Source organism: Glandiceps talaboti, chromosome 1 (genome assembly GCF_964340395.1).
Source record: "Glandiceps talaboti chromosome 1, keGlaTala1.1, whole genome shotgun sequence".
Taxonomy (NCBI): domain Eukaryota; kingdom Metazoa; phylum Hemichordata; class Enteropneusta; family Spengelidae; genus Glandiceps; species Glandiceps talaboti.
In genome coordinates, this window is record NC_135549.1 from 11020347 (window position 1) to 11092435 (window position 72089).

The 72089-nt window shown below is 35.8% G+C and overlaps 6 protein-coding genes and 1 long non-coding RNA gene across 8 annotated transcripts in view; 4 read left to right on the forward strand and 3 right to left on the reverse strand.

Annotated features, from left to right (window-relative positions):
- Positions 1-2460: 2460 nt before the first annotated feature.
- Positions 2461-12550, reverse strand: LOC144453781 (uncharacterized). The gene is made up of 7 exons (XM_078145138.1): positions 12460-12550; positions 12267-12348; positions 10664-10834; positions 8636-8729; positions 7628-8039; positions 6533-6799; positions 2461-5778 (listed from the first exon to the last, which is right to left on the reverse strand). The coding sequence occupies exons 1-7, from the start codon at positions 12494-12496 to the stop codon at positions 5171-5173; spliced, it is 1671 nt and encodes a 556-aa protein (XP_078001264.1). The 5' UTR covers positions 12497-12550; the 3' UTR covers positions 2461-5170.
- A 1762-nt stretch (positions 12551-14312) lies between these two features.
- Positions 14313-19946, forward strand: LOC144440931 (uncharacterized). Its single transcript, XM_078130403.1, has 5 exons — positions 14313-14676; positions 16376-16581; positions 16958-17215; positions 17779-17867; positions 18534-19946. Exons 1-5 carry the CDS (start codon positions 14319-14321, stop codon positions 18817-18819), a joined length of 1197 nt encoding a protein of 398 aa, XP_077986529.1. The 5' UTR covers positions 14313-14318; the 3' UTR covers positions 18820-19946.
- Positions 19947-21240: 1294 nt separating this feature from the next.
- Positions 21241-24880, reverse strand: LOC144432999 (epithelial sodium channel subunit alpha-like). Its single transcript, XM_078121314.1, has 6 exons — positions 24725-24880; positions 24124-24225; positions 23744-23849; positions 23339-23414; positions 21757-21832; positions 21241-21387 (listed from the first exon to the last, which is right to left on the reverse strand). The coding sequence occupies exons 1-6, from the start codon at positions 24878-24880 to the stop codon at positions 21241-21243; spliced, it is 663 nt and encodes a 220-aa protein (XP_077977440.1).
- Positions 24881-34624: 9744 nt separating this feature from the next.
- Positions 34625-43749, forward strand: LOC144433007 (protein dispatched homolog 1-like). Its single transcript, XM_078121324.1, has 8 exons — positions 34625-34901; positions 37878-39358; positions 39806-40027; positions 40320-40445; positions 40909-41176; positions 41598-41722; positions 42703-42873; positions 43192-43749. The coding sequence occupies exons 1-8, from the start codon at positions 34625-34627 to the stop codon at positions 43747-43749; spliced, it is 3228 nt and encodes a 1075-aa protein (XP_077977450.1).
- A 7193-nt stretch (positions 43750-50942) lies between these two features.
- On the forward strand, positions 50943-52129 carry LOC144439661 (uncharacterized). The gene is made up of 2 exons (XR_013481140.1): positions 50943-51024; positions 51473-52129. It is a non-coding gene; the product is annotated as an uncharacterized LOC144439661 (long non-coding RNA).
- Positions 52130-52826: 697 nt separating this feature from the next.
- Positions 52827-60016, forward strand: LOC144440482 (uncharacterized). 2 transcript variants are annotated; one of them, XM_078129868.1, is made up of 9 exons: positions 52827-52984; positions 55815-55878; positions 56224-56307; positions 56612-56673; positions 57062-57165; positions 57393-57544; positions 58162-58367; positions 58499-58588; positions 59417-60016. In XM_078129868.1, exons 1-9 carry the CDS (start codon positions 52928-52930, stop codon positions 59531-59533), a joined length of 936 nt encoding a protein of 311 aa, XP_077985994.1. In that variant the 5' UTR covers positions 52827-52927; the 3' UTR covers positions 59534-60016. The 2 variants fall into 2 exon arrangements, with proteins under 2 accessions (XP_077985994.1, XP_077986000.1); XM_078129874.1 differs by lacking the exon at positions 52827-52984 and adding an exon at positions 55479-55534.
- A 1092-nt stretch (positions 60017-61108) lies between these two features.
- Positions 61109-72089, reverse strand: part of LOC144437558 (DCC-interacting protein 13-alpha-like) — a 23253-nt gene continuing 12272 nt past the window's right edge. The window contains exons 7-17 of the mRNA XM_078126522.1: positions 71365-71540; positions 69881-70051; positions 69230-69311; positions 69004-69107; positions 68544-68643; positions 67189-67316; positions 66651-66889; positions 65657-65840; positions 64963-65049; positions 63876-64050; positions 61109-63570 (exon numbers count right to left, since the gene is read on the reverse strand). Of these exons, the coding sequence (XP_077982648.1) occupies positions 63343-63570; positions 63876-64050; positions 64963-65049; positions 65657-65840; positions 66651-66889; positions 67189-67316; positions 68544-68643; positions 69004-69107; positions 69230-69311; positions 69881-70051; positions 71365-71540 (1674 nt within the window). The 3' untranslated portion in view covers positions 61109-63342. The remainder of the gene's footprint in view (positions 63571-63875; positions 64051-64962; positions 65050-65656; positions 65841-66650; positions 66890-67188; positions 67317-68543; positions 68644-69003; positions 69108-69229; positions 69312-69880; positions 70052-71364; positions 71541-72089) is intronic.

Sequence of the window (72089 nt, forward strand, 5' to 3'; positions counted from 1 at the left end):
AACTTCAAAATGTTCTATCACCCTTTATCAAAATTTAGTTGCCAGTCCACTAAGACATATGTGCAGACACTTGCATCAACATCTATAGCGCTCAGAGACCATGGGATATACAGCATTTCGTATTTTGCATAATTCTGTGTCTCTACTTTAGTTCTTTGGCGATGACTTCGATCATTCTCCCTGGTCGTAAATGACGACCTTTCCATAAAGTACAGTACGGTACCGGTACGGTCACCTAGGCTATTACGGCCACGGACTGGATAGAGTCATCGTGTAACTAGTCAGACTAATTTGATTATATAAGCTGGATTTCAGCCATAAAACTTGACTTGATTCAGAGCAGAGATAAGTTGTCTTATGTAATCATTGAATGTACATGGTAATAGTGGGGATATTTTCCGAAGTCAATGCTATGCTACTTGGGCTAGTCCTGCTTGCATACGGAGGAATTCGGGACTCGATTCTGACAATTGTCCAGAGTCAAGTCAGTAATACAGACTCGTGCACCGTCATGTAAGCAGGACTATACTTGGGCAAATATGATATAAAATAGTGACACTTGAGCAAGCCCAGTGGACTAAGAGCAAGTCTAATGTTCATAAGAATACAATGTGAATGTCTTCAACTGTCTAATTTTGAAAAAGCTAGTTCACAAAGATGTAACCATTACATGTATGACCCAGTTGGATACGGAATGAATGATCTTATTAATATGTTTTTGATAAGGATGCCACTGGTCCCCAGTCTAAACATACACCCTACTCATGTAGGGTCTATATGGTCTAAACATGATAACTTGGTAAGCTGATTTGTGCACTTCAAAGTCCAGGGCTGTAACTACACAAGTACATGTTTTGTGATGTCCTGTGTATGATTGGTGCCATTAAAAATCTCATTTGTTTTGAAGTGCGCACTACACATATAACAAACGTATCTCGCGTTGTAACTTCGTACTAGTAAATCTGTTTGTTCAGCATTACGTTGCGATCTCACGACATGCCTTCACAAAAACAACAACAAGTTAACAATGTACATGAGACCCGGGGTATTAAAAGGTGAGGTTCGCCCACATCGATCAACCTGTGAGTTGACATGTACCGAAACTGAAATGCGATGTTTTCTTTGCTATCGAGCTACCAACAGCTTCTCGATGTTCATACTTGTACCATATCGAATACTTTTTTCAAGTAACATTGTACATATTTCCATTTCCCAGTATGATCACAGCAACATACGCTTTCCAAAGATGCGATTCTTGGACTGTTTATAAAGAAGTCACAGCTTTCTGCCGCGGTCGGTTTTCCATAGATATCAGGTGTATGTAAACCAAATGATTAACACTGGATTGGTCATATCATCAAAGCTACACGCTATATTATATAAATATCGTATTTAAATTTGAGATCGTGACTCTATTAAGGACATTCCAAAATTTCATGTTAGAGGCCTACCATCGTCGTAGACCATCCAAAACGCACCGTTTTTCGTTGCGTCAGCAGAAAAATTGTATTCTCGCTTGCGAGAATGGAGTCCTACCAGGAAATCGTTTGATGGTATTGCAATTAAAAAAATATGGCAGCGGTGCTGAAAAACGAGGTACACAAACTGAAAACCTGGTTTTTCAATCACAAGGAGACGTGTCAACCATCAGACCTGTACAGCTGACAGTGTGAAAATTAATACAATCACAGACAAGTATTACTTGTCGGTGATACAATCATGTAACTCACCTTTGAGCACCCGCTTTTGAAAGAAATGGCAGTCGTGAAAAAATACACCTCTGCTCCGAATTGATTCGGACAACTAGTCACCATAAAGAGGCTGTGGTGAATTGTTTACATTGTAAGGTCACTCAGGTGATAGTTCTGAAATGTCACAAAGATAAATTGTATAGATGGTGGTGATAAACGATGTGATATAAGAATGGTGTCGCCCGTCTAAAGAGGGCACATGCCGCCTTTGAATAAATTACTACACCAACTGCCTAATCGAAGCATCACATCTATTTAGACCTAATTTGCATATCAACAATGTGATAAGTTTGTCTTGCAACTTCGGACACCCTTGCCAACTTTCACACTAATTCGCCCAGTAGTTGTTTTTTTCAATCAAATGTTGCTGACTGGGTAATTTTAAACTTAACAATTAAACCATAGACCCTCTATGATTAAACCAACTAGATCCTAAAAGTACCATTCCACCAACTTACACTGCAATCGACCTAGCAGTTTAACATTGAAGACTCATATCACCCCCCAACACACACACACACACACACACACCTGGACCTTACAGTTCAGTTGTGCTAAAAACTATGCACTTCAATCATAACAGTCTGTGCACAAAAACTAACCGCATATAAACATTATGATTAGTACTTATCGTTTCATCTACACTTTTTTTTTTTATCAATCAACAACATTAAACTTATCATTCTCATGAAAAGAAATGAAGTTTCCTGTTTGAAAATTTTAATTCCATTGTATAATTGAGGCAAAAAAAACTTCCATACAGAACTTGAAAGTCGCAACAAATTTTAAGTATTTGTAAAAGAAATAAAAGAATGAGAAATAGTACAAACAAATACAGATACTGGACTACACTAAACTAAACTATGACTAATTTCACCTCTACTGTTAGTCAGAGATTATTGCTAAATTGCGAAAAATAAATCTACCGTTATTGTTGTCAACTTTGCTACCTTCAACACGTTGTTCTAGAAATGACAAAAATTAAGCAACAACTCTTTATATTATTTTATCAATAAATTACAAAACAGTGGTATAAGGAATGTACACACCTTGTAACATACTGGACAAACACATATACAGTAAACATCAGAATCAAAGTATTTTGGTAAAAGCACAAAGAACTCACAGTAACAACTTTTTTTATGGAGGTAAGCTGGCTTTACATCTTAAAATATTTCATTGTTTCTCAAAAAAATAAGTTTATCTGTTCAGTATTTGTTACCTACATCTACCAGCACCGTCAAACTGTATGTGATCTCAACTTATGGAATTCTCAACTTCATAGTACATTTTGTATTTGTTTTCATGATCACCTACAGTGAGTTGAATCTTGGACTACAATTTTACCGTGAAGCCTTAGAACGCTATACCACAGTATAAACACTCATAAACACACTTCGCCATGCTCTTCACAGAAAGCTCATGAAGTCATCCAAAATGAAATAGCTTCCCCTTTGCAGACAGACCAAATGCACGAGGTTTATGTGTACACATCAGTATTTTTGTTAAAATTGGGGAACCCTGGTAACAGAAAGGGGCAAGTAGTGCAAAATTGACATGATTTACTATGTACTGCATATTTCATATTACTGTTCACTGGGTGGTTGATACAGTCATGCTGAAAACAATAAGAAACTGCTCATTTTGACTAAATGTAATAAACCATTTAAACATACTGCAACCACACGTAGACACGTGGTGCCAATGTTTTGATGTCTGTATGGTGGCAAGTTGGTTCAATTCTTTTAGACAAAATGTAGCAAGAAACTAGCCATTCAATCTTACTATCTCAAAGTGTACTATATGCAGCCAGTGAATAGTACCATAAAAAAGGTGGCATCTATCTACCTAATTTGGTATGGAAACACTGGTGCAGTAACTAAAGGAATGCAGGTAGATATTACCTCAATCCCATTCCTAAAACTAAAACACTGATAATGGGAAATTGGTGACAACACTGTTCCACATTTTGTATTTTAGCATAATATTGGTCCTCTCGACATTTGTAGTTTGGAAAAACACTGGTCAACAACTGTAATCTTTTTCTAAATGAAATGGTTAACCTAAGATTTCTTCGACAAGATTGTTAATAACCGAGGGTGATAAACACAGGATATTGATCAAGAATGGAACAGTTTGAGATTCAACAGAGAGGAGCAGCTACTACTTTCAGTGAATGAGAGAAAAGAGAGTAAAGTGTAGCTGGTTTAAAAGTGGTCAAGTGGACAACAGTACAGATGACAAGGAAAGAAAAACAAAGCAGTTTCTCCTCATCTCAGAGTTCTTGATAGTTTTAGTCTACTAATACCAGTAACCAATCTGTTGTATCTCAGGATGTGTTCATTCTATATATAAATCTGTCTTCTGTAGGGTATGTTGGTCCAATTTTGAGAAAAAGAACATCACAATATTTGTAGGGTGGAGTCTTAACAACCTTCCTCTGTTTATATCATCATCGAGATCTGATGGTAGGGGTGTAGGTGGGTTTATAATCCTCATTTTATAAAAAAAAACAGCAACAAAAATGCTATCAAACTATACTTCCTGTCTCTCAAATACAACCCCAAGAATTTGAAAGAATAGAAGACTTTGAGAATAACTGAATGTTTTCAGTTCCAAAGAAAGTGTGATGTTTCTTTCAAGGATTTTTCTATGACTTGTCAGATTGTACATGCTGTGTTTACCTCACGGCTCATTGGATTTTCAGGATTCCTTTTGATGACACTTGAGTAAAGGTTACAGATTATAAACAATGACAGTAGACAGGTGAGGCAGGTAGTTTTATATGAATGCAGGAACAATGAATGGATCAATCCTATACTTGGTGACTATGTTGTCTAAGATTAAAAATTTGTACATCATCAGCCATAACCTGTCATTCCTGTTTCCCTTCAGATTTGGTACAGTCCTATTGCACTCTCTATATAAGGTTAAAGTTCACCAAACTCAAAAAGTATGTTGATGACAGTCTAACATGTTTCAAAAACTGAACTATTGGTGTACTGAAGTTATGTATGTACCATTGTTGAGTACCACATTAGGCTATTTTCAATGGTTCGGCAGCAACTGGGCAATGTACATGTAGTTAGTTCTTTGAATTTGAACGAAGCAGTACTGGTATTAGACTTACAAAATTGTTGTTGTTTGCACTCCATATCACTGATGCTGTAAATGACAGCAAAGTGGAGTGTAAACAATGATGAATCTGTAAGTCTTTACTGGTGTATGATGGACACCAGGTGCATGCATGTTATGAAATTCATCCTTTGTTTCTGGAATAAAACGGTGAATATCGTATCAGCCATTATTTGAGGAAAATATGCTTTAGGGTCCCCTCTTTTTGAACAGGCCACCTCACTCTACATGTAGTTAACAATTGGACTGCACCAAATATTGAGAGAGTTATGGAAATGGAGGTGTTAACTCTCATCCATAGGTTCATCTTCTGGGACAGGACAGTCCCCCTTCTCATTAGGAGCTTCAGTTCTTTTATCATCATCATCATCATCATCATCATCATCATCATCATCATCATCAGCATCATCATCATCGCCATTTGATTTAAGTTCTGTTGGCTCATTACTAGATTCTATTGTTTCTTCACTGTCCTTTGCAATTTCTGAGTCTTGTTTACTTTCAATGGATGACTCCTCCCTTTCATCAATTGTCTGTGATTGGTCAGTAGTAATTTCTTCCTCTTCCTTTCTTTTCTCATTTACTGACTCACAAATTGCATCGTCTTTTGACTGACATTCGTCAGTGTCTGTTTTATCTGTCTTTTCAGGTAACTGACTATCAGATAGGATGTCATCCCCCTTTTCATTGGATTGACTGTCAGGGACTTTGTCCTCTTCTGGCTTCCATGATTGGTCATCTGATGTATCTGTTTGTTTTAATTGGTTGTTTGTTTCTGTAGTGGAGGTAGTAGCTGTGGTTTCAGATTCCACAGTATCGTACCTAGGCCTCTTGGGGTCTGGTTCATCCCTCTCATCCTCCGGATCGTCCTGATTGCTTTCTGATGTTTTATCTGAAAACACACATTTCATGGACAATAGATTAGACTTAGTGCATTAATTGTACAAATCATGATCACAAATTTGGATGATAACAGTATTCTAGACTAAATTCTTCTATATGCTATTGGAAATCTACTTTTATTTGCTCTATGCAACAATCACTTCAGACTTTAGCACACCTTGCCACCAAAATATTTCATTTAGCCATCTTATAAACAGTATTTAATACATATTACTGACTCAATATGAGTGTTTACACTTAGAAGACCAGCCATTATTCCACCCGGTGTGAAGGGAGAGGGGCAGATAACCTTGATCTGAAGGCACAAAAGGCCATACAGGACTGTAATATTTTCACACATAGTGAGTGATTGTTGCATGGTAGGATATGCATATTGAGATTTGAAATCACGATTTTCCTCTGGTGAGATTGTGAAAATATGAGTTATTTTGCAAAGACTTGTTCTTGTATATTGCATATTGGTAATATAAGCTGAACTTGAACTTGCCATCCTGGATGTCTGTATTTGAAACAATGGCAAGATAGCATTTGTATATTGAGGTATGAAATCATTGAGGTGAAAGTGACACTTATAACTTGATGTCTGTATTGTATTGTATTGTATTGTATTGTATTGTATTGTATTGTATTGTATTGTATTGTATTGTATTGTATTGTACTGCACTGCATTGCACTGTACTATACTATGTATCCTTGCCCATTACTAATCTATACTCCCAAAACAAATTGATGTATATGATTACCGGTTTCTTGTTGGTCATTTTCAGGTTTTGAAGGTTCTTCTATCACAGTTGTTGTTGACACTACGGCACTAGATTCATCTGGTTTGTCATGTTCTTGGGTTGGTTCTGTTGTTGATCTTTCCATGTCTTTCTCTTTGTCTTCTTGATTTGGTTCTGATAATTTTTCCATGTCTTTCTGTTCAGCTTCTGCTTCACTTGATGAAACCTGCATATTTTCAACTTTGTCGGCATCAGCTGTAGATCTCTCTTCTGTTGTGGATTCTGAATCTAAAAAGTCATGAACATTATGACCTACATGACTGTATTTACACATCATTAGATTTATTAGTTATCAAGTATGCATAGCAACCCTTTCACACAACTAGCTATAAACTGATTGAATAGTTTATCCATTGAAGCCAAATCATGAAAGTACAGTTTGTTAAACAACTTAAAAAAAATACTTATTGTTGACGAGATCATTGCCAAGTAATACTTTTACCTTATCTAAGTCCTTATTCTTATACCAGTGTTTTTGAAGAGGTAACCCAAACGCTTTAGCTAACTTTATAACAGCTAATGTTTAGGAAAAAGTAACCCAAATGCTTTAGCGAACTTTATAACAGCTAAATCTGACACACTACATGGGATTTTACTTGTACTACTTTGTCTAAATTATATATGTAGTAATTAAACTGCAAATACACACCTCATAGCAGAGCTCAGGTGCAGTCAGGACAGTACTTATACAAAGGTCATGTGAGGTCAGGACAGATCTTATACAAAGGTCATATGAGGTCATGACAACATATAGCAAGATCATGAGGGATTAGGACAGAACTTATACAGTCATTTGAGGTTGTGTCGGACACAAGCACTGATACCAAGGTCATGTGGGGTCACAGTAATGTTACACGAGGTGAGGACGACATATCAAGGTCAGGTTAGGTCACAGTAGATCTTATATGAAGGTCATGTTGGGTCAGGTTAGAACTGATATCAAGGTCATGTAAGTTCAAGACAGAACTTATACAATGTCACATGTGGTCACAGCACTGACTGGCTATTTATGGCGGGAGTCATCAGTCAGGGAATTATCAAGGTCAAACTAAATACCTTGTTGTTCTTGTTCTGAAGTTTGTACAGCCTCAGATGTGTCATCTGACTTTTCATGTTCTTCATCACTTTTCATGTCTTCCCTTCCTGTTGTTTCAATACCAGTGCTGACTGGCATGGAATCATAACTAACTTCCATAGCTTCTGCTTCTTCATGTGTTGTAACACAGTTTTCAGTTTGTGTCTTGTCTGCAGCAATATCATCATCATCATCATCATCATCATCCTCCTCCTCCTCATCTTCATGATGGTTAGAGTCCTCTTCATGTGTTTGTGTTGATGAAATACTTCCAACGTGGGTTGGTGCAACAATGTCAGATAAAATGCCATTGACCATGGCAGAACCATTGGTTCTGTGTTCAGGTGTGGCATGTCTAGCAAAAGGTGGCACAGTGGTTACGACTAAAACATTCTGAAAATAGAGAATGGTACACAATATACGGTGATCAGTTTCATTACAGTTAAAATCTGTTTGAAAAAGATGTCTGAACTTTAAACAAAATGAAATAGGTTATTTTTCAATTACTGTCTAAAATTACTTTTTGACATTATGTTGACCAATGATTTCTTCGGTCATGACTACCATGATGATCTACAAACTAATATCATAATCACATGCACAAACGCATACACTCATTATGAATAAAAATCTACATCACTGTTACTTTTATCAGAGAACATTATACACTGCAATAAGTTTGTTACCTGTGTGTAATGTGTACAATCAGCATGTGCAGTTTGTGAAAAGTATGTAAGATCGTGTTGCTGAAGTATTTCTCCATGTTGATCCACTAGGATGTAGAAACACTCAATATAATGCACAATCATCCTACCTATGTTAGGTATGGAATAGCTTTGTTATGTTTCACACAGACTGCCACCACTACAGGTTGACATTTTTACCTTTTCAATGCCTCTCGTAAATTTATCACTTCTGTTATGGTACTTTGTTGGCTCAGTAATCAACTCACACAGACTGCCACCACTACAACAGGTTGACATTCTTACCTTTTCAATGCCTCTCATAAATTTATCACTTCTGTTATAGTACTTTGTTGGCTCAGTAATCAACTCACACAGTCTTTGTATTGTGAAAGGTGCACTGCAAAAAACAAGTGAAATACATATGAGACTGACAGTTACCAAAGAAGACTACGGGACAATTGCACAATCTCAATAAATGAACTTTGTTCGTTTAGAAAAAAACTGCCTCCCCCTTCCCCCAAAACAAACCTTCAAAAATGTGACATTGACACATTTATTTATGTGAACAATAAACATGATGAAAATTGGAGCAGTCACAGCACTATGATCGATGCAATGTAAAAACATATTAAAATACTCCTGACAACCCAGCACTGTATTCCACATTAGAAGTAAATTTTAATAAACTTATAAACATGTAAGTAGTAAATACAGAACCAGCTATCATTGAAGGCATGAAAGTTTTCAAAATTTGGTTACATTTTGAAAACGACGTTCAGCAATCGCAGTGATGCTAGACCCTCTCCACCTAGACGAATGAAGTTCATTTGTTTAGTTTATGTGACATTGTGCGATAATCCCTAAAGAAATACATGAACTATCACACAGTAGAGGATGTCACCTATGGTATCAATCATTTCTACCACAGATACACTTTAGGTTTTTGTTTGACTTTTGTATTTTTATTATTTTGTTTCACACTTTTCATATTTTTCAACCCTGGACAAATAGCCTGCGTACTGCTGACATTGCAGGAAGAGGATATTTTTTGCCAGATTTGGACTTTCTGTATTATTCAAATTCGTTCTTTTTTGATAAGTATGTTTGATCCCAAACAAACACAAGCATATTATCATCAAATTATACACAAAAATCAAGCTATATATATGTATATATATAGACTTCATTCAAAAGAATAAGGATGTAGTAAGTCATTACTCAGAGTCTCACACTTCGAGCTATCATCAGATGACTGATGATGATCGCTTGAAGCTTGAAACTCTGAGTTACGACTTACTACATCCTTATTCTTTTGAATTAAATCTATAATGCTCTGCTAATATTTGCATCGGGCACTCCAGCAAGACACTTACATTCATATATATATATATATATATATATATATATATATATATATATATATATATATATATATATATATATATATATATATATATATATATATATATATATATATATATATATATATATATATATATATATATATATATATATATATATATATATATATATATGAAAGTCTCATTCATTTCAATCATATAAAATCAATAAAAAGAAGAAAGAATTCAAAGGCCTTGAAATATTTCAATACTAAAAACATATTTCAGTACTGTAAACAAAAGTATTGATAAGTTGTTTCAACAGTTACAATTCTTCTCATAAGGCCAAATAAAAAAAATTGTATGTTTCCCATAACCGACCAACCCTAGTTGAAGTCTCTAACCCTAAACATGTTTCTAACAAATGAAATAAAACAAAATGATATAAGAAAATTGCTGTGTTCTTGACTTTCATGCACGTCTCTTTTCTTTCCCTGGTGATGTTTGTATATATATATTTTATCAAATCATCACAGAAGGGGTATTCTGACTGATGTTTTGATTGTTTTGGGGGCAATATTTTTCAAAAATAAAAACAATTAAAAAGATAAAATAAGATAAAATAAAATTCTGACCTACCTACCCTACTTGCTGAGGCCATGTTATCAGAAACAAACAATTTTTTTTGACTAAGACAGTCACATAAAGTGGTGTACAGTAAAAAATAATCTTGATAATACTGTGATATCTCACTCTAGAAGAACAATTTCATTGCTACCGACAACAATCGTTTCCATTACCAATAAATAACAAGACTTTTTGTTATGGGTCAAAATTAAAACACTCCATGCTGTAAGTCAGTCACTAAATAAATAAGAGTTAGGTCCTCTCTAAATCTTGCGTGTGTCACATGAAATTGGTGTGTGTCTCAGTGGACGTACAATTGGCTTAGAGAGTACAGCCAACTACACCATAGAGTTTGTATACTTACCTATTAAATGACTCCAAACACCTTATTAATCTCTTTCTCATATCATCATATTCTACATTTTCAACGTTTGGCAGGATGGGAATGTCTTCATTAGGATTAATATCAACAAACTCTTGAATCACCTTCTCAAGTTTGCAAATAAACAACCTTTTGAGTTTGGACCATGGAAATCTGTGGAAAGATAGTAGTACTAGTAGTCATATTTTGAAATCTGTACATAGGTGTTCATCATAAATATATTATACATCAGTAACGTTAAGTAATACAACTCCTTTTATTTAGGGCAAAGGTTTGAAGTTTTTTTCAAGGATGTGATAAAATTAGCCATTTAGTTTGCACCAAATAGCATAAGTGATAGGTGACAATAAGTATATAATGGATAAATACATGCAGTTTTTGGTATGTTTCAGTCTTACAGAATTTTGTCTCTTCTTTCAATTGAATTATCATCTAGAGTTAGAGCAGAATGAGGGCAAGGGGGGTCTAAGGAGAAAATGAGGAGGGGGCATAAAAAAATTTCGCGACCAAGAAAATTCTAAAAGGTTATGAAAATTCTTGAGTTCATTTAGGAGGGGCTTGAAACTTTTTGAGCATGCTTATTGGGGACACAAAATAAATTTTGACCAAATATTTGCTCCCTGTCATGTAGTCTGCTTGTTCCTCTAATTGTGGGAATTATGGTTTTGAACACAAAGCGAATTTGTATGTTTTCATTTGTCTTAAGTCATTAAGTGAGACAGTGACACCAGTGATTTGATCATGAAACCAATCCTGGGCGATAACCAAACTTTGGAAACCTCAATAATAAAGGTGAACAAATGAAAATCCAAAGCACACTATGATCAACAAACTGTTTTCCTAGGATGTCATTAATATATGTTTTCTGTTGACATACTACTCCTGGGTAATGAGTAATTTATAAATTCTAAACATATCAAAGGTCAGCGAACTTATAAAACACCCCTTCTTTGCTTCTTAGCTAGGCTAGGGACAGGCTCAGACAAGTTCCATTTTACCGGTTTATTTGTATATACAATGTTCACGTATAAGCAGCAATCATGCATGATTTGTCACTTTTATATGTTGCATACATATAATACTATGGTACTGATATACGCAGGCGTCTCTATATTATGTACCGATTGACACTTATTCAAGTTATTGCAAACGGGTATAATAAATCAATCACACTGCCTAGCCTCGGCTTGCTTGTTCCCATTCATCAACGAAGCCCTATACATAAACAACTTCACAAGGACGCTAATAAAAACATTCGTCTTAATGTAATTTGGCATGGATGTACTGCACATATACACAGGTGTATATACACCGACGCGATCTGTTTTGAATTTTGAATGACATCAACATGCTGAATGTATGAATGTCAATAGTGTTTGTCCGCCACAATATGGCGCGTACCTAGTACGCGTGTTTGTGTGTCAACGTTCGTACGGGGACTCGATGCGTATCATGAATATGGACAATTGTGGAACCGGTCATTTGGAATGTACTACAATATTATGACACATAGCTGTAATTCTCATATAACTAGGATAGCTAACATTTACTCTCTGCAGTGTTTATGTCGTATTTTTAAACTCACTTTGTCTCGCCAGTTTTTGCGATGTCACACAAAAGCTCTTCCAAGGTTTGAGGGATGTCCTTGCCGCCTTTCTTTTCAAAATCTGTAGAGCAAATACAAACATATTAGAGAATAAGTTACCTCCTTCATGTAGTTATACAATCACTCTATCATTCTCGACTTGAAAAATATCTAAAATATAGCAAAACTATACCGTTTAAGGCGTCTAAAATGATGTCCGGGTCTTCCATTTTCCCGGTTGTTCTGTCTGCAAAGAGGAGACCACCAACATGGCGCTAATGACGTCACAACACCTTATATGGTAGTAGGGGTTTCACGATAGTAGTTGCGTCACCGGCAGCTGATCGGATCGGACAGCTGATCGGCTGAAAGGTATTCTTACATCAGTGCTGCATATTACTGTAGCATACAACTTGGAGGGCCTCAAAGATTTAATATTATGAAGTGCTGAAATATTATTGTTCACTTTTTTAATGGATATATATTGAAAGATGATACATGTAAAATGTATGTCAACTTCCAAGCATATTTCGATCATATAAATATACTTTTTTCTAACCAAATAAAACAATTCCGCGGTAATTCCTACGTAACTCCTAATATATACGACAATAACTTTCTAGATAAGTCGATGAAATAGCAGATTCGGTGCAAAACTCAAGAGACGAAACAATAAATCCACATTACATTGTAAATGACCCAGCTTCAATATCCAATACGTTTCACTCTAGAGAGTATTCCTCTTATTATGACAAACACCTCAAATGAAATAAACACGATTATATAATAAACTGTAAGTTGCTAAAGTAATGCGGTTTTTTGAAAAATATTAAGCCGAGGAAAGTACGTGTGACCTCAGCCTGAGGTAGTCTGGTTGCCATGCTAACTGTGAGTGAACATATAAACCGTAACGATACTGTATAAGAACTAGATAAAGCCTGAGGGGGGCCTTGTCACTACGAGTCGCTAGACGAGTAGTTCATTGATCAGAAGTAAAATAATGGGGAATAATATAATTCATACGTCTTCAACTCAAGCATAATTCATGAAAAATCGAAAAAAATGGAATGTTTCGACATATTATCTCGAGCACCGCAAAACCATTGACGTAGACACTGGTTGTCGAACGACTAGGGTACATAATCCATATTTTCTGTTCAAATAACTTGGCTTGGGTATGGAAGCCGAGTTGTATCAGTGTTAGGTTTATACAGCGCAGAGCATGGGGTACTCAATACCCGAGACTCAATAGCAGATCGTGCATGTATCTATTACACGTAATATAGAATAGGGCTAGTTGAGGTAACTTTGGCTATGGCCATTATTTGTTATCGTCGATGCGGGTGGCGGGTGGGGTGGGGGTCAGGATGGTGTGCCATATGATGTAAACGTAGGCTACAGTTAGACATACAGTGCACAAGATTCATTCAACAACTTAAAAAAATAGGTTTTATATGAATATGAATACATTTGTATACCAAGGAGTACAGATCGAGAAAGTACAATGCACACTTCACCTATTCACTTATCATTTGGATTCAAAATTCATTATACTCTTATATTATTTATAGAAGTATGACATTTGGTCACTGGCATAGGCACTCGAATCAATATGTATGATTTAAAAAAAATGTATAGTGAATAAGAGAACAGTGATCACTATACATTTAAAAAAAATATCATACAGATTGATTCGAGTACCTGTGGTCATTGGGTTTGAAGTTTCTAAACTTTGATACATGTATTACACGTAAACTCATCGAGTTCATGATCGTTGATCTATCCAGTTTTTGCGGCATTTAATAGGGAGGTTCCGATTTGATTACGTTATACATACTCCTGCACAGAACTGTATATAACATATATAAATATATTATACGATATATTTGGGGTAGTGGCCTGTTTACTCGTACACAGAAACGCTACCGACCTTCGACCCGGTGTGTGAAAACGCCCCTTTAGATGTCTCTCTATTGATGACGTCGCGTCGACCAGCAAACATGGGTCAAAGGTACATACTGTACTAATCAGCGAAGCGAAGCCACCAGGAAGATGACATGGGATTCCCTTTGCGGTGGGGATCCCCAGCCCCAAGACATATGGACTGTCTACAAAATGAAACCTGTCAGTGAATTGAAGAAAACGATAATAGCGAAAATGGGACTTTATTTATCGGACAAGCACCTTATTGCTAACGGATGGGAAATCCTAGCCGAGACTCTCGGGTTGGAACCAGACGACATAATTCGCATTCGGCTTGAAGGTGGCAAAGATGGCAAGGTTGTGGGCGAAGTTATGCTTGAATGTTGGGCCAAGAAAGGACAAAGCAGTACCGTGAAAGTATTGGAAGACCATCTAATCGCTATTGATAGACCTGACGTGCTGCAAATACTCTATCAAAGTGCTTTCCGTGAGTAATAATTCCAGTTGCTCCATTTTTAGCGGGGTCGTTCAGGTTAACGAAATTAGTGTGACGTCATGATATAAGCATTTGATATAACTTCTACATAAGGAAGTAAAATGTGTTTTGAAAATCGAAATAATGTCACCAAATAAACAATGACACACCAAAATGTCCCTTGTGTTCAATAAACTTTCCTGAAGTTCTTAATATAAAAATCAAACGTGTTCATACAGGAAACGAATAATTTCCTTCCGTGTAGTAGTGTATCGCTTCAGAGCGGCCGACAGTATCACAACCACGTAAGCCGCGGCCAATAGATGAAAACGCAGCAAAAGCCGACATCCTCTATGTTTGACAATTTAATACGACCGTAAAAGGTAGATCGGGTTATCAAGATTTTCGGACGACATTATCGATATCCAGACTACCTGTGTACAAGGAGATTTAAAGATCTGACAGGAACGGGTGGAATTTACACATACTAGGTACCCGGATGTCCCAATGTCGCAAGGCTTATATCCACAGTCACTTGTGAGCTAAATTTATCTGTCTGATATGATACAAACTTTGCATTATTACATGTATTACTATAAGATATTTACGAATTTTCGAAAAATACCGTCACCAGTATGTTTGCACTTACAAATGATAGATTAAATGTAAAAATGATGAAGTTGGGAAACTGAGAGTGGATTAACCCATGGCATGATGTGTCAATCTTTTTCAACAATCCACCCATTTAAAATTTAAATCCAAAAGTCAGCAAATATAATGAAAAACGTAAGAACAAGAAAATCTGTTTTGATCAATGTTGTTGCAGATTAGTTGTCAGGTTTAGACAAATATTTTAAATTCAATGCCATGGGTGGTAATATTTTGGTTATATATTTGCTGGTTTTGAAATGAAATAGCTTGTTGAAATCAACATGTTACAGGGTTGATCACCTGCGGCTTCCCAATTTTATTGTTTTTGCAAACATCAGTGACAGTATTTGTTTAATATTCATAAATACCTAAATGCCATTATTTTAAATTGGACCATCCTTGAATAGAATATTAGCTCACAAGTGACTGTGGACTTATTGCAACAAATTTATGAAGTAGATAAAAAAAAGTGACAAAAATGTATGCTATTCTATATATGTTTCAAGCTAACTCAGAGTCTACAGGTTTTTTCAACAACAATTAATTTCACTAGTTATATGATAAAAAAAGACTATATTGTATATATTGTGTGGATTTCTAAGTTTAAATGTGAGTAATTCAAGTCGAGTATTATGATTTCTATTTGCTTTTATGTTACATGATTGTACATGTTAAATCGAAATATTTGTTAAAATTCATCACTTGTTTGTTTGAATGTGATTTGTATATGTTGTTGTCATGGCTCTGTTTGAAACTGACAGTTGTATTGGACAAGTAGTGTCAGCCGCATGATTTATGATGAGTTAATAATTACCTTTTGGCTTTGAATTGACATTGTATATGCATGATGTGTTTAATTTGATTCTCCTATCAAAATGTCCTTAGATAAGTCACAGCTAGTGCCTCTATTATAAATTATATAAATGAATAGAGGGACTGTGAAGAAGTAGAACCCCCCCCCCCCCTCAGAACCCACAAAAGCTGTTCTTTTAAATTTATTATACACAGAGGTAAATATAGTAACCCATGAATGTAACCAACTGTTTTATTTTTACTACAGCTGTGTGCCAATTAACTTGCTCAGTCAAGGACCAAGATATGACCTTTGACCTGCCACACCAAGGTCTTGTGGAGTCAGAGGAAGCTTCTTTGAGAGTGGCTTTAGAGGGACCTTTACAAAGATTTGGCTACAAAATAGATAATCTAGAAATACAACCAATATCTAATCGCAAAGTTGCATGGGCTGACAAAACCAGCAGCGTGAAGGTGAGAGAGCCAATTGAAATTATCTATTGTCTGAATAAGGGATTGATGTGTGTGAGAGGAATAGATTGGAAACAGAAATTTGCCAGTAGTGTATAAGTATACATTGGTCATTTTTTTTATGAACTTTCTATGTAAAATGGACAAATTCCACCAGAAATCTAGCTAAATCTCCTGCTTGGGAGAGGGTGAACAACTAAATTGATAATTGATGTACATGCTTTACAATGACAAGCCAAAAATGACATTTATTGGTTTTTGAGGAGTACCATACTGATAGTGTGTACAACAAGTTAATGACTGCCTTTGTATGCCTTTTAGAAATTTTTTGTAACATTGAAAAGTATTTCACTGTTTACTACTATTAATTAATCATCAGGGATGTCATTTGGTCTTGTATGTGAAACAACCTCTCAAGACAATGCAAGACAATAAGAAAGAAGATACAGAACCAATTGGCCAAACAAAAAAACAGGAAGAACTTGGCACGAACACCGATGAATGCAAAGATTCCATGGATAGTGATAGTGAATATGTTATACAAGATGTGGATAACATTAGCAATGGTGACCATGATTATGAAAATATGGACTTTCACTTGGGATGGCATCCTTTCCTTCCAGATATCAAGGAGGAGGTATTGCACTGTTCTAAATCTCTTCTTTTTGTGAAAATGTCTTTAGTAATTGTCAAATAGATTTTAGTTTTTAAGAAACCCCCAAAAATGGGGGGAGAGAGAGATAGAGAGAGAGAGAGAGAGAGAGAGAGAGAGAGAGAGAGAGAGAGAGAGAGAGAGAGAGAGAGAGAGAGAGAGACTGAGAGAGAGAGAGAGAGAGAGAGAGAGAGAGAGAGAGAGAGACTGAGAGAGAGAGAGAGAGAGAGAGAGAGAGAGAGATGGATGGATGGATGGATGGATGGATGAAGAGATGGACTGTTTTGCAGTATTACACACAATTGTGGTACTTGTATCAGTGCTATTGTCACCATGTTGTTCATTATGAATTCAACGGATAACATGTCTGCCAGAGAGTGAGATAACATTTTGGAATGAAAAATATATAATTAAACATTCATTTTACAATCTAATTAAAAAGACAGATGATGGTCAAGGAAGTAATTGAACTCATCAGTCAATCTTTTATCATTCTGATGTATTTGTGTTGACTTTGTTAATTCTATTTGTTTTGCTTTCCCCTTCAGATTATTAGGGTAATGGGAAGCTATATAAGAGCTGATGGTTACTACATTTTAAGAAAGACAAAGCACGGACATCATGCAATTAGTGTCACGTAAGTTCAGTTATTCTAAAAAGTGAACATAATGTAAAGGAAAAGTCCTATCAGACTGTTTCTACCTTTTAGTACCCCTGCAGTAATTATTGATATCAATATTTAAATCAGCTTTTGGCATTTTGGTAATTTACTCAACTTTGAAATCTTGCAAGCAGTGTAACATGTACATTGTATAGCCATGTTGGTGAAGGCAGAAATATGTAAGTCTGGCTGGACTTTTCCTTTACAATGTAAGTTGATAGCAGTAGTTAATACAAGTGAACTAAGGGTAGAAGTAGATCTGATTGGACTTTTTCTTTTTAAGTTGATAGCAGTAGTTAATACAAGTGTACTAAAGGCAGAAATAGTCTGACTGGATTTTTCTTTTGAATTGTTTATGATTTAATAATATTATATACGGTTCATTATTGCTATGAGTATGGTTAAATAGTTATTTTGATAATTTCACAACCAAACTTACTGGAAATATGGGTAATTATTTACTCAGTGGCCTAAACTTGAAAGAACATTGTCTTTTTGAAAGCAAAATTTATCATATTGATCACTGTCGTATGATGAAAGAACATAGTTGAATGATATTAGTGATACTGTTTGAAACATATCCAATAGTAGTCATAGTCTATAGAGCACTAATTCTCTTCTGGTTTCTCCATGCTTGTGTAGGTACCTTGGAAAGATAAAACATTTCAGGGTGTATAAGAAGAAAAATAATTGGTATATTTGGCGTAGTGGACCACGGAAAGATTCACTCCCCAATCTACTGATGTGGTATAAACAGAATCCATTACCACTGCACACTGACAGTGCAAGTGAAAATACTGAAACAGATGTCAGTGGTGAAGCTCCTCCTTTACCTCCAAGAGTTTCTTTGAAACTGAAGTATCCAGTGTGTGTAGATTTAGAACTGCAGGATTATCATAAAACAGTACATTTTGAGAACAACAGTTGACTTTTATAGCTCAGCAAAGACTACTTCACGAGCAGTTAAAATAAATGTGATGTACTGTATTGGACTTTAGAGTCAAGTGCTATACCAGCATTTTAACCATGTAGTACACAGGGTCCTTAAAAGCCAACTCTACATATAAAAAAGGGTTCGCCCAAGGTGACGTGCTCACAGAACTCACAGAACTCCTACAGTGCCTATGAAACTTAATTTTGAGGGTAGTACAAATTTTCTATCCCCTAATATTGTACTACAGTATTGTGAATATACAGGAAAGGAATCTGTCACTGTATGTTTTGAAATTTAATAGTTGCATATTGGGGACTGTATTCGTGAAAATATTGGCTTGATACAGGTTGGGAAGTTTCAAGAAACTGACCTGGGATTGAAAATGAACCCTTTAATTCAGTGAGATTCATATATCACATGGACTTATTTCATTTCCTGTATAGCCATCCTGGTAAAAATATTGCATACCATATTCATTCTTGAATACATATTGCTTGTCAAGTATTCCAGGATACCAACCTCAGAACTTTCCAGTTTTATCAGAGAAAGCTAGAAGTGAATATATGCAAGCAGATCAGAGCTTTTGACACTGTCTGAAAGAAGGTGCTTGTAATTCCATGAAAAAATCTTCCACACCACTCGGTTGACTGTCAGTAAATGTTTTAACACATTTATTGATAACTTTTTATATTCTCATGATGTCTAGGTATAATAGTCAAGTCAAGTTCAGTGTTTAATCTATGAACTCAAAAAACATTCCTTCATTTCAAGTTATTAGAATCACTGTCATTTTGAAATGCTGAAACTACTGGAACAGGTACAGAGGCCTATAGTTTTCCCAATATGAAGTACTACAGAGACACATAAATAGATACAAACACACACTCACACACACACGAATATAATAATAATAATAATGATGATGATAATAATGCGTACACACATACACACATCCACATCCATCCATACATACATACACATTCTTTCATTTATTCACTCATACATGTAAAGAGTTCTGAGATACCCGATATTACTGTAAATAACAATAATGAAAGTGTAAATTTTCTATTCTAAATGTATACTTTATTTTGATCTAAGAATTATTCTATTAGAATTATTGAGTGATGTCAACCATATATACATGTGTCATACATGTAACAGAATCTACAATATATATATATATATATATATATATATATATATATATATATATATATATATATATATATATAAATATATATATATATATATATATATATATATATATATATATATATATATATATATATATATATATATATATATATATATATATATATATATATATATATATATATATATATATATATATATATATATATATATATATATATATATATATATATATACCAGACATGTAGGTATAAAACATGTGCTTTAATTATCTACCAATGTAATGAACACCTCTCCCAAATGTGCCAAAACATGTAAAGTTTACAAGACTAGACATATCAAATCAAGCATACAAGTTCAAAAGCTAGTGATGTTATACATTGTCATAGTATTATCTTATATTATAAATAATTAATATTTGATGGAGTGGGAATATTATTTACACATCAAAAAGCGATATACAAATCTAGATTACTTTTATTATTGTGAGAACACTTTGTAAATTGGAAATACTTCATTGAAAAATTGTTTTATAGATGTGACAATCATACTTTATAAGATGGTATGATAGACTTTGTAGGACTAGCTCATTGTCTTTAATTGTAATTAAACTCCCATTTAGACCAGAGTTGTGTCTTTTGTGATATGTATGTATGTATGTATGTATGTATGTATGTATGTATGTATGTATGTATGTATGTTTAACCTCAGTCCATGTTATCTGTGTAGTGTTATCATTTAGTACATAACATGGATACCAGGTTAAACTTTATACCCTAAGCACAGCATAGGTTACTTAATGTGTACAATAACATGTATGTCAGGTTAACCTTCATGCCCCCAGCAGGGCATAGGTCAATTAAAGTTTGTTGATTTCCCTCATTGAAATAGATAACTAGGTTTTTTAATGTTTTGTTTTTCCCCTACAGTAATCTATTAACACCAACATATCGGTATGTACATCCATTCAGTTAACAACATAGCCCCCAACTAAATATGTCAACAGGTATATTATAAGCTGTTCATGTGTCCTTGGCATTTTGTTGTGATTGATACTGTCTTTTTGATCGAATTTCCTCGATGAAACATTGAAACTTTATTAATCTCCATGATGAACAATTTTCTCATAGGTTTCTGAAAATTCAGCTTATGAATGATTCATTACAGCGTTTAGCAAATCAAGAGAATTCATGTAAATTTAATATTTACACAGAGTAATAAGAAGTGTCGTCAAAACTATTCACTTCTCTCCATCCCATGATATTACCCTCTTATTATTTTTTTAGAATGTTCCTTTCGACACCAATGAAATGTATCGAACAAGAACTCAAAGAATTCCATGACTGTCACAATAGAAAGGCCAATCCACAAACCAAGGGCGCCACCAACGTCAGCCCACAGATTCCCTAACTGTGGAGAAAGTATATTATAGTCATGTTACTTCCACACCAACGAACAATACAAAACATAAAAACGATTTAAAAAAAAAAAAAAAAAATCGTCCCATGAAAATCTTCAATGGAAGATTTTTTTTCCAAATGGTACGTTTATATTCATTGTTCTCGAATGAGATAGTCCGTGTACCGGTTGATCGAAAAGAAAGATGGTATACACATCTTTTCCGAATTGGAAATACAATTCCAGTAAAATACATGTGATGACCTGAATTATCGCCATTTGACATGAGTCCAATCCCAAAACATCGAATGTTTAAAATGACGCACAATATCTGCTGAAACTCAATAAGAAGTGAACAGTAACAATTGAAATCGTACATACCGGATATGCTGGCTCCTCGTGAGTTTTCTTGAAATTCAGATCATGATAATAAATCTCTAGTTTTACAAGATTATCTCTGGAAGGGATTAAGATTTTAATATTAAAATATTAATGTTTTTATAGTACACACTAGTCTACGTGTACATGTATACTTTGTCTGCCGCTCTTAATCATCATATTTCTTCACATGGAGACTTTCTCACTAAAAACTGAAACAAACAAACAAACAAACACACACACACACACACACACACACACACAAAATTTCATATACCTGATATCTTTTTCGGTTTTCAAGCTCCAAGTTTTCCTGTTCATAGAGTGCACTGTCGGTAGGAGATTTTCCTATGAGGAGAGTATCAAAAGATAGGCAGAAATTGGTTAATGAACACGATTGCATTGAAATATTGTCTGAAAATGCGACCGTTTTCTGGAAAAAACGAAGGTTTATATTTATTTATCACAGAAAATGTATACAGATTAGTCTAGCTTCTCGACCGTCACGCTTCCGTCTGACATTATAAGCGGCCGAAGGTAGCATAACACCAAAGGTACTCATCGAGAGCGTTTGCGATGTGCGTCTTGAGTACTCTCATCCTGCGCTTTTGTTTTTGTTTAAATCGAAACCTTTTGATCTTGAGTTAAGCCGTCTTTACGTATGCATATATAATTTCATCTTTGTTGGTACATGTATGTATCTGTTTATACGCATGTATAGCTTGCTATGTAAACGTTCACGTCTCACAGCCTTCAAGATACCAGTGTATACTTAAAATATGAGAAAGGAGAGGTGGGTATTAAAAACATATCCATTTTACGTAATCTTCCAATCTTTTGCAAGCGCAAAGAGATCAAGAAAGCAATACACAATTTTTCATAGTTACATAAAAAGTTGCTTGTCCTAAAACAGATAGCTGACAGACAGTACTTACCACATATGACAGTGATGGCCAAGCAAAGTGGGAAATTGAATGTGGAAAATGTACCTCTCTAGATGGAGTAATGAAAGAAAGATAAGATATTAACAAATTTGTAGTTGGTTATACATTGTACAGAAATGGTGTTACTTTCATCAAAGCCGTGGTGACATTGAGCAATCGGTAGCATTTGCTCTATCCTGCATACTACTAGCCCACACGTGAATAACCTTTCTCACCATATAGTACTCACTACAAAATAGTTATGATTTGATAATATATCAACCAGTATAATGATAAATTATAGATCACAACACATTTCATTATTTCCAGTCACACTATTTTAAATGTCAATTTATGGCCCTAAACTCTGATGAAAGATAGGCATACATTATCCCAGTTCAATAAGGTTTCAACTAAGTATCATAACAGCTATCGCTAACATAACCAAAACACCATGCATTAGACAGGATGGCTGCTATAAGGCGTGTGAGTAACACCACAACACGAAACCTTTACTGTCAAAAGACATTAATTCGACGTCTTCTGACTCCCATACACACAAACACGAAAAGAAAAACCCATGCAACGATACCAAGTCTACGGACATAACCGAAAAAACCCGAAACATACTATAGCCATATGTAGAACAATGTCAAACTTACCGGCAGGGAATCAAACAATCGCAGCCTGTTAACATATTCAACCGATAAAGGTGGTGCATGAGTTGTTTGCATAGATCTGGTGAAATTAAATAAGACATATGACACAGTTAGGATAAACCAATTGAATAAATGGAATTATTTAACAATCTAACCTCATTGCTTATGTTACCAACATTTTATGAAATTACTCAAATCAAATAAAAACGAGTATGAGCTCACGTTTCCACCTTAATTAATGTATTTTATTCACAGTGTGGTTTCGATATCTTTATTTTTTCAAAATCACGGAAGCCCGCCAGCTACAACAGGTTTTATAACGTGAAGTTATAGTGAGAAACAATGCTGAGAGGTGTACTATACAAATATATTTTGAAAAGACTCTGCATAGGTAAGTATTACACATACCTTGTGTTTTATTTAATACACTGCATCTTGGCAGGTCCTTTATGGTGCGGGCAACACAGCCACATTTATTATACAAATATTCTTCTAGGCAGTTCTTTTGACACGCCTATTGAAAATAATGCATGCCATTAAATTGGTTTATTAAAGTTTACAACTACTTCGTCCAAATGACAAGTGGTGCCATACAGTTGATTTACAAATAACAAACGATCAAACAGACAGACAAACAAACAAACAAACAAACAAACATACAATCATACAAACAAACAAACAAACAAACAAACAACAGCAGCAAACAACTGCAGCACAAGTGGTTTGGCTTCCCTTCAGAATTAAGATTTTTGCATACCAGACGTCTGCAAATTTAATTAATATCTTACCAATAATGAGTATCGTAATGGTTCGTCTCGTGGCAAAGACGACTCTACCGTTTCTTGGTTTGTACAGTTGGAGTATTTTCCTCCAATTCGTTGGTCTACACTCTAGCAAACAGAAAACAAATATATAAAAAGGTAATTTCACTACTACTAAAAAATATACCATTAATATTTTACATACTAGTAATACGAAATCCCTGGAATCTTTTATGGAAACTAAACGAAAAGCAGAAAATTTTAAAAAAATTCTGACGACGCATTCACTCTCTGAAAGTATTGGCGGAGTGAGAAATTGGGTGAACCAAAGACAAAAAACAAACAAACAGCAAACAAACAGACAGACAGACAGACAGACAGAGATGAACGGACAGACAAAAAGAAACATGGTAGAGGCAGGGGGTTAAGACAGAGAAATAAAAAAGTGTAGAAATTGGAAAAACCAAGAAAAGGAAGCATAGACTATAGATGGCAAGGTATGGACTAGGAGAGGGCCTTTGAGTGTGATGGACTATAAATAGATGGCAGGGTATAGACTCGTAGAGGGCCATTCAAGTATTCTATTTCCAACACGAAAGTAACATATACTTTGAATGACTATAATCACCTTTTCAATTCCAAGGGAAGTTTTCATTCCTGGAGGAACATCGATTCCTTCATCTCCCGGAAATATCGTTGTATTTTGGTCATGGATAAGAACACGCAAACCAGCAGCCTGGCCATACAAACTGATATACTCATTCTGTTCAATGTACAAAACCATCTCTAAACCTGAATAGGTAAATAAACTTTAATGTCATTCAAGAATCTGTTCATGTATTAATGTACCATACAGAACACAGAACGCATCAAACACACACTCAGTAACTATTCAAACTGATTGTAATGCCAGAATACAGAGTAACAGTTTGAAGTTCGTTCACTTTGGAATGCTTTAATATGGCCTGTTCAAAATATCAAATATAACAGACTTGCGGAAGTCATTCATGGTTTATAGCATTAACTGCAACTTTGATAAGGATAACGGAAAGTTTACACATTTACATACTAGTTCGTACGATGGAATCGGTCGCCTAAACCGGTCAACAAATACTACTCATCTAATGTTCCGACATATCAATTTTACAACCAAACGCCGTATATGGCTAGATATCCAGCACATACAGTGTATATAGGTAACCTTGGCAACGTGTAATACTGTCATAGTTAATTCTATTAATATAATATGACATTTATATAATTTTTAGATTAACGGATATTTCATTTCCGGCGTCCAGTCGGTTTTGGTCTGATTAAAGACATGTTTCAAAAGACCTACACTTCTTGAAAAAATTATCGGATTCATTACCGTTAGAAGCTCCAGGTCTCGTCGTGAACAATGGGTCGATTTTCTTGGCGTGGTTAAATGTGTAACAATTGCCGTAAATATCATTATGAAACCTAACGAAATCACTGTAGAGATAGATCAATAAATGAATAAAATAAATAAATGTGTTGATATATTATATCGATAAGATTTAGTATTGAAAGTGGCATACATGTTTTGACTTCATAACAATCGAAGAAAAAATGACATCATTATGTAGTAGCCAATATTGCTCTATATCTGTGTGTGTGTGTGTGTGTGTGTGTGTGTGTGTGTGTGTGTGTGTATGTATGTGTGCGTGCGTGCGTGCGTGCGTGCGTGCGTGCATGTATGTATGTATGTATGTATGTATGTATGTATGTATGTATGTATGTATGTGTGTGTGTATGTGTGTGTGTGTGTGTGTGGGTGTGTGTGTATGTATGTATGTATGTATGTATGTATGTATGTATGTGTGCGTGCGTGCGTGCGTGCGTGCGTGCGTATGTATGTATGTATGTATGTATGTATGTATGTATGTATGTATGTGTGTGTGTGTGTATGTATGTATGTATGTATGTATGTATGTATGTATATATGTATGTATGTATGTATGTATGTATGTATGTATGTATGTATGTATGTATGTATGTATGTATGGTCTTACAAATGTTAACCAATGTGTCATATTGATTTCATTTTACGCGAATATGTTTTGATTTACCTGGTGTTGCACATCATATCAACAAATTTACAGTGTATTAACATATCTTCTATTTGGTGTCCGTATTGTCGAATCTCATCTGCAGTTAACTTCAGCACACCTCTAAGATCACTCAAGTCTGGTTGGTTACTGGTTATAAAAAACTGTGACCACGTGAGTGGGTCTTCTGACGAAATCAGGTCAAAATTTGGATCACGGTAAATTTGTTCTTTAAACGTTTTATATAGATTCTCGTCTGTTGTGATGGAGAGAAATTTCTCATTCCACTTTGGGTCATCAAACACGTTTACTTCTACACAGGAAAGTTAGAAAGATATCCATAATAGAAACTGTAATGGTGTGAATTATTATGTAAAATGTATGAACTTAAGAGATATAGTGACAATGCAGTGACAGGAAAGAGAGCATACGTCAATGTAATGTTATTGGTATCAATCAATATTCCTATTTTCCAAATGTTACAGGGAACATCGCACATCCTTGTGCCAGGGTATGGCCACATTCTAGTGTTAGGAAGAGGAACTACATCCATGCAGCAGCTATTACAGGCCTTTATAAACAGTATTTTCCACACCCCTGCTTCATGGCTGTGAAAGTATGCCCGTTACATGGATGTGCATATCACCTCTGTGCCAGGATTGTTTTGCACATAACTGAGCTCGGCATACCCAGTACACCAAGTCATGTTGAAACCATGTTCTAACTGCCTTTTTGTTCATATCCAACCAGCATTGCCCACACAGCCGGTACATGGCTGTGGAAAAAACTTGTGTACAGGGTTGTTATAAAAACCTGTGGTGCCTTGCTATTTCTCACACCCATGTTACGTGGATGTTGGCATACCAGTTAACACATCTGTCAAATCTAAGTTTGTAACATCTATGTTTTGGCCAGAGCTGGACAACTTACATGGCCATTTTTCACATAGCTGGTACAGCCACTGTAGCTCCATAGGGTGTGTACAGCTATATGCACAACACAGTCCTAGATGTATGATGTGATCGAACTTTAGGACCTTCTTCTCCACAATTGCTCTGTTTAGACTCGAGGGCATTCACGGCACCAGCCACAAGATATGCCCACCCCTGTTTATGTAATTTACCACAAATATTGATATATGGAAAATCAGAATATCCTTGAAATAGGAATCTAGATTGACTTACTCGGGTAAACACAGCCATCTTCGTCAGTGCCATTAATACAGTCATTAATTCGGTCACAAACCTTCGCTTTGGAAATGCACGCGGAGGAAGAATCGTCTTTTCTAATGTAGCTACACGCATGCTTGTTTTCTGGACAGGTTACATTTGAAACTGTGTTTAATGAGTAAAAGCAGACATGTCAACATTGCACACTAAGTTTTGAAATTAATACAAACAAACAACCAACCAACCAACCAACCAACGGACAAATCAATCAACCAACCATCAAACAAACAAACAAACAAACAAACAAACAAACAAACAAACAAACAAACAAACAAACAAACGCAATGATTGAATGAAGACCGACATATAATGTGAGCCACCCCTGTTCATGTTATTTCATACATTTTCACAACTCCATACGACGTCATCAAGTGCCAAGCCGGATCAAAGAAGGTCAGTTCACAGGTTTCCAACCCGTACAACGTCAGGCTACTAGCTATAAAGCGTCTCGGGTATAAGGAAACATTGAATAATATCATACTGCATCAAACTGTATGCTTCAATTTACCAAATTGGAAATAAAGGAACATTGGATAATAACTGATTGATGGAACACAGAATAATTGTTTACCTGGTAAACTGTAGTTTAGAGTGAAGTTGACGCTGGTTAAAGTCATATAGTATCCAGTAGATATTAAAGGATAGGTAGATAAGATTAGGGAGTCATTAAATGGTGAACTAACCTTCAATTGGACAGTCTATTTCATCCGACCCATCAGCACAGTTCATTAAAACATCACATACATAGTCCTTTGGTATACATTGAGTATTGTTACAACTAAATTCATTGTCATCACACGCTCCTGATGAAAGGTGAAAGATAAGATGAAACGTGAATATATTTGATACAGTACAGTACAGTCAAGATTTAAAGAATTAAGAATCAAGAATTCTAATCAAGAATTAAAATCACTGTTAAAAATCGTTATTCTAATGTCTGCTTTGAAAGAGTTAATGTAACAGTTGATCTATTTAAGAATATCAATATGATGATTTCTATTGACAATATCGTTAAAATACTCTTGAATTCGAATAAACGGACAAAGACACTAATTCTGGGATGAGGCGGCTTGAAAGTTGACACAGACCTACCTATTAAAACAAATTGCTGAAGTAACATTTTTACAATTATGCAAACTATGCAATGACTTTCTAAATATTTGATTGGTTGTTCCTTTACATATATGTACATATGTGGTATATGTATACATATACATATACATATAAAGGTAAACAAAAAACAAAAAACAAAAAACAAACAAACAAACAAACAAACAAACAAACAAACAGACATACATACATACATACATGCAGATAGATAGATACTAGATAGATACATGGATAGATAGGTAGATAGATACTAGATAGGGGATAGATAGATACTAGATAGACAGATAGGTATATATATATATATATATATATATATATATATATATATATATATATATATATATATATATATATATATATATATATTCAACGTGAATCACGAATTCATGAATCAAAGTAGTTATATTATCATGAGGGTGCATTGTAATATCAATACCATGTTATTTAATCAGTCAAGCAACTTACTGTATGTGCAATTGATTTCATCACTTCCGTCCCCACAATTGTCAAAGAAATTACAAACATATGTGTCGTTGTTTGGTAAGCAATTTCCGTTGTCACATTCGAACATGTCTTCTGGACACCTTTGACCTGATAGGTATAGAGTACATAAAACAACCGATACTTACCTGGCAGTAATCACATCGTCACTATTTAAAAATGATTATGGCATGTGTTGTTCATGCCGCCATCTCTCTAATCGATCAGAATATGTATTTTAAGCTTGGGCCTCAAGTAGTGAGAACTTTAAAGTCAGTATGGCAGCTATGTTATATCCATATCTCTGTATAATACATCATAAGTAATGTTCAACACCTTGTCAATTGAACAGTACACCAACGACTCCTGCCCAACTCTTTACCCTGCATATTTAGATATACTCAATGACGAATTCACTGACCGACATTGACCTGTTCCATGAATGGCCTAGATGCAATGTGTATACATTATGTTATATGTATTCTGATAGCATACCATCAGCATATCATGACACTTTCTCTATAGGAGAATAGTATACACTATCAAATACATTCTATGCTGCACAAATAATTTTGACGTGTCACACTACTTCCAAGTGAATACGACTCTATGGTGATCACAGTTGGATCAACCATGTTCAGTTACCATCGAATGGATTTGGATATTCATAATAATTAAAAACGTCATATATTTCTCTGTAAATGAGCACATTTGATGACATCTAAATGTACAAACAGGTCATGATAATTTATAGATATATTTTTAGATGCAACATTAATATTTCAAATAACGGTAGGTGATAAGGACATCACACCCACAATGTCCTGATTCATCTTCTGTTCAATAGACTCTGACATACGAACACCTGACTACAAATACGGGCATGGTCCGAAAACTTCATACAATCATATCTTGTACAAAATCTAGTTTAATACCTTCTGTTTTATAACAGCCTCTTTCATCGGCATAATTTCCACAGTCGTCATTTTTATTGCAGACAAGGTAAGGTTTCAGACATCGCATCAAATAAACGTCGGATGCGTCATTTACACTTGAACACGGAATGTCTCCATCCATACACATGCCACCATAAGCTAGAAAAAGATATCAACATCATTTTAAAAGTTTGTTCCAGAGTTACATGTGGTTTTAAGTGTACTTTAGGGCAAATCATTTTGTATTAGAAGTGCAAGAAACTTGGCCTTACAGACTGGTGATAGAGAAGAGAAAAGAAACACTTACTTTCGTAATAACCAGCGAATAGATTTGGTTGGCCCAATTCCCAGTGCTGGGTGTTTGCAATTGCCGATTTTCGTATTCTGTTAGCATTACATAGGGTCACTGCTGGAAACATTAACGTCGTACTAGTTTCCAAATCTATGACAACATTTACCGGGTAGAGAACATACCCGACTATCAAGGTACTCATATGGTAGGAACATCCACCAAATACTCCCAGGACAATCAGAAACCAGACGAACCGACGAAATGATTTAGACGCTGCCAGTCGATAGAGACCGTGTGCTGTGCTATTTAAGGCGTACTGTTTTACGATGCCGCCACAACTTTTGCCATCCAAGTCAGACCTGTTGTCATTTTCTTTGTTTAATTCCCGTAGATTGTCGGCAGTAACACGCCACCAATCTTTTCTTAGATGAGACCAGTCTTGTCTCATACTTAAACTACCATTCCTGTAACGGATTTGATTGAACACATAAGTTTCCACACCCAAATGGAACAATGAATACTGTAATATTGAAATACTATGCACAAACCATGGCCATTTTTACCGAATTTACAAAAAGTTGCTCTGATGATGTGAAAAGAAATACAACAAATAGAAAGACGTGACAAAAAACCAAACAAATATAAAACACAACCACACAAACAAACATGGGTGGGTGGGTTAATAGCTTAATAGCGGGTGAATGTATAAATGGAAATGCACATATAATGGAAGAAACTAAATCACAGAGTTGCATGACAACAAATGCATGAGTAGAAAGTTAACTATAAATACAATAGGTTCATAGAATAGTTTCAATTTATTAGAAAAATTTGGTTAGAACCAACAATTGGAAGACAATACTTACTCATTTGCCCGATATAAACTGTCACTCCATTGTGTCTTCCCAAATGGAGATAGAAAGAAAACATCACTCCTTTCTCTTGGATAAGTCATCTGTTACTATAATATGACTGACAACGAGTGTGATGACAATTGTTTGAATACTCAATTTAACCCTGAATACTCTGTGTATCAAACACGACGAAGTAAGCATATACCCGGATGTTTCAAAACATGTTACTAATTATATCTCTTATGCAAATTTAAACATCATTACTGGTTATATGAGTGTTTCCTGGTCAATGCGAGGACCAATGACACGCACCCTTCTGACTGTCTAGTGACATGTCAACAGGCTGTTTATCTTAATGCAAATTGTTATTTAAATTAACACACAAAATGTTAACAAGCAACTTCTACAATTTTACGATAGACGATTCTGCATCTTAAAAAACTAAAGAACTCATCCGTCTATTTCATCAAGTGGCTATATATTATGTATTCTTTCTATTACTAAATTTAAGATTATTTTATGTGGTTTTTGTTTTGTATACCAACAAACCTGAAATTTGAAACGAAGAAATGTCGTTATTTTTATGAATAAGATTTACTGGAAATGTAGTCCAAATACTTGTTTTGACGAGTTACTCACGGTAAGGGAGCGTTCAATAATACAAGTGCATGGAGGATAGGAGAATTAAGGATTGGGTCAGATTTTACAAATCGGTTCTCCGGGAAGGACAACATGTAAGATTTTAATAATAGTTGCATTTTCTTGTGAGTTTGGCACATCCCACCACTGCCACCGTTGGACCGTAATATCTACGTGTTTTAGAGAAGCAACATTGAAGGAAAGTCACATTTTACGTAACAGACCGTGCTTGGTTTCCCCTGGCCTTCCCCATTGTAATTACTGAAGGCCCCTAAAATAACTCATCATACGTAAACAGTTACTGTACCAATATGAGGGTATGTGTTTGTATATTGAAAAATACACATTGTGATGTTACTGTAAACAGAGATTGAATCGAATACATTAAAAATCTCACCAGCTCGAGGATTACCTACTTATATGGGCTGCATATTTTCTATGTATCAGATTTAAACGAATGCCTCCCGTAAGGGTAAACCATAGGATTTTGCTCCTACACATATTGTTGGAATGTATTCTTATTAAGATATTGCCTAATTACCGAAAATTATTAATGAAGCACATTGATCATTAAAAATAAAAACTGTCAGCGGCTTTATAGGATTTGTGTGCTTTGTTATGGTTGATGTCTGTGCCAAATTATATTGAATTTGAAACTTGCATTCTTAATATATAGCCTAATTACCAAAATCCATTTATTATGCAAATTACTCATTAAAACTAAACAGACTGTATTCTAGGACGTTCATGCTTACTATTGTTGTTGTATGTACCAAATTTTGTGGAATTTGAAATATGTATTCTTTATAGTTATGACTTAATTAGTGAACATAGTTAATTATGCAAATATATATATATATATATATATATATATATATATATATATATATATATATATATATATATATATATATATATATATATATATATATATTTATAACTCGGTGAGTATCAATCTGCTATAAGACAGTGCTCTATACCGCAGTGGCAGAGCGTAATACTATAGTTTTGGTAGTACTGGAACTCTTTCTTGGGTGTAACTCGGAGTTTCACGCATATTGCGATCATCAGACACCTGCAAATTACTAATTAAAAATATAAGCTACTTCAACAAGCTGTACAGCTGGTATACGATAATGTATACACCAAATTATACTGAATTTGAAGTTTGCATTATTAAGATGTATCCTAATCACTAAAACCATTAATTATGCAAATGACAAATTAATCTTAATTGACTGTTTACCAAAATCTAAATAGTTTTGTGTTTAGCATATGGAAGATATATAACAATTTTCATTTGAATCGGTACTGTAGTTTTTGAGGTGTCGTGTCCACAGAAAGACAAACACACACACACACACACACACAGATACACACACACACACACACACAGATACACACACACACACAGATGTATGTTAAACGTAACACTCCTTTACGAGAGATAAAATTACATGTAAGACTTTTCGTTCAATTCATCTGTTGAAAAAGTTGGAAAAAATTTAGTATACCAACATATACTTTGAAATACCATTCATTGGCATCGCAACAGTAGAATTTGGAACTTGTCTTTATTTCCAATTCCTTTATTGACGTTTATATTGGAAAACAACTTGGCCATTAGATGTCATGGGTTCAAATATTTGCTAATAATGATGGCCCGACTTTCTTCTTTCTTTAACTGATTCTTGTAAATCCGAAGTACTGACCTGTTGTCAATTTGTCGAATGAATTGTAAGCATTCGGAGAAGTCACTCAAAATGATTTATTAAAACTGCATTTTCGAAATCTTAGATTTTGAGTCCCCAACGTACATTAAACATTAATTTTCCCTTCTGCGAATATTGTTAAAAGTACTAAATTGTGACCTATTGCAAGTGTACGTGTACGTGTACGTGTACGTGTACGTGTACGTGTACGTGTACGCGTACGCGTACGTGAGTTCATATTTTGTTGACCGTTGTTAAAGTTCGTGGAATATTTGCTCTCATATTCTTGAAACTAAGAAATGGGAATGACTTCCTTTCCCAAACAAAATAGTATTGGTATGTTGTTATATCATTTACTTCAATTCTGAACGTTCACATAATATTATTATAGTAATGTTTATACATATGCAGTGCGTTTAGAAGTATGTGTTTCTTTGGGTTGAGTGGAGTGGGGCACAGTTTCCCCCCAAAACGTCCTTTGACATGGTAAAGAGTTTGGGTAAAATGTGTTGCTGTGATTTTAATACTTTTGTAATCATTTGTTACTTTCTATTTCTGTTATTGATGATTTCTCTACATTTTCCTTTTTAAAGTTATAATTCAGTATTTGAGAGTGTCGCCAGTTATATGTACTCACACCGTTACATTCTATCATGGACAATGTTGACATCACTGTAACCCTGCAGTTCTTAGGAATGTGTGTTTTTGACAATGTGTGAATGGAGACTATTAATGTTTTGTTTAACACACAATAAGTTCATTTATGTTGTATTGAAAGTGATAGACGCCATGATGAATTATTTGCGTTACTTTTATTCTTTCTTTTACACTAGTTTTCAAATATGTGAGGTGTGAGTAGTCTGTAGTTGACAAAGGTTTTTGATAGACACGAACCCTACACTCAAACTCATGACATAATCCTGGTTTCCTTAGGAATACAAGTGTCACAGAAACTAGTGTCCTGGCAAAATGTGTGTGGATGTATCTGTGCGTGTTTGTCTACCTGTCTGTCTATGTGAAGCTAAATGCAACGTCATTGTCGTTGCTCGGGCGAAATCCGTAAACACACATGCCTCATCTGCATCTGAAAGCAACCCCGTGGAACAAGGTATGATATAATCGATATAGTTCAAATGAGACAAACAGTTGTCCATTGAAGCTCAGTGGTACTGTCTATACGGTGCTGGACTTCGATGAAAATACAAACCATGTCGTCCATGTACCCTGTTTCTCTAGGGGATAACCTTGGTCAATCTGAAAAGCGACGCGAGTCGGATACAGTTAGCAGCCTGTATGAAGACATTGATTTAAACGATAATGAAAACCCATCGTCTTCTTTAAAAGACGCCAATAACATCAATTCGCATATCTTCGTCATATCGAGTGCAGGCGACAGTACTACAAAAACTGGTATGGATGAGAAAAAGAAGAAGAAGCCGTTAGCATGGTGTAAATATATCGTTGATAGACCCAAAACTGCTTTCGGTAAGTATTGCCAACCTTATTACAACAAGCCGGAAGAAGACATGCATGTCTATGGTACCTAAGTTTGTATTCAATTCACTATGTGTTCCTGTACCAGCACCTTACCACAGATGTGCTCATTTACAATACCATTGATGTGTTGGTTTTAGATTTAAAGTAGTTTTTTTCGACTTTTTCTGTTGGCGCGTTACTTTACTCGACTCCTTAGTCCTAGTTGATATTCATTTTGATTGCTAAAGTTTATCGAATATTAACACACCTTACTTTTACTATAATAGCCCCGAATAGAAAAATCAATAACAGTCCAAAATATCATTGCAAGTCGATGATGGTGAAGGAGCTTATCGTTCAACTACTGCAATAGTTATATAACTACAAATCAAGAAAAGAAATATATGTATTATAGTAATATTTGAATGCGATGATAGTTTAACTTATAGTCCCCTTACCTGTTTCATTTAGTGTTAGTAAACTCATTTAAGGGTATATTCCCTTGAATGATTTGTTCACTTGCAAAGATGGTATTTACATAAAGGACAAGAAGTAGTGTTGCTATAGTTGTCTACTTTATACAGGGTTTACTTGTGGCATTGCAGTTACCATGGATTTCCACTTCGATGACGAATTCGTTGCAATGTTTAAGTCTGTATGCTTGTTCTCGGAATGAAATAAATAACATCACACCACCTGTTGCATATCGTCGTTAAGAACATGCCTCTCTGACGGCGCCATCTAACATTTTTCGTAACTTACGTCGACGGAAAAAACATGAGCTCTGACTTGCGAGAATGCCTGTTGCCATGAAATTTGTACAGTACACCAGACACTGAAAAAACATTAATGTATTAAACAACCAATCGAGCAAATGATGGAGACTTAGTTGTCACAATTATATCTCGAAATTTCGCCTTTGTTTAGGGTGGAATTGGAATGGCCTCCATAGTTTTAGAATTTTATTTTGCAATTGTCTTCTTTTGTTGAATAATAAGGTCAGGATGCTTTAATGTGTAACTTTATTCTCTGTCGAATGAGCTGACGTCACGATGCTCATTGCAAGTAACTCTTGTGTAAATCTCCACTGACGTCACATCATCACTAGCCAATGGCAGCATTTAAATATCACTCACACAGTGGATGATCGGGTCAAAATTAAATGTGCCAGTACAATTTACATAGCCAAATGTACAACTACAAGAAGAGAAAAAAGGCGCTCAATCACATATCAAAGTACACGGTACCGAGAATTATCCAGATTGCCCCACATTTTGAATAATTCATGATGCTATCTAAATCTATTGATTCCTGCAGGTTTAACAATCTTTGTTGTCTTCTATTTCATGTATTTGTCATCTACGCTCGCTGCAGGGCAAGTTATTTAGATTTGTACCTGTTTAACCTTTCACATAGTGCCGTAGAAATCCATTCTACTTTAAAGTGAGCACACTGTCGACCAATGACATTGCACACATAACACATGACCCAACAAGTTACCTAGCGTAATAGAAAAATATGTGACTTATCTCCAAGTTGACGTTACAGCATGTTGTTTGTCCCTTCCCGGACCCGTAGATATATTAACCCAAAGTTTATCCAAGAAATATTTAAAAGGAGGCGTGATTGTATATCATATGATGTATCCATATATGAATTCTCGTAAATTTTTTTTACATATACATAAATTAGATACAAATAAAGAAGAACAAGAGTTGATGGATCATTGGTGACGATGGATTCCCTTGGAGACCGATGACGCTACGACTCTTGATTTGATCGCTTTGACAGAGTTTGACCACGCAGCTACTAATTATCCGATAACTCTGTTTTGTTTTAATTAATATACAAATAATATTTTGATTTGTATGTTGCTCGATACATTCTTGCTGAGTGTTATGTTGTTCACTTAAAATTGTACTGAGGTAACGGTTTATTCAAGAGGCGGTGGCTCATTAGCTCGGTTACTGTCATGTCCTTCACTATGGTACCTCTATAGTGTCTGTACAGCTTACGTACTCCATTTGTTTAGAGTGGTGTAACTCTTTATGAAATCAGACCTTAAAACCTACCAAGATGAACGTGTGCCTAGGAAGTGCGTTGACCTCAAATAATGATTCTAATTATATTCCTTCTAGCTTTTGTGAGGTGCCAAGAATTGTATACATTCACTTTGACGAGCCAACAACGGATTACTGTTATTATGTAACACACTATATAGAATCAACAACATGCGTCATTTAATTGCCAAAACTTTTTTCTTCTTCGGGTGGCTATGTTTGCAAAAGTATGCTGCAGACAATGGAAACTCTTGGGAGTCAATCAATTTTAATAGAATTTATCTTATTTACGCCATCTTGACCATACAATGGGGCGTATTTATCCCCTTTCATTTTGACGACAGACGGCTGTTGTTATAGAACAATGATAAAAAAAAAGTAGCCAAACAGAAAAAGAAATGAAAATTATGAAGGAATCTGAGAATCCTAAATTAAACGACCAAAACGGAAAGATCGACAAACTTTCATTCCCTCGCCGCCATCTTACTCTGTTGTAGACATACAATGTACATGTATATTAAAAAAAAATTAGAGTGAAGTATAAATGCAACACAAACACATTCAAAATTTTTGATTGATAAAGTTCTTGGTAACTATGGCAAAAAGCATGTGTAGTACAAATACCATTCTTACCGAGGGGATGGGTTCGAGAGTGAAACTGATAGTTTTAGGGGTCGAACATCACTTGGAAACACCTCAACTGCGTTGTATTTCTGTGTTTTTATTCCCAAAATAGTTACGAGCCAGTCTTAATCGTAAACGTATAAAACGAATTGAATTTTTTTTTTTTTAATTTTCAATTACGGCGTAATTATTTTGATGTACATTAAAGATTTCTTACTGAAAACGTTATCAACGTCATGTTGTTACTGTCATCTTTTAATTAATTATAATAATATGTATATTTTTTCTCTTCCAATTTCAGCCGTGACGCTTAGCTGTACTTTGTTCCTGCCTGTGTTGACGTTGGTACTCGTGTTATCAGGACATGACGTATTCCCGGCAGTACTTTCGTATCTACCCCTACAATTACAAGACAGTGATCAATGGCTTCGAGGTCTGGCTTGGCAAACACGGAATGAAGGCTTCTTGAAGTATGAACACAACGTGGAAAGTTTACAGGGCACCAGTGAACGGACGCAACTACACAATGCCATATACACTATCTATGAAAAAGAAGATGGGAATGTCTTGAGTAAAAAGAATCTCCAAGCAATACAAGATTTAGAAGATGAGCTTGTTAGTAAACCAAACTATACCGATTATTGTCAGTTAGATGCCCATGGCGAATGTTTGAAACCAATTTCTTTAGTTCGTTACTTTGACGGTACATATGCTGCCTTGAGTCCAATATTTAATGACCCGACTTTTGACAATATTCCAGCAGTACTTGAAGCCGCGAATTCGTTTCCGCCACTGAAAGGTGGTTTGCAGTTCCACCTAGGCAAGGACATTAGTATAGATGCAATCTCAAAAGTCGCCGAATCTTCGATAACTCGATCTATCATACCACTGAGTGTATCACTGGGAAACCGCTCAGAATGGAAACAAAATAAGAAGACACAGTCTGATTTCATCGTAGATACCTACTACTCTCGGCTTATGGATCTTCATGACGACCATTACAAAGGCTTGGGCATTTATTTCTTCAGTCAGCCGTTGTGGGAGAATGCTGTTGATAAACAAGTTATCTCGGATCTTGTCCTGGTGGTTGGTAGTTGTGTCTTCATATTTGGTTTCATCTGGTTTCAAACTAAGTCGTTATGGATCACCGTCTTTGCAGTACTAGGCATCATGGCGTCATTCCTCAGTGCAAACTTCATCTACCGCTATATCCTGGACTTTCGCTTCTTTGGAATTTTTCATATTTTGTCTCTCTTCATAATACTGGGAATCGGTGCCGATGACGTGTTTGTCTTCATGGATACCTGGACATCAACTGGATTCGACTCGTATTCTGGACTAGAATATCGACTATCTGATGTTTACAGACGTGCTTCGGGTACCATGTTGGTAACATCTCTAACGACGGCCGTGGCATTCTTCGTCAATGGATTTTCTCCACTTTTGGCGGTCAAAACGTTCGGAATCTTTGCAGGGATTCTAGTTATTGTCAATTATCTGACCGTTATTGTGTTTTTCCCAACTGTCGTCATCATTTACCATACCTCGTGGCGTCACTGTGTTTGGTGTTGCTGGCTTCCGTTCGTCAAGAGCCGGACTGGGAGTACCGACAAGTTAAACCAACCAAAAGAAAGGAAGAACAAAGTGGTGCGATTCTTTAAAGGTCCATACTTTCGATTCGTTACTCACAAGGCTTACCGCTGGATAATAGTACTCGTTTTCGTTGCCATAGTAACAGTCTTCACCTATTTTGCGAGAAAGCTTGGACCTGACGAAGAAGCGGTGAGACAATTGTTTTCAATGTTTCAATTTTGAACACCATTTGCCCCCTCCAAGTTTACTATGTGGCACGTTACCCATTGTTAAATTTGTTACGATAATACAGGTGGTATGAGTTGTAGATACTGAAGTACGTGTCATGTGATTGACTACAGCCATTTCTACACCCATGGCTCCTCAAATCATCGAGAACGGACCAAAGCATTTTACCAACGTGGAAGATTTCATACTTCGATAGAAACAGTTCAAAGACCGAAACGATGTTTAATTATTGATACAGCAAAACTGACATTTTATAGCCCAAACAGTGTCAATATAATTATACTGTAGTCAGTTTTGTTTTTCTTTCTCACTTTTATTGCTACCAAAAGCTAAAGAATATCAGCTATCATTTGTTTTTTAGTGGGATTTTGTCATTATAATCCCATATTTTCATTTTCATAATAACAGGTGAAGATTTTTAAAGATGGCAACAACTTTGTTGAGTTCAACGACAAAAGTAGTAAAGCCTTCGTACCAAGTGAATCTGATGAAACTACGGTGTATATCGTGTGGGGTATGGAGAACCAAGACTTGTCATCGTGTCACCATACAGACTACGAATGTACCGGACAAACAATATGGGACGATAGTTTTGATCTTAACCCTACTCCAAGTCAAAAAGCAATTAAGGTTTGTACGTTTTACTCATTATTTCAAACTTTTGGAGGTACGCTGTCGAAAATGTCCAGGTTTCGTTAACGTTCCTTAGTTTAATTTTTCCACCCATAAAACTTACACATGTAATGAGCTACTGACAGAATTCAAAAGAAGTTATTGTAATTAGGAAAAATATGGCGTATAAGAATTGTCTTTTTTACAATGGATGCAGTGAAGAGTTTTTTCTCGACCCATCGTGTACGAAGTTGTTTCAGATCTCATACCATGTTTACATTGTAAAAATAAATTTTCTTTTTAATTTCAGGATTTTTGCTACAAATTACAAAACTTGACAGAAAGAGAAATTGCCGATCTACACATTAAACGTGACATTGTGACGGGAGAGCTTAAAATAAATTGTTTCATTGACAATATGTATGGCTTCTATCAGGTATGTCAAGTTTACTAATACAGTACTTCAGTCCGGGCCACAGTGAAAAATATATAACGATTTCGTGAAAAGATTTCAAGGATAACTTAAAGTAATGATTTCACGCGACAAGTAAACCGAAATGACAAATACTGTCATAACAATTATAAAGCATGTGTGCGAAGCACCACACTACTTATTCTTTTTATTACAACTTTGTTTATGAACTTGATCTGGCATTGGTTATGACCTGGTGATAGAGTATTCTGTGCACTACTTCAGACTTCTATAGTACAGGGATGTGACATTTGGTGTAGCAGTAAATATGCCAAAATTCCAAATATGACATTTCTGGATCGTAACAGTAGTAATGTTGAGATGTGATATTTTAATGTCCGTAGTAACTTTAGACCTAATAATCCCAAGTGTATAGCTGATATGATATTGATATGACGTACGTGTGTACACATTTTATCCCATCTAGAACTTGAACTTGACCAACTATCCAAATGGGACTGATGTAAGTATGCCTATTGGTGAAATAGAGATGCACAGTGTAATGAACGCCAATCCTGATATATTTGACACTTCCCACTTACACGATACTTTCTATCGCTACTTTGAGACTGGCCTTGGATATTGGTTAACAATGGGTTATACTGGCAAGGCCAATACTGATTACGAGGAGTACAGACATCTGCTTGGAGAAGAGCTGGATAAATGGGATTCCACGTATACGGTACCAGGCACAGGTACGTTTACATTAACGAATGTCTAAAATACTTGACATATGACTTGCACTATTGTGCACAGATGCTGGGCGTAGATCTCAAATAATTCAGCTATATGCGAGTATACCCTTGTTTTTTTCAAACACTGGTAACCCAATGATGATAGGGATGGGGTACCTAAATGACCGAAGTATAACAGACAACAGCCTATTGGCCAATCTACGGTACCATTCATTCATTCATTCATTCATTCATTCATTCATTCATTCATTCATTCATTCACTCACTCACTCACTCACTCACTCACTCACTCACTCACTCACTCACTCACTCACTCACTCACTCACTCATTCATTCATTCATTCATTCATTCATTCATTCATTCATTCACACACCCCCTTGTTCTCGTTCTCTTACTTTAACCACTCATTGCATTTTTCAGATATTTACGGAACTCGTATGAAGTATGCTGCAATTACTGTAAAGACGTCACTGTCATTTGGCTCCGTTGGTTACGATAGCGGTATGAAAATCTTGAATGCTTGGGAAACATTTGTTGACAACGAGGTAAACATTTTTTTAGAAGAAGTGTACTAAAAATAGTCACGATCATTTTTTTTTATTAAAGGTACATTCCTCGAATTTTCTTAGTTAATGTACTTTTACGGGTTCGTATAATGGTTCATGTTAATTATAATATATAGAGCTATGTGTTTTTCCATATATAGAACATGCACATGTGTGGATGGCTGATTGATACAGTAGCGAACAATCATACCATGTCAATTTGTCGTATCAAGCATCTGTAGAGAATATTTGGATGTGCATTATCAATCGTCCCTTCACACATTTATGTATTGTTTTATAGCATGACTGTGCTCGTGATTTGTATTTTGCAACCGTTCGTCAATGACGATAAAAGTTCGTTTTTGTTGATTTTTAGATGTTAAAGATGCCTTCTTCCGTTTCTAATGGATTTCAGTGCACTTGTGACGTCACTAACCTATGGCACTGGATAGAAGTACAGAAGGTAACACCAATTGCAATTTGCTATCATGTTTTATCTGTTCTAATGTTGTTGTAGTATTTGCACTGCAATTGTCATATCCTGCCAACTCATCTATATTCATCAAGGTTAAACCATTGTTCAGGTACTATGACTTGCTGTCATGATGCTCGAACGGTTAAAATGGCATCGGCTTGGAATCTGCAGGTTGTAGGTTCAAGCCCAGTTACCGCCGTTTGTTTATGATTGCTAAAGTCCTTGGGTAAGATTTGAACCAGACGGTACCATGCGCTTACCGAGGATCGGAGGCAATGAATTGTATTCTCCCAACGGATCGGGATTGGGCCGTTGTGCCGCTATAGATCCGTGCCAGGGGTAATATTTTTAAAGAGCCTTGAGTAGAGTGTGGGAAATCACTAATATAAAAAGTAACATTATTATTAATTACTACTACTACTTGTTTCTTCATAGTCATACTTGCCTCCAACATCATAGCATGCTAACTTTCAAAACTTACTGAATGAATTCAATTGTTTTGCAGACCCTGGCTGATTCTGCTGTCAAAGGTATTATACTAGGGATAACCCTGGCATTTCCCGTTCTCGTCATAGCAACACAGAATGTAATCATTGGTACCATGGCAACGGTGTCAATTGGCCTAACAACCGTGTGTGTTATTGGTATGATCCCAATGTTAGGATGGAAGTTAGGGGTAAGTGACATATTAGTATTACAACCATCTATAGAAGTTTTTTATCATTCATCGCAGAAGATATTACTACTGGCAATTTGCCCGCCATATTACCTTTTCCAAGATACTGTCACTGTAATACAGACTGTGGTTATATACAACTATATATAAAATGCTAACAACCCTTCGAAGAATTCATATGCCAAATATATATAGGACATGCATATGTTCTAACAGTTGACGATGTCACATTTTATGCTCAGAGACTAAACTCTTTACACCCAAAGTTTGACTTTCATACATGGAGTTTAAGATTAATCCTCTTTGTACATTTTGTAGTTGCTGGAATCCCTTAATCTATCACTCATCGTTGGTTTAGCCGTCGATTACGTTGTACATCTTGCTGAGGGATACCACCTTTCTCAAAAGGAAGACCGCCTTGGAAGATTACATGATATGCTGGAACACGTCGGGGTATCTGTGGTCTCGGGTGCCGCTACTACTCTTGGGGCATCTCTTTTCATGTTGTTTGCTCAGATTTTATTAGCCATGCAGTTTGGTATATTTATGTTTTGTACTATAGGCTTTTCTCTGTTATTTTCCATGGGTTTATTTACAACGATTCTTGGTATCATGGGTCCACAGGGCGACACTGGTTCTCTACTTGTTATTTACCGCAGTGTGTATTACTGTATAATAGGTAGGAAGAAGAATGATGTTGACTGTGGCACTTGTGATGGTACAGGTTTCCACCAACCAACGCACTTCAAAACGTGTGCCCTCGCTTTTGATTCTTTTGGAAGCAAAGCAAACATTTCAATAGAAAAATCCCCCTCTAGTACTTTACAGTTTTCTTCGATGTGTGGTAGTAAAGTAAATTCTCAAATGGGAACATAGAGGACTACACACTCAGATCTATGTGCATATATATTTTAAAAGACTTGTTTGTGGTCTTTGAACATCAATGCAACTTGACAGATATTTACATTGCAACAACACTGAAGCAGTAATTTTAGAAGCATTGTAATATAATATATGATTGCAATAGAAATCATAGATTTTATTGGATTATATCAGCAGGAGGTCATGATACCCCCTGTGACAGCACAGCACATCGCACTCATGTGACATCACGGCACAGCACAGCACAGCACAGCACAGCAGAGCACAACACATCACAACACAGCACAACACATTACAACCCGTGATAACACAAGACAGATTAGCCCATCGCACCAACAGCATGCACAGTACACCAACGTACATCACACCCCTGCGACAACACATTACACCATAGCACATCACATCCCTGTGACAACACGACAAAAAACATACACGTCACACCACTGTGACAGCACAGCGCATCAAACTGTTGCGACGTCACAGCACACCGTAGGACACCACACCTCATGATAGCCCAGCACACCATAGTAAACCACATCACATAATACTTCACATCCCTGAGACAACACAGAATACCATAGCACATCACATTCTTTTGACGGCACAGCACAGCACACCATAGAACAGCACGTCACGTCACAAAACATGCACCACAATACCACTACATACCACCACAAGCACTACACGTAATCATGCACCTGGATGGAATATAATTTAGCAAAATGGTTAATTCTCCATTTTCCGATTGTGAACTTTTACGTTGGCCTGGCATCACTAGTATGAAACCCAGGATAACACTTTGCCCTGTACAGAGCACACACGCACACACACACACACACACACACACACACACACACACACACACACACACACACACACACACACACATACACACACACACACTATTGATGCATCAATAGATAATACAACATGAGATATAGAGATGCAAAATGGTATTTCCTATTTCGTTAATTTCGATCTTAGACTGTACAACATCTATGGTTATACTGTAAATATGTTTAAAGCAATGTTATCGATATTGTATCAAAGCGTCATTTAACTAGTGATGTATATAGTGACAACACTTGTCATAGAACCAATTTAATTACACAAGTCATAGCTTTAGCATAGACGTGCATGCTAGGAATACTGTCATTACACGTGTTTTATGTTTGTTGAACGTTTCTAGAATTAATTTCGATTTGTGCTGTGTGATAATTCATTGATCGTGTTTGTTATTTTGAATATTTTCTACATTCTTACAAACTCCTGTTGAATATAATGTCGTTAATATCGACGCCAGCTCAGGGGGAAGCGGATGGGGGATAGGCGTGGGGTTGGTTAGAGTATAACCGTAGAATGGGAGCCTTTTACACTTTTGAAACTTTTGTACTGAAAAGATTTGTAAACAAAATCCGTCCTTAGATTATAATGAGTCCTAAAAATGATAAGGGAAAATTAAAAAAACAAGGAATGAAATCTCAATTAGTAAGTACACAATGAAAAATTCAAAACAAAACAAAACTAACGAACAGCCGACAAACAAGCAAATTAACACAATAAGTTAGTTAGAATTACTTCAGACTAGGTGTGGCACCATGTGTGGAAATGATAAGGGACCGGACAGAATTTACGGCAGGGGGGGGGCCTGGGGAGAAATTATCTCTGACTTGTTTTTTTTCCTGGCCCCCCCATCCACTGTGACCAAAATTTCACAGCCCCCCCTTTCAAAAGTATAAAAATTTCATGGCCCCCCCCAAAAAAAAAGGGGGAAAAAAAGAAAAAAAGTGCACAATATCCTGCCCCCTACAATAACTAAAAAGAGTACAATTTTTTTTGTTACTGTAGCACAACTGTAATATTTCTTTTGGTACTACTATTATGTTACTATTTCAGCCCAAACAACTTAGTGGTTGTTGAGGAAGTTTTTTAGAAAACAAAACAAAATAAAACATTTTGACCATACATGTAATCATACACATGTGGTATAATCTTGTTTATTTCCCAACTAGACACCATAAGTAGTCATCACTTAATACCAAGGCATGTGATGTGGTGGTTTTAACTGTCATTCACTGATACATACACAGAAACACAGACACAGAGTAAACACACATTCACATGCGTGATTTGTGAAAAACTGTAGTGGGGACATTTGTGGGGAGTATCTAAGGACATCACATCACCTACATAGTGTATTCAAATATCTATTTATACTCATAACACAATAACTATCTAATGTCAGACATTTGTGATGTCATGAAGTGCTAGCAAACTAAGGATTTTATGCACACTGAGGTCTGACAAATATAGCTTTCACTTTCCTACACCAAATGCATTACCAATACACAAGTAAATGTAAGACATTTGTGAATTCATGAAAGTGCAAAGAAATTCAGAATGTTGTGGAATACTTAGATGTAATCAATATGCTTTGAGTTCCAAAACCATACATATTTAAACCTATAGTGTCAGGCATTTGTGACTTCATGATGGGGACAGCAAATTCAGAATTGTATTCAATACACTGCACAGTGATCAGATGAGTATATACGGCCAGAAGGCAACTACCAAAGTTAGTGCAAAGTCACTGATGAAAAAACACTTAACACCACGCAGACATCTAAATGCTTTACAATATTTAGTACAGATAGATGCATTTGATGATGCTGAGGAGGGAAATAGTTTAATTTCACTGGTTTTAGATAGAAAGAAAGACAAGTCTTGCCTCACATCTTTGAGTGAAACTCAAGAATAGTGTTAAGGAAAGAAATAAAACACCTATCTAAATTAATCTGGCCAGACGTTTTTGTATTTACATTTTTCACCAAAAGGTCACTTTTTAATCACATAAATTACAGGTCCTATGCTAGTATATTACCATATATATATATATATAACTCGGTGAGTATCAATCTGCTAAGACAGTGCTCTATACCGCAGTGGCAGAGCGTAATAGTTTTGGTAGTACTGGAACTACCAAGAAAGTCACAACCAAGAAAGAGTTCCAGTACTACCAAAACTATATATATATATATATTTATATATATATATATATATATATATATATATATATATATATATATATATATATATATATATATAATTATATATATATATATATACATATGTATCCTTGATGGTAATTACACACTGAACCTGTTTCCACAGTGCTAAAATGTATGTATGTATGTATGTATGTATGTATGTATGTATGTATGTATGTATGTATGTATGTATGTATACATATGTGTGTGTGTAAGTGTGTGTGTGTGTGTGTGTGTGTGTGTGTGTGTGTGAACAACTTGGAGTATATAAGAGTAATTCAGGGTGTATCAAATTAATCTTGAGTAGTGTTTTTATGCTTCACTAAATTAGGTACATACAAACGTACACACTTCCATTTTAATACATAAATGAAAGTGTAGACATTCAATATTAAAGGCGATATCAAGTGCTATCTCATGCAATGCTAAATATTCTAACATATTAATTTTTTTCAATGACAAAATATTTCGCGGCCCCCCTTTCAAACCATGAGAATTTTCATGGCCCCCCCTTCAAGCCTCCCATTTATTTCATGGCCCCCCCAATTTCTCCCCAGGCCCCCCCTCTGCCGTAAATTCTGTCCGGTCCCTAAGGTAACTAACTATGTACTAGAATATCGTAACGGAAAGGAAGATTATTACTAGAATTACTACATCTGTGCAATAAAAATTATCCATTGTGGAAAGTAAATGTTACGTTGCTTTGATTGTTATTAATTGTGTATGCTCTCTCTCTCTCTCTCTCTCTCTCTCTCTCTCTCTCTCTCTCTCTCTCTCTCTCTCTCTCTCTCTCTCTCTCTCTCTCTCTCTCTCTCTCTCTCTTTCTCTCTCTCTGTGTTTGTGGCTGTATGTATGTATGTATGTATGTATGTATGTATGTATGTATGTATGTATGTATGTATGTATGTATGTATGTATGTATGTATGTATGTATGTATGCATGCATGCATGCATGCATGCACGCACGTACGTACGTGTGTATGTGTGTATGTGTGTATGTATGTATGTATGTATGTATGTATGTATGTATGTATGTATGTATGTATGTATGTATGTATGTATGTATGTATGTATGTATGTATGTAGGTAGGTAGGTATGTGTTTGTGTGTTTGTGTATGTATCATATAGTTCATGTATTTTAGGCTGTCGACCCTCGATATCAGTATGCGATTAATATATAGTAGTGTTGCGCCGGATCGGAGTTTAGATAAAACGTACAAAAAAGGCGCGAGCGACTATCGACAGTCTAGTATTTTACAGAATTTTAGGAGACACTAAGTTACAAATGTAATTTGACTATTTTTGCTGGAAAATTGATTAAACTACAAAGATGGTGGAAACCCCATTTTCTTCGGTTGCGTCAATAAATATAAATCAAATAAGACAATAAACTGACCCATAAAAGATTATGCAGTCACATACTGTAGGTCAACAGTGCGTCTGACATCATGCGCTATAAAAAGAAGTCATGGGTCATTGAGGGCAAAAGGAAGTGTTGCGAACCACTGACATATACAACGTTGTACATTGTGCAAAATGGCTGAATCTTCAGATAGCAATCCACAGTCAGTTGTAAACTGGACTAAAATACAGATGCAACCTTTTAGTTCAGTCAAAGAGTCTGTGAAAGAAGAAATGGGCATACTTCTAGGGAGGGGTTTGTGTACCGCTGAAGATTGGGTTATGCTTGCAGAATTATTACGCTTCAACAAAGTCCAGATCGAACGAATTCGTCAGGAAGGCATGAAGGAGGGCAAAATCGTCGGTCTCGTTCTTTTGGAAGAGTTAGACAAGCGAGGAGGTTCTTGTACAGTGAAGACCGTAGAAGATTGCCTAATTATGATGGACAGACAGGATGTTATAGACGTGTTGTACAAAACAGCTGCTAAATGTAAGTTGCATTCTACAAAAAAGGAAGGGTTATGTGCTATAGTACGTATGCAATGAGGCTACTTCAATAGCCAGATATTGAAACTGAATTCGAAGAAGCAGTTTAGTCGCGGATATAATATCGTAATGAATAAGTCTATAACGTGTGTTCAAGATACATGTAAATATACATCATAGTGTACACGCTTTATTGCATTATTCACCAAGTTTTCTTGTTTGTCTCCTAATGTTTTCACATGTTTGAAGTAAGAGATTCATGGCGTACATAAAACCACCTGAACACAGGTTGTAATAGAATGTAATAACCCATCTTTGCCAGTCGACGTCCTTGCGTTTGTACAAAGATGTAAATACATGTGTAGGTAGTGAGACGATATTTGACAACACAACACCATAGTTACGATAAAGTTTAATCACACATACAAGGTACACACTTCCCATATATCATCTAATTACTCAATTAGGTTATTGTGGTGGCTTTTTGTTACAGCGACCTGTGCACTTACCTGTTCACTAATGGATTCGCCGGTTGTACATCTAACACAATATGTGAGTGAAGACATGACATTGGAGTATGCTTTAAAGAACTGTCTACTACAGAGAGATTTGAAACCCAGTGATCTTGGGATTGAAAGCATTCCTACAGTAGACGTCAAATGGGACACAAGCGTAGGGATGTTAAAGGTACTATCGTTCTTGCTCCTCGTCCTCTAATTATTATTATTATTCTTGTTCTTGTTCTTGTTCTTGTTCTTGTTCTTGTTCTTGTTCCTGTTTCCATTTTTCTGTTTATCTCCTTGTTCTTGACGTCGTCGCCGTCATCATCATCATCATCATCATCATCATCATCATCATCATCATCATCATCATCATCATCATCATCATCATCATCATCATCATCATCATCATCATCATCATCATCATCATCATCATCATCATCATCAACGCCGCCGCCGCCGTCACCATCACTACCACCACCACCACCACCACCACCACCACCACCACCACCACCACCACCACCACCACCACCACCACCACCACCACCACCACCACCACCACCATCTATAAATTTATCAAATCTATTCTAGCATCTCCTAGTATGTGTAAGCCAAACAAATCTTATGATTGAAATCTACCTGTATCGTTGTGCTCACAGGGCTATCACGTTCGATTGCATAGAAAACTGAACGATGATAAAGACGATACTCAGTTTGGAGTTGAAAAGACTTTGTTAAAGGGTAAACCAGTGTGCCAACAAACCAGTCTGAGATTTGGGCAAGCAGATCTAAATATTTCATTTAAAACAATGACATTGTCAGACAATGCAGAAAGTACCCCGAGAAACAGTGACTCTAGCGATGGATCTAAATTTTTATCGAACCCACAACAAGATGGCGAGGAGAAGCATAGACCAGATGCTCAGTTTTCTGAAGAGCAAACTAATGAGTCTATATACATGACAATCTTCAACTCACAAAGAGAAAGGCAAGAGTTTGTATCGTCCCTCGAACAAGGTGATGGCAGTAACGATGACGTATCTAAAGGTGAAAGTGAATTGTCCAAAGATGTAGCTATTGGTCTTCCAGAATCTTCAGAAAGTGCAAATGATGACCAGGAGAGCAAAGAGTTGTCAGCAACACCTGGTTGGCATCCTCACGTTCCAGATAACAAATGTGAGGTAATGGTACATTGAAATCATTTGATGAACTTTACCCCAATAAAAATAATCCCGCTCCCACCACATTATCTGATCAGTAAATATTTAACATTCATGTCCAATGACTTTGATAAAGTTGTCGTCAAGCAATACCTTTAGAATACTCTTCTCATGGTGAGTGCCAGGGGGAAGAGGAAGGGTCAAAGTTTTGAAGGGTCCCCGGTTGAGGGCGCTCAGTATAACTGGTTTTAAAACCAGCAAAAGAAGAGGTTATAATTGATCTAGAAGAAAAAAACACAACACCAACTTTTCAAATCATTACTTTATTACATTGCACCATGTAGGGAAAATATATTTTTAAAAAGCAAAACCAAAAAGAAAAAGTAAACAATAAACAAACATTTGTAAACAATTATGGCCATTTCCAAGCCCCTGCACTGTGGTACATGGTCCAACAAGCTTTCGTCTACATTTTTCACGTAAGTGGCCTATGCCAATTTAGAGAGTGTTCTCCTTGTAGTCGAACTTTATTCTTTTGGCCAAGGTTCTAAATTATGTTTTTTCTTCTGTTAATGATACATTCAGATAATAAAGGTCATGGCAAAGTACCGAGAAACGAGTGGTTCCTACATTATCAGGCGAACGAAAGAACATTACCTTGCTGTCAGTGTTATGTGAGTACACACACTTATACCAAGAATGAATGAATGAGTGCATGAATGAATGAATGAATGAATGAATGAATGAATGAATGAATGAGTGAATGCATGAATGCATGAATGAATGAATGAATGAATGAATGAATGAATGAATGAAAGAATGAATGGATAGATAGATAGATAAATAAATAAACAAATGTATGATGTATTTCTTTCTCCACCATATTCTGTAAACTTCTAGCAAAATTGAATTTACCTGAATAGATAGGTATTAAATTTAAGGTTTTCATTGAGCCTGAAATGTCATCAGTACCATTCGATATGATTTTTAAAGAGAAAATTTTCACAAATAATGTCAGCAAAAATTGCACATTTTCAAATCTACGAACATGACCAGAAAAGCTAGACATATGTGTTAATGGACAATTCCTGCCTGAATCTACTTTCTATCATATTTCTTCAGATGTCCAGATCGTCACATCAAACACTACAAGCTTCACCATGTACAAAGGGAACAGTCTCAGTGGTATTTTTATCGAAGTGGTCCAAGGATGCCGTCTCTAGCAGCGTTGCTCGATCACTATAAAGACAGTCCTCTGTCGACGAAACCTCACAGTGATGAACAGCCTGAGACCGTATTTTTGACTAATCCCATTCTGACAGATAATGAGTGCCTCTAGAATGAAGATGTTCAAAAGTTCACAAGAGATTAAGATACATAAGGAATATTAATATATTTCACTATTCATTTATGGAATCGTGTTTGTACAATGTATATTTGTCATTGATGGCTATTGTCGGGGTAGCCACCGATCAAAATTAAGGGATGATGTGGTCTGTAAGATATATATATTATCAGTATTTATCTCAATCTATGAACACAACAGCTGGCAAGTGTTCTAGAAAGTCCAGAAAAAAATCTTTACATGTAACTTGTCTACGTGTTTCAGCATTCGTTCGTTTTTGTATTTTATTCATTTCTGATTTTTGGTGACCACGTGCCTGAACGTTTTTGTAATCTGATTTGAAAACAGTGATCATGTCTATGTAAAAGGTAATTATTCATGCACGTATGGTAACTTTCTCATGAAAGCAATTGAGAGATAGTTTATATTTTACTTTTTATTACTTTGATCCCATTTGTAAGTTTTGAGTTATGACAAATTTTTGTACTTTTGTGTATTCATATTTTCTTCAACGGGCCTGGATCCTTTTTTGTATATAGAATACAAATGTAAGACTGATTCAAATAATAAATGAATAAATAAATAAATAAATAAATAAATAAATAAATAAATAAATAAATAAATAAATAAATAAATAAATAAATAAATACACCATCTTTCATTAGATCTGACTATATTAACCAGGAAACGTTCGCCATTCTGAAAGTATTATATAATCCACTGAAAAAAGTACAGATAAATCGGCGATGAAAAGAACATACTACAGAAGCAACAACTGGTACGTTAGGCAGACTTACTTTGTGAAAATATCCAGACGTGTACGAAGTGACGGACATATGTAAGTTAGAAAATTAAATTGAACTGATTACTAAACTTGTCGTCGTTCCTCGTGTTTTCCCTCTACATAGTTTAGTCTCCTGTCAACGATCAACATGTCGTAGGCAGGGCCTGAGACCATGTGGGTCTAACCACTTTAATTGTTAAGTTCACACTCAGACCACTAACTCTATAGACTTTAGTGGTCTGAAGTTCACGTAAGCTCACAGAAGCTGGGGCCAGAGATTCGACGTGTCTGTGTAAAAACAAAAGAATTTCACAGGTCACCAATAGGACAGGGGGGGGTCAAATACACGGTGCACCAGTGGTCGATGCCGAGTCTGAAACCCTCCCACCGGTCCTGGCGACGTGTCATGGCTATCTTTACTTGAATTCTGAGCAACATAAGTAACGACATGGAATCTAAAACTGGAACTGAACAAGCAGAGGCGATAGGATGTCCCTCAGAAACAGTGAGTGAGAAATTCGTAATGTTGTGATGATCAGCCTCTGATCTTGGCTTGCAGTGTCTACCTACTCGTACGTTCAAATTTAGGACGCCACCATAGTACCACAAGGCAAAAGTATACAATTGAATTTTGTACAAACATAGTTTTGTGATCTTTGAATACTTAAAAATTGAGTGGTTATATTTCCATTACCAATATTCAGCTTTATTTTATAACATTTGAACTTTGTGTAACTTGATGTATGCAACACCGCCAAGGCCCTCACTAAAGCCTGGGTTTACTATTCTACTAAAACTTTTAGTGCGACTTGTCGACGACAATCAGGGGTGAACAAATCATTTTGTGAACTGGTGGTCCCCGGACCAGTGCCTTAAAAAATCCAGTGGTCCTGCTGAAAGAATTAGTGGTCCGTGGTCCTTGGTCCCGCTAACGTGAAACGTTAAATCTTGCCTATGAATCTATATATTTAGACGTACACCACTTATAGTTGAACAATACCCAATTTATAATGATAAATATAAAGTTGACATGCTTGGTTTCAGTCAATTGACAATTCTATTATATTTGTAACGGTTATTTTTGACGCATCGACGAAACGAAAAATACTGAACGGCGACTTCACTTGGATTTCACGAAGGATTAGAAATTTGACAGAAATATGCGACAAGAACATTGAAAAACAGTTTTACTTGGTCATGATTGCAGTATGACGACAAAAGTTGTACTACGTTTTGTCAAACTTGTCTGGAAAACCCAGATATTGCAAGCAAATCATCACAATTGTACAAAGAAACTAACCCCTTCAAAGTTGATCCTATAAAATCTCACGAAAAAAAACTACGAACACATACATTGCCTGACTAGGAGTCCTTGTGTCCATGGTGTGACTGTGTCAAGATAAAATCAAATTTACCAGTTGTCGAGGCTTTGGAAAAAGACCTAGGAACACAGCGATTGCCTGACTAGAGGGAGTCCGTGTGACGGTGTGGAGATAAAATCAAATTCGCCAGTTATCGAGGCTTTGGCAAATATCATATCACAGTGCTAAAATAGATACTTCGTTGACTATCTGTAAGTGTAACCCTAGAATCATTTGGTGTCATGCTGGTCAGTTGTTTTCCATAGCTCAAAAGATTGACCATTGTCCGTGTTGTCCATTTAAAACTTTACAGCCCTTCGCGTTTCAGATGGGTCTAAATTATTTACGAGATGGATAGCCACACATTACACAGCAAATCTATTTGGGAAATGGTCGTTTATTTGAGAGGTACTATACGTAGTGTGGACACTGACGTCCTATGTTTACAGATAGTAACAGATAAGATATCGTGGGAAATGCCTTGGCGCATACCATTTCTGTCTAGGGTTGGTCTTAGCACATTATTTTTACTTAGACCTAAATTACATGCAAGGAGAAAATGAAACAGGTGGTGTATATTTTTGATCGTGTAATGTTTTATCTATTACAAAGTAAACGATAATAAGCAGCATAAATGCTCAGATTTGGAGTGCATTTGTGTTATGTGTCTAACACGCAACCCACACACCCGAAATGGAATGAGCAACATGTGTGCACACATCTGAGCTCTGCATCTGAGGTTCGAGACCAGCATATTGCAGAAAGCAATGCAGGAGGACTGGTATGGTATCGTCAACCCTTGTAAGTCATTGGAAAAACCAAGATGACAGTCAGTGATTGCTATCATGGAAGTAACTGAGGTTGGCAAAAATGATGAAACCTTTGTTATTCACTTGCCCAGTGGACAAACTTGGTAACTTTTGTCCCGGACTTTTGTGGGATAACATGAAGTTTGTGCGTCATTTGGATGACTTCATTTCATAAAAGGGGTTCTACTACAAATCATTTGAAGCTCCTTTATGAATAAAAACAATAATACAGTCAATGCTGACAGAATGATATCAAATAAAATGTTTCGTTTGATACATTTGAATTATTATACAATGAAATTATTACTCTTGTCTTCCTAATTCTCGTGTCCCTAAACCGGTATGTCCCTACTAGTAATGATATGAGCCACATGTGCGTTGAGTGTTATCTCCTGTCTATCATTTCACATTGTTGTTGATTCAGTGAAATAAACTACGATGTACGGCCGCTACTATGACGTATTGACGCACCCACCAGTCATTCAACTGTCAAAGTTCACGCCCCCTCTCTATAGCATATTGCTGGTTTGAAGTCGGAAGTCACCTGATAATACTTCATGACCCATCGAAAGGTCATGCAAGGCTTGTAGTTTTGGCTCCATCGTGATCGTATTTCTTGTTTGTTCACATTCAGTTGTTGCTGTTCCTACTTTTTAGCATGATTATTTACAGTTTAAGGTACTGGTCCGACGGACCAGACAAGGTCAAATTTGTGTGGTCCGCCCAAAAAAATCACTGGTCCCGGACCTCGGACCAGTGGATTTGTTCACCCCTGACAATGCATATTAAAATCCCTGCCCCAGATCGGGGTTGCAGTTCACAAGGTACAGACACATCATTTGAAAGCTATAAAAAAGCTGTCCACATGGAAACAACCTTGCACTTGTAAGTTGTGGGTATAAAGGGGTGATGACAATAAGGCTGGATTTCAGTATACAGACATCATGACACGATGTGTGAATTGACCCAGTATTAGATTTATACCCAGAGGATGTATTACAATCACCAGTACATGCTCCGTTGTACAGTGGTCTAGACATCTTTGATAGAAGCGATTGTCTTTGAAAACCCCAATAAAGAATTCCTTCTATCTTCAGCAAGCATCGCATTCTACTCAATCATCTCCACTCCTTTTTAAAACTCTCATCCATTTGTTGTATGGTAGGAGCTAGTTGGACGAGCTGCTGCCTGTGAAGGTTGTCCTGGAAGAGACCTCTGTTTACAACTTGGTAAGCAACACCCAACTAATCTTAATCAAAGTCAATTTTGACATTCACCTTCTTGACGTTCTGTAATGTAAAAACGAAAGAAAAATCCACATTTACCAGAGGAGGCAGTAACACCATTCACTTGAAGGCATGATCCACAGTTCCACTTGGACTGAAATATTTGTTGTTGTTGGTATTACTGCTAATCATTACGAGTTATAGGAGAAGTGCACACAGTGACAGATCTTTCAGCCTCAGTCACTGTATGACTGTGACAGTGTAAATGTTTAGTAATTGAACCAAAAACCAGAATGATGATGATAATTTGATATTTCCATCTCAAATAAAAGAACATTTATCTTCCAGGCAATAAAGATCCTGACCAAGACAGCATAGATGTTCGTATGAGGGTTATCAAACACAAATTGCTAGTGGTGTCTGGAAAGGGAGGTAAGAGTTTCAGCACTACATTACAAGACATTTTGCTGTGATCTCTTGTAATGTTTTAAAATATCAGGAACTATTTATCAAAACAGGTATATTAAACAACTTTGCAGCTGTATTCTATCTCAATGAGCTAATATTGAAACATCATTTATGTTTTTTCTTAATTTCTAACCATTTTTCAGAGAATTGATTCAAGAATTATCATATTATTGATATTTGCGTTTCAGAGTTATTTTCTTTACTTCCATTTCTTGTAACCGTACCTATATTTGTTAAATATATTGTATTGTTTTTTTGTAACATGTAGGTGTCGGCAAATCCAGTGTAGCATCAAATTTAGCAATGGCGCTAGCAGAATTATCGAAGAAGGTGAGACTGTTCATCTAATGAAAACTAGAGTTTTATATGTCAATGTATTCTATTCATCTATCTAAGTTTCTTTCATATGTCAACTGTATTCAGATGAGTTTAATCAGTATAATGAAGAAAATGAAATTCAACATGTCCTGCTATGATTTTGGGGGTTTCAACATTCACAAGAACAAGGGTACATACCATTACCACTAGCCAGTAGAGAAAAGCATTCATGAATGTCCGTTGTGACGTTGCACATACAAAACAGTATAGTCACATGATTGTGCATTACTTGAAAATACTACTGTTCTGATTGTATGTGTCATATCATCGTCATATTTTCAACCATAATGAAATAAGATATTTGATAAATTTTATAAATAGGACATCTGAATGTTTCTAGGTTGGACTTGTTGATGTTGACATTTGTGGACCAAGTGTACCAAAGTTAATGGATGTTGAAGGAATGCAAGTAATCAATTCCCAGTGGGGTTGGAAACCATTGGTGTAAGTTAAGTTGCCATTCGGTTTCATTCTGTGATGTCCAATTGATACATGCAATGATAAAATCACATCGGCTGTAAAGGAGCATTTTCAAATATGTTTCAAATGTTCTGTTTCATTGATTGCTGATCAGAATTTGTGCTATCATTTTTTTTATTTTTATTTTACTGATACTGAAAATGATTTTTCTCAAAATTGATGCCATTTTCCTAAACACATTTTCTTGATAGATCTCCAAATGGTGGTATAAAAGTACTGTCTGTTGGTTCACTATTACAACATACAGACAGTGCTATTGTATGGAGAGGACCACGGAAGACACAGATGATCAAGAGATTCCTTAAAGACACTTTGTGGGGAAAATTAGACTTTTTAGTATTTGGTAAGGCTACAGATATTTGTGATTATAAAAACAATATTATCTGAGAGTGTTGACTGTGTAGAATAGACTTTTGTGACGTATACTTTGGTAATGTAGGCTACACAATTGCCATCTACCTATTACTGTATTTACAGTCTTTAGTTTACACAATGTATGGAATGATAATATGGTTAACGTTGTCAGTGAGACCAATATAAACTGCTTATATTCTTGTCTTGTCAATGACACTATGGAAAGACAATACATACATAGCATATGTCTCTCTAGTTTGTCAGGTATGCTGTGACAGGGCACCCTAGCACATCGGTCAACCCCCCTCCTATGGAGAGATTGGAGGCTAGTGAGGGCAGAGAGACACGGCAGCTATCAATTCTTTCCATTGTAGATACTCCCTCTGGTACAAGTGACGAACATTTAACAGTTATCCATTCTTTCCTTTGTAGATACTCCCCCTGGTACAAGTGACAAACATTTAACAGTTATCCATTCTTTCCATTGTAGATACTCCCCCTGGTACAAGTGACAAACATTTAACAGTTATCCATTCTTTCCATTGTAGATACTCCCCCTGGTACAAGTGATGAACATTTAACAGTTATCCATTCTTTCAATTGTAGATACTCCCCCTGGTACAAGTGATGAACATTTAACAGTTATCAAAACTTTACAGAACAGTAGACCAGATGGGGCAGTAATTGTCAGTACACCACAAAATGTCTCCCTTGGAACAATCAAGAAAGAAATTGACTTCTGTAAAAAGATGGGAATAAAAATTATTGGAATTGTGGAAAACATGTCTGGATTTGTGTGTCCATGTTGTCAGGTAAGAAGTGGTTTTGTTTGCATCCCAAGGAACATTTTTCCATATTTTTTGCTTGTTTTCCTTAATCTTTTCCAGTGCCCTAACTAAACTGTTTGTAATGCTGTTTTCGCTGACAATGTGTTACTTTCCAGGATCAAACTGATTTATTTTCAAGTGGAGGAGCTGAAAGGTTGGCTTCAGAGTATGGCCTGACATTCCTGGGTAAAATACCAATTGATCAAGTAAGTAATGGGAGATTTGCTGTTCCCATTTAAGTCAAAGATATATTCTAAGTGATATTCTAGTTGTCAACTTAATTTGATGAAGGTGGGTGAGGAATGGTGTAGTAATCAGCCCTTAGCAAACACAGGTAATAAATATACCCCCCCCAAATATAGTGGTGTGAACCCTACCCTCATGGGTGGTAGCCCCTGGGATTTGCTGTAGTGCAGGGAGCCATTGTGCACGAGACCATAGTAGGATTTTGGCACAAGTTACAGACCAGGTATTATGTCAGGTTAGTGTCCAACTTGTCACCATAAGTGAGCTTCAAAATAATGGCTTTGTGTGTTTGTGTGCATGGATAGATGTCTATAGGCATGCACGTATGTGTGGATGGGGTCTACCAGTATGTGTGTGTGTGTGGTTGGGGTGGAGGTAATTAGATTACAAACTAGGTACCCTTATGCCCCCGTGACTACCACATATAAAGAAGGGTAATAATAAAATTCTTTTAATAGTGAAGGTACATCATCTCTGTACAGTACACTTTCAAAACCAAATATCAAGAAGGTATTAGTTATTTACAATTTATTGTAATGCTAAAAGCTCTGACAAATGGTGTTAATATTGTCCTCATACCCTCCAGTCCGACACATTGTTTAATGTTAGTAATTGTAAAGACTGACAATATCAAGCAAACCATTGTGGTGAAATGGCAAATTGTTGACGACTATCTTTACAGATATTTAAATGGTAATATTTGGTAGGTAGTCATGATTCTTGAATATGTTCCAACATTCCTAACACACTGAAAGCGTAATAGTATTGGTTTTTGGTTGTACCAACAGAGGTTAACAGAATGCTGTGAACAAGGCCAGAGTTTACTTAAACAGTTTCCTGACTCCCCAGCAACTAAAGCTATTCTGGAATTGGCAGAAAGAATTATTGAGGTAGTTGAAAGGTGACACAGGAAACCGGATAGTACATATACATGGTGCCATGCCTGTGTGTGTGTATATATATAGGGATATGGGGTTATGATACAGTATGAATTATTGGTGTCATCAAGGGAACATAAAGGTTGAAGCATTCGCTGGCAGTGTGAGAAGTTTCTCAATGGATTCATCATAACAATAAATACAATTTGACTTGATGACCCTCGGTTCATGATATACAGTCCCTGTATCTTTATAAAATTATCGATATCGTAATTTTGCCACCAGCTATTTTGTAATGTGGGGACGGACATTGTGAACACAAACCCATGTTATGGTAATATGCGAGGATAAACACTGAACACAAACCTATGATATGGCAATAATGTGATGCGAAGACGGACACTGTGAACACAAACCAATTTTATAGCAGTAATATGATGTGAAGATGGAGATCATGAACCCATTATATGGCAATGCAATATTTCGAAGTCATCAGACTTCTAAGCAAATTTGGACTTTGATTTAAAAATAGATTATGTATTAAATTATTTCATATGAAACAGAAGTACATAATACCACCTGAATACCATCCATTTATCAACAAGTCACACTTGACTTTCAAAAGCCATCCTTTTGACTTGTATTACAATATGAAAATAAAAACTAGAAATCACAGAAACACTTGAAAGTTATTGTAATTATTTATTTATCTACATCACAGTAAATGTGAGATGTATTAATTTCTAATTTTCAAATAATTATTGAGCTGCTGTAACAAAACATTGATTGAAAAATACAAGTAAAGAAGTAAAAAAAAGAACGAATACTCAAATAAATACACACAAGAAAATGCATCAAAGCGTCAGAATATACAACATAAAAGTCACAAAAAATTCTTGGAAGAATGAATACTTCATTCTTTTAAAGAAATTTATCTGTATATTATTAGTACATGATGGGATTAATATTTGGATAAATTTCATTTTATTTTCTAAACTATGGCAGAGTTCTACATTCATGTAGCATTACAACATATGAATTAATTTTTTTAATAATCATAGTCAGGTGATGATCATGTGATAGTCACATGACGTGAGGGTTTGTCTGTATCATTTGCAAACATGGGACACACAGAAGTAAGCATGTGCAAAACAAAGTGCGAGAGTTTCAAATTGAGTTTCCTTATTCGTGTAAATTGAGTATCTTGGGAGAAAAAAAATTCCCTTTAATTTTCTATTTATTGAGGTGCAGAAACATGCATTACCAGAAAGGAATTTTATTATATTGCCATCAGTGTAAGAAATTGATCAATTTCAGCTATAGAAACTATAGTGTACAGCCACTTATGATTTGTATGGAACTTATATCTATTCTGTAATATTACACGACACAAATGTACAAATTATGTGAATTAAGGTCGAAGCTTGGAAAAAGACAAATTTACACTTAAAACATGTGCACTAGTGAATATATTTTGGGATATGCCAATCATAACATAATTCAATTATTGCATATCATATATCATATATAAACATGTACAGGCTGAGATATAGTGTTCCAACTGAAGTATATGATTTTACTCCCCCCCCCCCACCCCTCGCCTCTACACTGTAGTGTATATTACATCCATGTTTATATATCTAAACCTTCAATCAGGGTACATACCTAACTTTCCTTCAGTAGTGGCTTCAACACATATAAGCTCTATATATAGTCTTCACTACTTGCAGACACGTCAAATCATCAAATCTGAAGTTAGTGGACTTCATGTGATTCTTTCTATCATTTCACATACATTCATTGTCACTATTCATGGTATATAAATCCTTTCAGCAACTGCCCATTATGTAGTACACATAGTTATCTAACATTATACCGCAGTACCTATAGCAACCGATGCCAACTGGCAAGCTAAATACATCGGATTATAAGAAATGTGAGAAATTGTTTGTGTACATTAGATGTGTCCTCTCTCAAACACAGAGTCTGAAATTACTGATATACGAAACCCAGCATGGTACGATAATACGATAAGCTGATAAGCGTCGAGTCTACCAGTGGAAAGTTAAGAGTCCTCAAGACTTGAGACAATCTGATTAAAATCCAACGTACTGCACACTTTGCAATTTCTTTTTGGCTGTTACGTTTACTGTCATTTGTTCTTTTGTGAGCGCTCATTACATACATGTGACACAACACCATAGGCGTTCTCATACCAAATCTCGTACTTACAAGTAGCCAATCAGAATCCGTCTTACAATATATAAACTCAACTTTTGAAATTGAAAGAAAGAGAACCACCAAACAATAACGATAACATCGTTGTCTGCGCTCTGTGCTTGTGCTCTTTTCGAACAGAGCGCTCTGAAGTACTGTACTTGTATGTTTCGACGCATTACGCATTCTCATTCATTTTGAGTGAATTCAAGACGAAGCATACAATACATTAGATTTTAATCAGATTAGACTTGAGACTAGTGATGTTATTACAATCTGGTTCTGTAAACGTCTACGTGTCGCTGACCTTTGTGTCACTTAACTTTTGTAGCTTACAATGTCACTGGTTTTAGTACTTTTTAGTGACTTGTTATCAATGACTTTTATTTAGCTAGTTTCAATAATTTTTTTTTTATAACTAAGATTCAGTCACAGGAAATATTGTACTTTTCTTTACTTGTACTTCTGAAGTTTTTTAAAAAATACTATTGCATTTGTGTCTTTTTTTTTATTTGTATATTTGTCACCAGATAAATTGACACCTTGTGTACAACACTCAATTCACATCTCATTGTGATACAGGTCATATAGTTTGGGAGTGAAAATACAAGATACACACTTATCTTGTAAAAATTATCAAGATAAAATAAAAATCTGATATTCAATTACTGAATAAATTGTTCACTGCTTTGCTGTTTCAAAATAATTGTTACGTAATAAAAAAATGTAAGAAAAAAGAATAATTTTTACAAATGAGGAATCTTTGTCTCCATTGATACATATATGTCGGTGTCATTTGAACCTTTTAGCAGGACACCGATCTCTTTTCTAATTTCGTATAGTCCTTGGGAAAGACACTTACTATGTAGTGTATCTCTTCTTAAACCACTGAAAATAAAAATAAAAATTACGCATTTTACAAAAAAAACTTTTTTTCCTTCTGAAAATGAAATCCATTTCTAAATATCCCTCGAGTATGAGCCACCCCACAGTTTCACCATGTTTAGTTCACGCTAACACTTTAAATGTAACCGTGACAACAGTAGGATGATCATGTGATACATTACATGTCTAAGTTAGTGATAATTGGAATGAGTACATTTTACACTGTACATATTTACAAATGTTTTGTGATATTATAATTAAATTGTGATAAAATAATGACACGATTCTGAATCAAGCAGAAAAATGGAACCTCTATTTAGTGTCAATGAGCACCAAATGTTATGTGCTATAAAGATACATGACCAAATTCTTCACATAACAAACTATCTCTGCCAAAATTTCAAGTACAAATACTTTCTAATATATCTGTATATCGGCATTGGAATCTGTACTTTTAGGAAAAAGTCATCTACTTCTATTCTGTAGTTTTACAAAGTGCTTTTGATCAGAATTGTTTTTGACGATTATATGGGAAAAGTGTTGGGAAAGTTTCTTCAAGCAACAAAACCACTGAAACTAAAGTAATTCAAAATATATATGACTGGCAAACAAGAAACATCACTGAGAAGAAATAATGCCACACGCTAATTTTGACAGAAATGAATTTCCTCAGAAATGAATTTGGTTTTGAAGGCATTCATTCACGTTACAGTTATCTACAGGTGCTGTGCTAATTAACATTCATAAGATGACTGGCTACAAGTGTCTGATTGGCTACCAGATGACTTGAGTTTGATAGGATCCAGTGATATGGTGCCAATACCAAGTGTATTGGGGTCCATGGGTAATGCCGGTATACTGCCCTCTATGTCAGCAGTTTCTACATTACTAGCACCGATACCATAAGCAGCAGCAGCCTGCCCAGACTCCGAGTACGCTCCACCCTCTTCACTAAATGACCCCTAGGATATACATGAAAAAAAAAGTGACAAGAGCATACTTAGAAAATCATTGTCAAATTTTACTATAAAATATCAACCCAAATGCTGCAACTAGATTAATATTAGACAATTCCTAATAGATCTCTTTTAGAACACAAACATGCAAAACTATTTTCATCATGACAGCAGTTGTGTAAATAATTTTACCATATAAAAAAGATATTTTGTATCCATTTTAAATTTTAATAGATGAAATGCAAAAGAATTTTTGTCTTTTCAATTTTCTCACTTTGTTTCATTCTTTGTGTCAAAAACAGAAGGCTTACCGAATAGTGTTGTCTGTCTGTTTTCCTGTTAAGTCTGGCTTGGAATGCTATCTGTGTGGCACTGCTGATAGTTCTACAGATCTCCTCTCCTGGACTGTCAGATTCAAACACATGACATGCAAATGTTGTCATAGCTTTGGTGTAACCCTTAGTGCGGACTATAAATGCAAATAACCTGTAACGTAAAGACAAGTTGATCATATTAAAGGAGGTATGTACGGGTGTATCAACAAACAGTTTGCGAGTTGAAGGTGCTAGTAGTAGTTTGTCAACAAATCACTGTTTGCGACCGGTAGGCACTTCTATTCTGAGACCGGTTACACTTCTATTCTGAGACTGGTAACACTTCAATTATGAGAATAGTGACTGGTTTGATGACATGTATATACATAGGTATAAAAAAAGTGTTACCGGTCTTAGAATAGAAGTGTTAGTGTTGGCAGAATAGAAGTGTTACCAGTCTCAGAATAGAAGTGTTACCGGTCTCAGAATAGAAGTGTTACTGTTGGCAGAATAGAAGTGTTACCAGTCTCAGAATAGAAGTGTTACCAGTCTCAGAATAGAAGTGCTACCAGTCTCAGGATAGAAGTGCTACCGGTCGCAGAATAGAAGTGCTATCAAAGTGTTCAGTGTATACTGAGTAATTTATTGACTCAATAATATGACAGAAACCCCATGATGCATGAGTTCCAGTGTGGGTACTTGGGCTATTTGCATGAGTCCTTGCAGTGTACGCAGAAAACACTGCATGAGTGATGAGTGCACATACATGTATCACCAAGTACCCACACTGGAACTCACGCGACATGGGGTTCTGTTATTATTACATATATTTATCCGAAACAGCAAATTTTTGTAAAAATGATACCCTGCAATCACCTGTTTCATGTATAATGAATGAACATGCCCTCATTTGCATATCACTTGCATGCAGGTAAGCAAGAATGTTTCCGGTATTGCACTGCAGTGAAAATACCACTAGTATGTGCAAGTTATCACTGGTAAATATGTAATAATATTCCATATCATCTGTAGATGAAACTTTTTGCTCATAGTTTGGATCCAACATCACAATTATTTCATTTACCTGTTATTTTCATGGTGAGCAGCAAAAAATGATAGATCATCTAGAGAAAACTGGGACCTCACAATTTGATTTGATGGTTCTAGTAACCTGAAAAGTATAAAATAATACACTTTATTTCAGGGTCAATACTCCCTGCATACAGACACTTTATTCCATGGAATTCTTAGAAGAATTTCAGACTTTGTGTACCAATGAGAGCACTGTGAGTTTGCATACATGTCAAAGATGAAATGTATGGTAGTAAAACTTTTGTACAACAATTAAAGTTTGTTGACTGGTTTACTTTATAGTTTAAAGAAACAATGAAGGTAATGATTTCGATTATGATGAAAACAGATGTGAATGGTTGTGAAATGTACATAACTTACACAAGTGAATGGGTTGTGAAATGTACATGACTTACACAACTGAATGGGTTGTGAAATGTACATGACTTTAATACACAAGTGAATGGGGTTGTGAAATGTACATGAATACACAATTGAATCGGTTGTGAAATGTACATGACTTTATACACAAGTGGATGGGGTTGTGAAATGTACATGAATACACAATTGAATCGGTTGTGAAACATACATGAATTTATACACAAGTGAATGGTTGTGAAATGCACGGCTTACACAAGTGAATCTATTGTAAAATGTACATGACTTTAATACACAAGTGAATCGGTTGTAAAATGTACATGACTTACACAATTGAATCGGTTGTGACCGCCAGATTAACCTCTGTCATCTTGAAGACATTGTGAATTGCCCTGGCAGCCATGATTTGACGGATAGTCTCTGATATGACTTCTGTACCTCGGTCTGACCTCACTTCCATACAGCCAAGGAAACGTACCACAAAGACTTGAGACACTGTACTAGGACTTCCAACTGTGTAAACAATACATAGGGTAATAGTAAGATCAAGTAAAATCACATATTAATTCTTATATTTCAAATGTACCTACTATTTTCAAAGAGTGTGAAAGATTTCGTTTTATTTTGCTCTGTAGAAAAGCACACATCTTTATGCAACATGAAGAAAAGAGGCTAAAGGTCAAAAGTGTTGGTCTAGATTTTAGAAGTACTCTAAACTGTTTTGGTGGGGTGGGGTGGGGTTAGGTGTTGGAGGGAAGGCAAAATGGAGAACAACCCTTGTAATCAGCTGATGATTGCACTATCCTTATTAGTGCAGTATTGTATGACTGGTTATTTTACGCTAATATGTTAATATTTGTTGCACCGTTCAGAGTTTCAAAATTGCAAGTTTTGTTACTGCTGATGTTATATATACACCTATGAATAATTAGTCAGTTTTGTGTTTAAAGCAGTCGAGAGTAATATATACATTTACATGTCAGATTATTGTTTAAGCTGCTGGCAATTTTAATTTTTTCTTTTGGCATGAAGAAAGTGTGTGAGATTAACAGACAGCCCCTTAAAATAGTTAGTTACAGCTAAGGATTCAGAAAGAATTATCTTGAAAAGCCCTGCTTTTCATGCTGATTTGAGTTGACTACATTATTCCCGACCAAATAGTAAGTCCCGATATAAGTTATAACCCAGCTTATTAAGTTAGCAATAAAGAACCATGCAGGGAATCCTCGCAATAATCAGCTAGACTTGGTTGTTTTTTGACTTGATATTGCTACGTAAGCCAGCCACACTCTGTGCAGAATGGGATCGTAACTAGCTCTCTACCATTGTCAGTTAGAATTTCAGTTGTAGATTCAGTAAATGGATTGATACGTTTTGGAGGTCCTTCCTTTGGCCATGATCTGAAACTGGGTTGGTCTTCTCCAGGTGACAGCATGTCAAACTGTATAGGGGTTGGTGGTAATGCAGTGTCTAGTGGGGTTGGCGGCGGTGGTCCTGGTGGTGGGTTGGAGTCGGAACTATCGCTACGTGACCTTGACCTGAGTCTTGATCTCCCTTTGTCCCTAGAATCCAAAAAGTTCAAACATCGACTGTTTTGCATTGTTACAAAAACACATACATCACCCAGCCATATAAACACATATGTACACATGTATTTTGACTATTACACCAATTCAGTTTTTTGGGGTTGACTCTTTCCACACAAAACTCTGTATTTAATTAGAAGTTAATTTACTATCTTTGTCATATCTCTAAAATATTGCACTCTCCTGTACGATGATGAGGCCAGTAACATTTCAAACCCACATCTTGAGAGGGTGCTGTCATGTGAAAAGGTTTGTTTTGAAGCCATCAGACATACCTTAGTGACAGTGTATCTTGTCTTGCTGTGGGTTGTAATGCTGGATCCATTAGTCTGGGGACTTGTCCTCCTCCTCCTACTGAGCTGGCACTTGATGTTGGCGATGGTGAAGACTCTGATGATAACTCCTGGTAAAGACATCAAGATTTGTACAGTTATACCTACATACAACTTGGATTACTACAAGACAGATTACTGGTAAAGACATAAAACAAAATTAAAAATATCATCTGGTCTCCCAAGAAGTTCAGTGAGGGACTCTGCCCATAGGTTCGATGTTGATGCAGGAGGAAAACCAGAGTACCTGCGAGAAAACCTGCACTGTTTGGTAGAATCAAACTGAATGACACTCAGCGTGGCAAATTTATCAAACACCGACCACGGCTTGAAGTGGTAAGAGGCAATTGCTCAGTCACCGACAACCCGAGATAATAACTAAATCAACTCAGTGTCTACCAAGGTAACAAGAAGATGATAAAATCAAGTGACAGCAAGAGAAAGCTTCTCAATAAATACTGTGACAGTATTTTCTACTGCAAGTACCAGCTGTCAGAATATGTAACTCAATGCTTGAAGATAAGATGCAATTATATAACATGTATAATAAGTGAAACAAAGTGTGAATTCATAGTATTAGGTAACTGAAGCATAAACATTCATTCTGATTATAATGTAACTGAGTTGATATTAGTATGTATGAAATACGAGGATGAATTCTATATGGCACTTTATCATATACACAAACAGGAATTAAAAGTCACATACAATATACAATTTTGTCACAAATCATGCAACTAGGCTCATTTGTGAAATATAATATGTAAAATTTTGTTCATTTCAACAATTTGGGAGGATTCCTACAACTAGTAGTAATTCCTTCCGAACTGAAACTTGACTTTAAAGGCAGTAATGTAACACCTTTACAATTACTCAATGAATTACAACAAACCAAATCTTTAAATTACCTGTAACCTTGCCCTGGTTAAAGATATCACATGTATCTCTTGTAATGTTATTGGTTTTTAGCAATAATCAAACATCTTGGTGGCTATACGAGGTGAGGTTGTAAACTCACTGACAGCAAGACACATGAAAGCCAGACTTTGATTTTATCTGTTGAACAGTTCGTAGTCTTAAGATGACTTCAATGGTGATCAAATCAGTTAAATATGTCAAATTCATTCAACCATATAAAGTGCAGTAAGAAAACTCCATCTCAATTCATGTTGGTCGAATACTAGGGGTTTTCAGACATATAATGATGGGGGTGGGGGTGGGGGGTTCAATTGTCAAATTTTAGACACAAGGTATGAAGGTATACAATAATGAGGTAGTTACAAATACCTATTACTGACCTGGGGAAGATCATTTGCATACATCTCTCTTGATATATTCTGTACAACTGCTATCCACTCTTCTCTGTCTGGTCCACTCTCTGCTTGCAATATTACAGCGCTGCAAAGTCAAGGTCAAAGGTGACATTTAAGTCATGTGAGCTACAGCAGTGTTAGTCACTCTCTGCTTGCAATATTACAGAGCTCTAAGGTAAAGGTCAAAAGGTGAATATAAGTTGTCATGTGAGCTACAGCTGTCTGAACCACTCTCTGTTTGTAATGTTACAGAGCTGTAAAGAAAAGGTCAAAATGACAAATGGTCATGTGATGAGTTATAGCTGCAGTGGAATATACAACAAGAAATTAGTGATATTTTCAGAAGGGTTTGAACACCAGCATAGATGTACATCTCCAAACTTCATGTAGTGTCATATCATTTATTGTCTTGTTCTTAGACAAGTCATGTAATAAAGTTACTCACCTTTTTTTGTCGGATGACACTATGTGGAACACATATCTTCTATCATCGATGTCTATTCTTTGGATATTACATTTATCTAAGTCCATGACTAGAGTGCCTACAAACTAAGAAATCAACACATATCTTCTATAACATCTATTCTTTGGATATCATATTTATCTAAGTCCATAACTAGAATGTCTACAAACTAAAAATTCAACACATATCTTCTACAATGACAGCTCACCTGTTCTCTAGGTTGACTCATCAGGTTGCCACCTTGTGTGAAGAAATACCTTCTGTCCCATCTGTGTGTGAATCCTTGTTTACTGTAACAAAACAAGACATAGGGTTTACAACCCAAAACATTGTTTCCTTGCTTTTGAGTCATATTTTGTAGCAGTTCTGAACTCAGAACATAAAACAAAACTTTATGTATTACACCCTACTAAGTTATGTTCTGAAAAGAATCTATTTTGAAAAAGACTGTTTTGAAATAGCCCATTGTAGTACACCCCTGATGATGCTGATGAGATGTTGCCAAAAATTTGGGATTTGCTTCCAAGAAATATTCAACTGTGAGTAGAAATCTCATTACAAAGTATGAACCCAGAGTCCATGAATATTAATTCTCGCATGGCTTTGAATGTTCAGAGTCCATGAACATTTATTCTCACATAATATTGAATGTTATCATTGAAACAACTTCTTTCATGAATCACATACATCAATTGAAAAGGAACTTCTTTACTGATACTTTTGAAACTTAACGGAAAATATAAATCCATGTGTACTGTACTGTCATGTTAGTCTAGTGACAAATGACCTAATACACTGAGTTAACAGTATACCCAACTGTTTCTTACAAAATGCAAACTTACAATATTTTTATACTTACCATCGCACAAAAAGATAGCCAGCTTTTTGTTTGACAGATGTGTCTACAGGTCTTGGCCTCATTTGCATATCTGGGGTAGGGTCTGGTGTGTAGTAGTATGTACACTGAGATGTGATGTTTTCAATTGTTTGCTGGGCCTTCTGTTGTTCTGTTTGTAATTCTGAATGAACACTGTTGACGAAAAAAATATATGCTGCATTATAGAAGGTACATGTACCTGTATAGTAGAAGTCTACTTACTGATACTTGACCAGTAGTTGCAAATGACAGAATTCAAACCTGCCACAATGTATTAAGGCAATAAATTATTTGATAGATATAAAATGTCATGAGCCTTGAGACCCCTGTTACATTATCAACTGTGCTAACAGTGCCAGAAGACAATTTTTAATGTCATTGTAGACTTAAGGATGAATTGACTGTCAAATTATAACAGAACACGGTTTAATCAAGGTTTCACTTTTGAATTTATGTATATATATATTTTGGAAAACATCGGAGTAAAAACACTTGTAAAATTAAATATTGCCCTGTTAACGAATAGAACGAACTCAATATTATTCATATGACGTCTGTAAATAAACTCTTTTCTCCTTCGTTTACATCTTGATTTCATATGTATAGCTTTTCAATTTAAAGGCACTGGGACTGAATACTAGTAATAACAATAAATATTACGATACCCTGTGGATTGTTGTTGAGACTTTACTAGATCACATCGTATAGATCATGATATTATATGAACTATGAGATGTGAATACCTATAGATTCTGAATAATGTTTTATGATTTCAAAGGTCTTTATGTACATGTCAGTTTTCTGCTCTTGCCCTTTCAGGGGAAATGCACTGTTATATCTTAATTCAGTTTTTTGTTCATGGAATTATGATTCCATTTCACACACCTACAGTGTGCTTATGAAATCTCTCAATTTTCTGATATAATACTTGTAAAGCAGGATGTAGATTAGACTAGTGTTGGATGGGTTTTTATCAAAAGGTGTTATAAATTTAAGATATCAAAATACAAGAGCTGACTATTCCATTTATTATTTAATATGTTTAATGCAAGAATTTGTTCTGTCTTGTTAGCACGGTTTTATATATAATTTGCATTTCTTGCCCCCCCCCCCCCACCCATGTGCAAAAAATTACAAACTGCGAAAAATACATTTGTCATAATACAGATAGCAAAAGTGAGAAAAGTATATTACATTCTTCTGACTTCAGACATTCTCAGCCCCATAGCTTTATATATATATATATTTACATAGATTGAGCAATACATCCTGGTTGGAATTAATCATTAAAATGATAAACTTACTGTAATTGGGTTGGTTGTACGCATTGTCTAGTATAAAGTGAATTCTAAGTTGATCATATACTGGACAAATGAAAATGACTCACTGGTAGAGATATACATGTAAGTTATTCATCCAACCAACCACTTCATGTCTGTCAGTTAATGAGTTTTATTTACACCTACCTCTGTACACTGACACTAATGTTGGTTAGAAAATCTTCCAGGTTTTGTGACAAACCTTCTTGGCCCATTTTGTAATGTGATAATTCTCCATGAAGGTAGCCTAGCAGTGGTTCTAAAAGAGCTGTCTTCCTCTTGTACTGTAGATTGTTCAGTGTTGTATAGTAATTTAATGCTGTCTGCAAATTAAAAAGATGCATTGCTATAACACAATCACTTTACACACGTTTTGGCATAAATATTCCGGACAGTTTCAAACACAGTGGATAAATGTAATAACAAATCAGTGAACACATACATGCATTTAATGACAGCAGCAGTTTGTATGGCAACCTAATCACTTGTGATTTGTTACCATGGTAACAGTGGACCGTACAGAGATAACTGATGGCATGTATAGTCTTGATGCATCTTTCAACTAAGTCTCTAGACAGACAGTAGTGACCTGTACCTAGACCTTATCTTCTGACATCTACTACTATTCTTAATTCATCTTATAGATAGTCAGAAATTGACAATAACTCATAATCATACATATACATGTACTCCCGGTAGTACAATATTGTTGTATAGTACAGGTCTTGCTGTTTTAGAACAAGTCAGCTAATAATCATATTCATCATAGTTCAAACATAATGTATGATGTGAAGGGCAACACACCATGTAAAATACCTATGGGATGGGCTGGGGGAGGTGTATGAGCCATGGGGGATATATGAGCTATACAA

Excerpts from the sequence above, each read along its gene's own strand:
- LOC144453781 (XM_078145138.1), bottom strand. The coding sequence starts at position 12,496 with ATGGAAGACCCGGACATCATTTTAGACGCCTTAAACG. Across the intron at positions 12,349-12,459 it reads CATTTTAGACGCCTTAAACG|ATTTTGAAAAGAAAGGCGGC; the intron begins GTATAGTTTTGC and ends TTTGCTCTACAG. Across the intron at positions 5,779-6,532 it reads AAATGACCAACAAGAAACCG|ATAAAACATCAGAAAGCAAT; the intron begins GTAATCATATAC and ends GTGTGTTTTCAG.
- LOC144440931 (XM_078130403.1), top strand. The coding sequence starts at position 14,319 with ATGACATGGGATTCCCTTTGCGGTGGGGATCCCCAGCCCCAAGACATA. Across the intron at positions 14,677-16,375 it reads ACTCTATCAAAGTGCTTTCC|CTGTGTGCCAATTAACTTGC; the intron begins GTGAGTAATAAT and ends TTTTTACTACAG. Across the intron at positions 17,868-18,533 it reads CATCATGCAATTAGTGTCAC|GTACCTTGGAAAGATAAAAC; the intron begins GTAAGTTCAGTT and ends ATGCTTGTGTAG.
- LOC144432999 (XM_078121314.1), bottom strand. The coding sequence starts at position 24,880 with ATGGTTTTGTACATTGAACAGAATGAGTATATCAGTTTGTATGGCCAG. Across the intron at positions 24,226-24,724 it reads CTTCCCTTGGAATTGAAAAG|AGTGTAGACCAACGAATTGG; the intron begins GTGATTATAGTC and ends TCTGTTTGCTAG. Across the intron at positions 21,388-21,756 it reads ACGAGGAGCCAGCATATCCG|TTAGGGAATCTGTGGGCTGA; the intron begins GTATGTACGATT and ends CTTTCTCCACAG.
- LOC144433007 (XM_078121324.1), top strand. The coding sequence starts at position 34,625 with ATGTCGTCCATGTACCCTGTTTCTCTAGGGGATAACCTTGGTCAATCT. Across the intron at positions 40,446-40,908 it reads ATATGTATGGCTTCTATCAG|AACTTGAACTTGACCAACTA; the intron begins GTATGTCAAGTT and ends TATCCCATCTAG. Across the intron at positions 41,723-42,702 it reads AAACATTTGTTGACAACGAG|ACCCTGGCTGATTCTGCTGT; the intron begins GTAAACATTTTT and ends ATTGTTTTGCAG.
- LOC144440482 (XM_078129868.1), top strand. The coding sequence starts at position 52,928 with ATGGAATCTAAAACTGGAACTGAACAAGCAGAGGCGATAGGATGTCCC. Across the intron at positions 57,166-57,392 it reads TGGGGTTGGAAACCATTGGT|ATCTCCAAATGGTGGTATAA; the intron begins GTAAGTTAAGTT and ends TTTTCTTGATAG. Across the intron at positions 57,545-58,161 it reads ATTAGACTTTTTAGTATTTG|ATACTCCCCCTGGTACAAGT; the intron begins GTAAGGCTACAG and ends TTTCAATTGTAG.